The sequence below is a fragment of the Liolophura sinensis genome, chromosome 10 (genome assembly GCF_032854445.1).
Source record: "Liolophura sinensis isolate JHLJ2023 chromosome 10, CUHK_Ljap_v2, whole genome shotgun sequence".
NCBI classification, from domain to species: domain Eukaryota; kingdom Metazoa; phylum Mollusca; class Polyplacophora; order Chitonida; family Chitonidae; genus Liolophura; species Liolophura sinensis.
The window spans coordinates 3713237-3785325 of NC_088304.1; the positions used below are offsets into that span (position 1 = coordinate 3713237).

Genomic DNA, 72089 nt, shown 5'->3' on the forward strand with positions numbered 1-72089 from the left:
TATGGTGATATATATTCTATCAGTGCATAGATATAATAGTATGCCTGTACCCTCACAATAGACTTGTTGCATACCGTCTTAGAGTATCGTGCACTATATCGTTATCAGCAGCAAAAGTGTGCAGCAGCGGTTAGTGGAACAGCCCTTAAATTGTGACTTTTTTTGTGCGATATCGCTCGCCATTGGGTGGCCCTCTTATAATTGACACGCCACTATACACAGAATGAGCTGTCAGTAAAAACGTCAGCTTGACATTTACGTTTTTACTCGACGAAGTGAGAGCGTCTCTGGTCGAGGTAAACGACTGTGTATATGGCAGATTGTGTATTGGTCTTTTTCTGAATAATTCATTTTTTTATTTAGTTTTATCTCTTTTTCCCATTTTTTGCTTATCCATGCCCTATTTAACTATTTATGTCCCTTCAGTTGCTGTGCCCCTGTTCATGCCATGTTTGTTTACGTCACAAATGGGGTCCACTACACAATTCACTGAGCAGACGACACAGTTAGGGTCACGTGACATGGGATTAACTACACGCTTAAGTTCTCAGATTAATTACACATATTTGCCTGAAGGGATTAAGTTTAATCCTATAATGTTTTAATCAGTCTGTACTTTGATCTTTTGGTATTTTTCATTTAGATGCAACTTTACCGCTTTGATTTATAATTTGCATGGACGCATTCTATTTTACCACGGGATCTTCAAACTCAAAATTAACAGCAAAATAACATCTTCAAAAACAAAACATTTTTTCGTCAGTCGTTTACATGTTTTATGAACTAAAAAGAGAAAATAAAAATATGAGAACCACTTACACAATCTTACGTTCAACACAATATGGTGCCTTTCAACAGAGGACATTGTATTCCAGGTACGTTATGACTGAGTGGATGGATGTAGTGGATGGATGTAGTGATATCTTCTGATACTTAGGAGTTCGCGTGGCATGGCATCTTGTCAATGTTTTTGTATTTTTGAAAATTGTTTTGAAATAGCACACAGTTATTGCCAATATCATACACATAACATTAGGCACCCGGGTTTTCTATCAAAACAATTAGTAGGTTAATAATGCACCGTCAGATAAGTGAAGTGTGAAAAAAACTGTGATATAAAATAAAAGAATCTCGCCAGACCTGACTGGTAAACAAATCTAGATCAGACTGGCATCCAATTTTTAACCCGCATTTATTAGCCACAACCTATAGCCTTTCTTATATAAATGCGAGTATGTATACAAAGTTTCATATATGATGATGCCTAGCGGAGACCAGGCGTTTCTCGTACAAGTTACCTAGTACATAAAGCTAAGGCAGAGAGCTGATGGCAGAGTACGAGGGCCGCGATCTGCCTTTTTATCGCCATCCTGCTGAGCCAAAGCCGTTACACTATCATCTCTCCAATCAAAAACGCATCTAGAATGACAGCCGATTACGTGTGAGGTCTCTACCGACATATACAAGGCTTCTTTGCAAATGGCGTCTCGTGCATGCGCCAAGAAGTCTCAGCTCTCTTCAGCAAAACTCGCTTCCTTGGTGGTAGTTTTTTTGGGCGCGCAACGAAGTGGGCTCGCTACATTTTCGCGAAAGAAACGCGTCGACCTCGTTTTCCTGTCGCCAGTGTAATTTAGCGCCAAGTAAAATGACCTAAGTGGTTTAACTTGACAGATACATATACCGTGTATACACAGTAAACCTTGCAGGTTTTCAACCGTATATATACTTCATACAGCAAAAGATTTTCTTCTGATTTTTGTTCGCCCTGCCAAACGTTGCTTTAAATGCAAATACAGTACCCTCCTATATACATAAATGGACTGTTCTATTCATACATGATGGACACGGCTACAAAGTGGTAAACCTTACAACTTGGATTGTCTTCGCGATTTATAACGCCGTGCGCATGTACATGATATGTTGCAATAAAAACAATGAGGAGAGGCAACTGGCTTAAGCGAATGCTCCTAATCATTTTCTATTATACCCATATATAAGCCTACATGTCTCCATGAATTATATAAATGTTTTATCAATATATTTGTTTTTTATTTCTTTACATTTTTACTTTTAGCTATTACTAAAATTGCACTGTGTAATACTGATTTACATATATATAAGAATATCACAAGTCTCTCGTCATTTCACCAATGCGGTCTCTGTGAGTTCAGGTCCAGCTCATGCTGGCTTCCTCTCCGGCCGTAAATCGGAAGGTCTGTGAGCAACCTGTGGATGGTCGTGGGTTTCCCCCGGTCTCTGTCCGGTTTCTTCCCACCATAATGCTGGCCGCCGTTGTATAAGTGAAATATTCTTGAGTACGGCGTAAAACATCAATCAAATAAACAAATAAATGAATAAATCTCTCGTTATTTTGTATATACCGGTCTAAAAGCAAAAAATGGGCATTGGCAAAGGTATGGCATAAAATATTCTGTTACATTTATTGTTTTAATTAATTCTTATTAATATGTTATCATCAAGCATTTTTAATCTCTCGCTGCATTTTATTAGTATCATTAGCCACTTCATTTATACATTGTAGGCCACTTCTTGTTCTTAATCTCCGATTTCTGACGCCAATTTCCGCAAAGCTTGTTTTCGCACCGTGGGTAAAATCATTTCACAAAATAGGATTTAGGAAAACATGGCGCAAAGTGGAAATCGGACGCCTATGGCTGTTATAATCCGTCTAGTATTTTAATGCCTGGTGTATTAGTCTTGTAGGCCCACTTATAGGGTGCTGTACATATGTATATATACATATATACCTTAACACCTTCTCAGACATTAATAAGCAAAACATGATTAGGTTTCGTTCACGCACGGGAATTACAGTGGGTTTTGGGGGTCTTTGCAATGCGATTTTGACGGGGTTTGGTCGGCTTTTTGAACACTTTTGCCTTGCAGTTCACGGACATGAAAGACCACCCTATAATGGTTGCTTAGTCAGCCAGAAGATGTGGCGCCGGCAGGATTTACGGCTTAGCGGACTCAGGCATTGAGCAATCCCTCGTGGTACAATACCTATTTCACACCTATACTGTTTTATTCGGTACTTACTAATTATTTTAACTCCACAAAGAACCAACACAAAGGGGACGTCGGCCCTGCTTAGGCTTCTATTTACTCAACGGACGTTCAGGTGTGCGTCCGCTCGTCCCTATAATTACATGGTTACGAATTTAAACGCGACCAAATAAACGGAATATTGTAAAACAGCTATGTGTCAAGAGTACAGTTTTTAGAACGCAAGTCACCTAAGCGAAAATGGGCGGAATAAAGTTGAATGGGACAACATGTTTATCTTCGAAAGTTAAAGACCAGTTTAGCTGTAATATATCCCTCGCAAAAGAAAGTTGATACCTCCGAAAATCACCGAAGTGTATTTTATGAAGCGCGCGGGCTCATAATAAAGTCCATTTTACAGAAGTGGCTGTGTAAACAAAACCTGCTGAGCGTCTGAGTAAAATTCGATTTTCGACATCCAAAATTACACGAAAATTGAAAACTGCAGAGTAACAATTTTCTTGCCCTCTCTGTTTTTTTTTTCTTCCCTGTGTTGAACAGAGTAAACAAAGAATATACACAGCCGTCCTTTATGCCTACCTTTAGGCCAGATGACACAGCTTGCGTTTTTGTGATGATTAAATACGCTAACGGTAACATATTATTACGGTTATAATGTTATAATGATAGCATTACAATGTTGCCCCAGCTTTAGTATAATTTTTTGGCTGAGGAGAATCCTCCCACATCTGTGTGTATGGCCGATATATGCTGCACTGCTGTGAACTGCGCGTATGAGCATGCGTGTGTGATAGTTGAGGCGCCTGCGCCAGTCAATCACTACGCCTCAACTTGTTTGAACAGCTTCTGGTGTACATGTTCCCGGGCCGCCTCATGTCGAGCCGTCAAACGCATAATTTCATTGTACTACGTCAGCGGACTGGCGCCAGTGATGGCCCATACATTCTGCAGGGAATGTATACGAGGTGAGATTTCCCTCTCGCTCTCTATACTTAAGCGGCGTGTTGTGTACACTCAAGACGAGGTGCCCTTTTCGTTTTGCCACCGTCTGTCAAAAAACTTGCCCTTTTAAACTCATTGCCTCATTAACACACGAAAATCACTTGTTAAAAGCCGACTTTTTAACTTGAAACGATATATCACTTTACCCACCGCGTCGAATCTAACGGTATTTTATGTACGCTCAGACAAAATTTACCCCCTTATAGTTGTGTACCGAGGACATGTCTTGGTGATGTCATCTTGTAGACATATACGGAGTGCGTAATAAGAACAATACGCACCCAAACACACACGGTAATTGCTTACAAACGCCCCAGCCCAAAAAGTGACCCCGTTTTCGCCCAGAAAACCCCTTAATGTCACTTAAGTTTTATCAAGGGGCTTGTTGTTGTCGCTGTCTGTATACGAGGTGAGGTTGAACATCGTCTCCTCTGTCCGTCTCTACAGGGCTGTCATTTTTACCTAACAACGCCACTCGCTTGTCGAACGTGCTATGTACACCCCACCATGTTAACCAGCACCCGTCACCTGACAGATATATACATCTGTCAATCATAATCCGTTTCTCTCGGGTTCACCCCGTCATCGTATATATCTCTCTCACTCACCTGTAATTACAGGTATTTATTTACCTGAGCAAAGACCATAGCTTAACGGCATCACGTTTATACAATTAACCTTTGATCTTATACGCCCTAGTGTAAATATGACTGCAAACTTTCGCCGATACATTTTTTTATTTTAGGTTTATTTTGGATAGGTATTTGTGAGACTGGGAGGTTTTAAGCTTAATCTTGTTCTCGTTGGTCTCGTTGAGGTTTATTTTCCACTCCAGACATTGTCGCGACTATCGGCTGATTACTAAAGAAAGAATGTCGGATCACCTAACAATAACGTTTTAACCAGCGCCTGTCATTTGCTTTCCTTTGTTTTTTGTTTTTTAATTATCTCCGTCTAAGTCTGCATGTAATCTGTCGAGGTGCTTCTTTTCGCGGTGACTTATTTTTCTATATACCCACGGCGACGAGGACATTGCATGGCTGTCTAGGGTTGTTGACATATTCTCCCGGTCACACAATAGACTCCGGGGCCACGGTGCGTGGACGACACTTCTCTGTGACTACCTATCCAACCGACCTGTGAACAACTACTCCGTTTCTCGCGAATGCCTTGCCCCGATCGAGCGCGCCAGCCAATCAGCGCTCGAGCTTCGCCTCAGCGTATCGGCTCGCACACCCGGCCTGCCGGCCGCTTTAGTAGTTGGGGTTAGGTTATGTCCCAGCCAGTTTTATCGTTGGCACGTCGCTAGTCGACAGATCCACATATACATATGGTATTATATTATACAGTTCTCGCGGAAAAACACTTACCAGCATTTAAATGACACTGGATCGCATAGGAGGTCGATAGGCCTGTGCCAATGGCGGCCTACAATCCATTTCTACTTCACAGGCCCGTGGATTACTCCATGAATTCGCTGCTAGCCCAGCCGCCGTATCTGCCTGGCTACCCCCTCGGCCACGGCACGGTACCGTCCTCGCTGCTACCGAAGCTCCATCAAGGGATGCTGCGCTCACCTATGACGGCTACAGACATCCTCACAAGTCAGCAACATCTGAGACCATTACGTTCCCTAGAACCTTTAGATTCGGACGTCCAAGACGACCCAAAAGTCGAGCTCGAAGGCAAAGATCTCTGGGACCGTTTCCACTCGATAGGAACCGAAATGGTCATCACGAAATCCGGCAGGTAAGCGTCTCCGCCTTTGAAGTTTATTTAGTTATTTCTTAGTTTTTCCTGGGTTACCTTAAGTTTTTTCCCTCAAACAACAATGGCTGTCTTCAGTTACGTGTAAATATTTACTTGTGGAATCCACGTTTGTGGGTGTTATACACTATGTGCCAACAACCTTCTCTGCCTTCTAAGAAAATTGATTCAATTCTATTTTTTGGTTCTTGGATTTCTTCAACCTTGATTCTTTTTGTTTCTAATTTGATTCGTTTGGTTTTCTTTTTGCTATTTCGGAGGTACGTGCACACATCCCCGGAAATGTAGATATGGTGCAATTTTGTTTAGTCTCACGACCTTCTGTCAAAATCTTAAATTGATATATTTTTGGATATTTTTGTTAGAAAATATGTGTCATATTTTTTGTTTTGTTTCGCTGACAAATAAACTAATTTTCCTGGCCGCTAATAGTCATAAATGATGCATGCTTGTTTAACTGGTGCGTTGGACGAATTTAAATAATTCACATTTTATTCAAAACTAATGGTCAGCTAAAGACTACAATTGTTAAAAGCAACCTAAGCTATAATTTACCACCCGTTAGTTCAACTGGTATAATAAAAAAGTTGCAATTTTAGTTTGGTCATAATTAAGTGAGAATGTGCCATTCTGTGTAGTCAGTTTGATGTCTTCATCTAGCACTAAATATTTTATTGGCGTTTTAATTTGGGCATTCCACTGAAAATATTTTGGAATTCATCATTTTGTACATTTTAACTCAAATGATTATTTTTAAGAAAGAATCGTTAACCAGCACCCAGCCACTTGAAGTTTGTGATGATTTCTGACAAATTTGCTCAAGTTTACAGTAAACAAATTTTTTGTATGTTTTTTCTGTCCTGCATTTCATAAGATATTCCTGTATAAATTCCATTGATTGTAAGCCCATATTATAGTTTTGCATTGTCAGTTGCGTGTATACACATATAATAAGTTTAGCATTGCATGATCCGTTGCGTTTTTTTTATGACGGCACTACAAATTACTCATCAGTTTCTGATTACGCTCAGTAGAATATATAATATTATAGCCCACGAGAGATTGTGATATATTAAGAATTCATACGTAGTGTTCTAAATATTGATATCAGTAACTAGTTGAAGTCAAACTGTAGTATTACCAGAAGAAACTGAGTTCGCTGTGCTCATGTTATTTCTGCAAAAAGAGTATACCTAGCACGCGTGTGGAATAAGTGCCTCATGTGATAAAACATGAGAACTACTTTTGAGACCATTTTGCTCCTGGCCTTCTGTCAAGAAATTTCCTGCTAGTTCATTTATTTTGAGACAGGTATATAAGATGTCAAAGAATAACTTAATGTATGAGATCCATTATAAAATAAGGGTAGCATAATTAAAATCAGAGTATATGAGTTTAGTTATAAATATATGCCCTTGCTTGAAACAACTGTCGATTGATTGCGATATTTTTATGTTCGTAACGCTCATATAACGCATTGCCAATGTAGATTTATTTATAGGTAATTTTCTCTGGATCATTTCATAATATCACATCGGACTTTTCCCTAAAGTTTGATTTACCACGTTCTGCTGGACTTAATGTAAACTACAACACGACCGTATAAGCAAATTTCACCCACCGATCTTGGTTCGTCGGTGAATCAACGATAGTTTCCTGGTGGGAAAAAGGTGGTGTTAAAATGACGCTTGTTTTATTTACCGTTTTTTTATATCTAATTATCTATTTTATGAAGTAGGAAATAATCACCTCTTGAACAAATTAACCCATCTAAATAGTCCTTACCAGTTTTGTTGGTTTTGTGGGGAGTTTTTTTGTTTTCACAAGAGCACTTGTCAAGTGGTGTTGAGCTTTGGCGTCCATTTTGTCGTTGTTCGTTCGCTATAGGGATGATCGCTTCAAGTGTTAATTTGCCGGCCGTCCATTGCGCATTTTGAATACGAGGTGTTAATGTTGTGGGGCTGACAAGTGGTGAATTCCCACGGTAAACCTCGTGCCTGGAATTAGTACGCCACTCCAGACGGGATATAAACTCACCCGTGAGCCCATGGCGCCCCTCCCTTCAGGTGAACAAAAAGGCGTCCATTCACGTAACATATAGGTAATTCCACTTTGACCGTCTTCCTTCGGGACGCCATGTTGTGATCCCCGATCAGCCGAGCCAGCAGGGCACCGCAAGAGCCTAATTTCCACAGGAGTAGAATTCCTGCGGTTAAACGACGCGAGTTTTTAGTGATAGGTAAATCCAAGCTTTGAACAGGTAATTGTCTTTTAACAGGCTAACGGCTCTTACTGTTCCAGCCTTATCTTAGTTGTTGACATAACAATCAGCATGAGATGTATTCACCCCAGTCCGTTTTGCCATATCCTGCCGGATATGTACTATGTCTATACTTGTAATGCACGTAGGTTTGCATTCGCCAAACGTTCGACCACTAAGCCGTCTATTTACATTCTCAGATATGCTTTTCGTCTCATTTGTATAGTGTAATTGAATCAAAACGATATAAGATATAAAACTTTAACAAAGAAAATAGTTCAACCGAGAAGAAAGCCATTTTACATCTGCTTAGGAAGATGTCAATGTTAAATTTCATATACTGAATTTTCCGCCTGCGGCTGTGTTACTTGAATTCATCAGAGACACCGAATACTGTAAAGTTTAACCCTTCATCCCTGTCTGCCCTGTATAGTGTACACTCATGTCCTGTATAGTGAACACTCTAACACGTATATGCGTGCACGCTATCGCCGTCAAGAGTGTCGACCACCATCAAAACCCAACCCCCTCACGTTTAAACAGACTAAAAGTAACACGAGTTGAACATCGTTATTGAATTTAATCAGCAGATTTGTCTGTGTGTAGTTAACCGCTTGAGTGGTTCTGCATTGATTAATTTTTCTTCTCACTTTAAGGAAACAACATCTCAGCACCTATATATAAACGTGTTGATGCCTTCCCGACAGCTCACAGATGGGACAAATTTCGTGTTGCCAATGTATAGACAACTTAACGCGTGCTTCGTCAATCAAACGATGCCCACAAGTTTCAGATAATAGTACTAAATAAAAAGACTTTTTTATTATGACGACAACGAAGTATTGACAAAAAATGGATCTGAAGAGATGTGAAAGTCTGTTGTTGCACGCAAAGTATAACAATTCCTTCAGTTTGGACATGAGGTGCGTCAGGGTGACGTGTTCATCCCGGCTTTGTTAAGCCTGTTAATCTCCTTTTAACATCAGAATATTGATACAGATATTAATCCTCCAAGAAAAAAAAATGGAAGCAATTTATTTGTCAGTGTGTAGTTGTAGTCTTTAATATACAATGCCGGATTGTGGATATATTGTGTGTCTTCATAGTTTATTGTCAGAAGCGGATAAGTTTGTTAGAATCAGCATATTGTTTTAACATCAATATCGCTTATGGAATTTTGAATCAATTAAGTTTAAACCAGCGTTGTATATGCAGTTATGAGAATAGCTGTACTGGATATCTGCATAGGTGCAATGCAACTTGAAAACATGTAGCACCTGGGAAATTTGTTTATTTACTTTGTAAAATTGTGAAAAATGTAGTGTCTTCACTATTACAAAAAAATAATATTTTATCTCAGTGACACCACAATTGATTCACACATTTTGTTCAAAATATGGATGTACAGTTTTGGCTCCAGATATAGGCAAATTATCCGTATATCTAGAACGGTATCATGTATTCAAAATATGTTTGATTTACAAAAAGATGCTGGATGTATGGGATTGTTATAAAGGATGTATCATATAAAGATTATGTATGTATGAGTGCAAAAGTTATTTTATTAGTGTACTCTGGTTTTTATGACATGGAGAATAGGTATAGGTGTAACACTAGCTGACACAGAGTGGACATGAGGTGTGACGAAAATCCATATACCTGTCATTTGATACCCATAAATCACACCTGAAATTGGCGTAACATATAAAACAGGTAACACGGCGTACACCTGGGACGAGTACCTTTCATGCGACAGGTGAGAATAAACGCACATGTGGTGATATCGCCACGATTTAGGGCCCTGGCAATACATGTCCACATGGTGGAGCCTTTGTCGTTTGCCGGACACAGATACACATCTGTAAACATTAATTACAGGTGTCTGTTTCTCGTCTCACGGGTTTATCAATATTATTTTGCTAAATTATTGTATTGGTGGCGTAACGAAATCGCTACATGAGAATGACCTCTTCAATAGAACACCAGAGCGAAAGTCTCGCTTATAGGAGCTTTATAATGACATCACTCTACCGTTGAGATTGCGATTGCGCGCTGTAATGCAAAACCTTTAGTTTACCTGGAATATTTTGAATTTTTGGGAAATTTGGGAAGATTTGATACTTACACTGAAAGGTATGTCGTGATGATGAAGATTTTTCACAACAAAGGCTTTTACTGCTCCCTTCAGATTTTCATTACACCGGACATGTAAACATGCATAGATTATATATAAGTGGTATTATGGTTGAATGAGTTATATTGCCATCTGGCTTGTCTTTCTTTGAAACTGAGTCATGAAACAGTTCCCACCCTGACTCGTGTGCCCACTCCCTGTCATTTTCGTATGCCTCTATCTTATACCGGTTCATGAACCTCGCCTAAATTATTATAGGTAGCACTCCATAGCTGTTTATATAAGCCTATATTTGTTGGGCGCAGGAATTCTTCTTACTTTTAAGTCATCACAAGTATAGCTTCTTGTTAATAAGGAAATAATAACCATTCGCCTAAGTTTTGTGTGAATAAACATCTGTATTATTTTTGAAATAAAATTTGTTTAGGTCCTTCAGATCTTTTAATGCGACGATTTATGTGGTGGTCTCAATTGTAAGATGTTTTGTAAGCATTTATTATCTATAATTTATAAGAAAAAATCAAACCAGTTCCAAACAACCTTCATAATGCTACCATATCGCGTCGTATAGGAGTATTTTTGCATGACCTAGTATTGTCGACTCTGTTCTATTTATAGCGGTGAAGTATAATAGCGATCAACGTTCAGTGGACCCGATTCTGTTTCCGTCATAAAAAAAAAAGAATCTAGACGCTTTTGTTAATGTGTTATTCTAGCGGTAATAATATACATACGCTAAATTTATAGTAGTATCGATTAGCAACTAATCTTGTGCATCTGTTATGCGTGTGTTCTCTTTGGGAGTATATATAGCTGAACCAAAAAAATATATATATTTTTCATTTTAATTTAGAACCTGTAGAATGAAATGAAATAATTGGGTCTTTAATGAAGATGTTCAAATTTTAAGTGAGGGTTGCTGCAAAAAAAATGGCGGTAGAGTGAGGTATACAGACAAAGGTAACGGAGTAGCTGTACAAGGTGTGAGCTAATGGCTGATAATGTACGAGTGTATGATGGGCTGGACAGGTGATGGTCGCCTACAGATGTGCCGACATCTCCCCTTTTCTAACGATCCTCAGTCGTCGATGCCCCGTCAAATGGAATCATGCTGCTGTATTAATTAAGGTTATCATGACACGGATTGATTATTATCGACTCTAGGTCTGTCTCGCGAGACTTTGCGAGAGCGCAGCTGATTGGTACAGACAATGGTTTACCATACAAAAGAACCTCTGGCCAAAGACCGGAATGGAATGGATGGGTAGGTAGGTGGGTGGGGACAGACAAGGGAGGGAGGGAGGCTACATAGCTGATAGAAGGGAGATAAATACGCAGCTTTATTCCTCTTAATTCTTGTCCCCTCATCGTCACATTATCCATGTGAAATGAGGAGGAAAACGAGGGCTAAATTCGACAGTTCTCCGGGGGAGGCTGACAGCCCCGTGGGTCCATTTGTGCCGCTCGGGGGGCCTCTTTGGATTATGTCGACTGAACGGATAACTAGGGAGCTCTCAAGGGCCCCGGGCATTGTTCCCGTCATTCCCGACACAATGGGTGCGCGTATGCTCGCCAAACTACCCTAAGATATTCTGTACTGTGCAAAGACCTCAGAGAACGCACACCGATTGTTCCCTCTAACTCGACCATATTGTCGTGTGCTTGTAACAGGCTGTTAAGGCCAATTTTAAGGGCCTTGGATAAAAATACAATTTCCTTTCAATGATTTCCAGCCCGAGGGCCTCCCCCCTCCTCCTCCTTCCCCCTCCTTCCCATCCCTCAGCAATCCCGTGCCTCCGATATATTCCAACCTCTTGTTTTTTTTCTCCCTAAACACCCTCTAAACGTATCATTTTTGAAAGCCTTCTGGGTCGCAGCCTATAGTTCGTATCTGAGATGATTTTCTTGAACGGAACCTCTTCCTGTATGCATGTTAGGGCCCCATAATAACTATCCCACTGGCCTTATGCTTTTTTTTAATAAAAAATAAATGCTCGATACCTTTTATTCTCGGAATTTAGCAAATCAAATTCCATACTGTCGATGTGAAGGTACATAAAGAAAATTGATTTCGAATACATAATGGCAGAAGTTTATTAGGTGATGGGTTAGGTTTGCTGGGTCGTAGTCGAAGCTAAGATATACCATGTGCATGGGTAGACATAAACATGTGGTGAGGATTAGACATGTGGTAGTTAGCGGACACGTGGAAGTTTCCACACTGCTTTAGGGAGGTATCAGCCATATTTAGTAAAATTATTTTGTCTAGTATCTATCACAACATAGAGGGTCGAAAGTTGTTGTTAAGGCAGTCTGTGTTGAGTGAGTGTGTGAGTGAGTGAGTGAGTGAGTGCTTGGGGTTTAACGTCGTGCTCAACAATTTTTCAGTCATGTGACGACGAACAGTCTGTGTTGAAAATCAATAAATGTTACACAGCGGTGTTATATGAAAAGCAGTTGTAAGGATCCTTTGAACAGATTGTTGCGGCGTAGTTAGCAAACCTGTAGATCGGTAGAATTCGACAAAGAACGTCACACCTGTTCGGTAAACTCCGGCTCCGTCGTGAAATGGCGACCCAGGTTTCCTGTTTAGTGATAATTACGCTATTTGTCGGGAGCTTTATTTTGGCTGCGTATATATAATGGTGGGTTTGATCCGATGCGAGAGAAACTAATTTTGACAAGGTCCTGTCTTTATGAGGTCGGCGGTTATCCGCAGCAGTCCGGTCAGGCGTGGTACTAGGCTACTGTCCCAGTGTCAGTATCAATTAGCACGAACAGGTTACCCGCCTAAGCCAACTCAACTGGAAACGTGTGCAGTGTAGGGCAGTGTCTTCAGTGCACCGTCCGCGACATGAGCTAACAGGCCCTCACGCGAGTGAAGGGACCAGACTGTAAATGTAACGTCACGTAATATTGGTGGACAAAAGCCAAGGTGTCCAGCAGAAAGCCATTGAAAAATAGATACTCGTAACCTGAGATTACGTTTGAACCGATCCCATGCAGGATAACAGATAAACAGTTGAGAAGATTTTTTTCATAAGGCAGGTAGAAGCTATTTACAGGTATTTTTTTTTAACAAACTTTTGAACCACTAAACGGAAAGTCGCAAATGTTACGTTGTCGTGTTATGATGAATTATTTTTATTTTACTTCGATTTTTGCTGGATTTTCTCTACGTTTGACTAGTATTATTATGCCGAAAATCCGAGAAAGAATGCGCCGAAACACTTACAACTTGAACAATTCACCGCAATTCTCCGGGAACAATTTCAGTGGGTTTACAGTGTAGTGGGTGGGTGAGTGATGGGTTTACAGTGTAGTGGATGGGTGTGTGATGCATTAACAATGTTGTGGATTAATGAATGGGGATTTTATAGTATAACTGGTGGGCGTATGGCTTTACAGTGTAGTAGGTCTGTGCATGCGTGTACAGTGTGATAGGTGCACATTGTGGTAGGTGGTGGATGGATTATGTAGAAGGCAGATGGATTATGGGTTTACAGTGTAGTAGGTGGATGAGTGATGGGTTTGCAGTGTAGTACGTGGATGGATGATGGTTTACAGTGTAGTAGGTAGATGAGTGATGGGTTTGCAGTGTAGTAGGTAGATGGATTCTGGTTTACAGTGTAGTAGGTAAATGGATGATGGGTTTACAGTGTAGTAGGTGAGTGGATGATGGGTTTACATTGTAGGAGGTGGATGGATGATGGTTTCAGTGTAAGAGGTGAGAGGTTGATGGGTTTACAGTGTAGTAGGCGGATGGATGATGGGTTTACAGTGTAGGAGGTGATAGGTTGATGGGTTTACAGTGTAGAAGGTGGATGGATGATGGGTTTACATTGTAGGAAGTGGATGGATGATGGGTTTATAGTGTGGTAGGTGGATGGATTATGAGTTTATAGTGTAGCAGGTGGATGGATGATGGGTTTACAGTGTAGTAGGTGGATGGATTATGAGTTTACAGTGTAGCAGGTGGATGGATGATGGGTTTACAGTGTAGCAGGTGGATGGATGATGGGTTTACATTGTAGGAGGTGGATGGATGATGGGTTTATAGTGTGATTGGTGGATGGATTATGAGTTTACAGTGTAGTAGGTGGATGGATGATGGTTTACAGTGTAGTAGGTGGATGGATGATGGGTTTACATTGTAGGAGGTGGATGGATGATGGTTTCAGTGTAGGAGGTGAGAGGTTGATGGGTTTACAGTGTAGTAGGTGGATGGATGTGGGTTTACACTGTAGTAGGTGGATGGATGATGGGTTTACAGTGTAGTAGGTAGATGGATGATGGGTTTAGAGTGTAGTAGGTAGATGGATGATGGGTTTACATTGTAGGAGGTGGATGGATGATGAACTTACAGTGTAGAAGGTGAATGGACGATGGATTTACAGTGTGGTAGGTGGGTGGATGATGGTTTACATGGTAGGAGGTGGATGGATGATGGTTTCAGTGTAGGAGATGAGAGGTTGATGGTTTACAGTGTAGTAGGTGGATGGATGATGTTTTACAGTGTAGCAGGTGGATGGATGATCGGTTTACAGTGTAGTAGGTGAGTGGTTGAAGGGTTTACAGCGAATAGGTGAGTGGAGGACACTCCTTCCATCCATCCTTCTACATACTTCGTAGCTGATAGAACATGGGCAGCATGCTAACGAGTTGATTTAAGGAGGAGATGCTTCGTGTCCTGTTTGGTTAACGAGTGAACCGGTTGGTGCCTTATTTGTTAGGATGTCCCTTGCAGGATACATTACCTCGTTCTGCATGAATTTGCTTTTCCATCAAGGAGCTGCATGAGGTACTAAGTGTCTGTATGATTATCAATTCTATGGATTTGAGCCTGCATGGTTTGGAATATCTTTTACGAAAACAATTTTTTCTGCTTATTGTTTCCTTTTTTACTTATATGTCGATTGACTTTCATCCACAAGGGCGTTCCAACATAAATCGGATAGTTGTTTAATGCAGTGAACAAGAAAACTGGCGGCTGGTGTGACATGCTTTCTTTGATCTGCCAACTGTGCCAATTTCATTAACGCGACAAGAAAAAAATTTCGATTTCCTTGCAAACTATACTCCAGTCCGTGAACGAAAAAAGTCTCGCTTTATTGATAAGAGCAGATATCGATTTGTTCCCGAGAGCTGGTGGAACTATGTATTTATGGTCTTCAAATTAACCTTTGACAGATAACAGCTCGATTTCAAATATACAGTTACCATAACGTGAGTATGGAGCTTAGGTAATGTTTTATGTATAGTAACTTCCTGCCGAGTGACTGTCATTGTTCCTTCACAGGTTCAAACCCCACAGCCCTCAATGTTTTCCATTTTTGGCTGTCTTTGCGAGTATGTGATGAACATATTTGAAGACGACTTGTTTTCTTTTGGATATTATCTTTACCAATCTGGGAAGATCACTAGTTTTATTTTATTTTATTGTTATTATTATTATTTCTTTTTTCCTGTGCTGAATTTCAATAGATATAACAGTATACCTGTCAATTTGACCCTACCTCAGGAAAAATGGCTAAATTAAATGCTATAATGGCGACTCCTGTAAGTACCGAAATCGATGGTTGAGAATTGACAAGGAGTCATGCTTCATGTCTGCATACTGTCGATAATCTTTGTGTAAGCTTGAAACACCGCTTGCATGTCGCACAGCGTGCAGTTGCCTGTCAAGACTCTCCCGTCACCACTGGTGTGCGCCACAGAGGCCTGCTTCACCCGACCATATATCCTTACCAGCTTGTTTGTTCACATTGAAAAAAGAGCATAGAGCTGCTTGGGGTGAGCACATGTGGTATATGGTTCCAAACGATTACCGGCTACCAGTTAAAATACACAGCTGTCGATTAACAAAGCCAATGTGTTCATCTGGTGTTTTTTATTTGCTGATAAATTACTGACCGCGGCATGGTAGACAGTTCAGGTAAAAAGTCATACAATGCACACAAATGGCCAGAATTGATAAATGTGTTAAAGGTATGATATTTCATGTGATAAGTACATCGTGTCGGCTTTGAGCAAACACTCCAGTTTAGTTCTTCTGTTTTTATTGAACAAATCCGCATTTTTTCTTTCACCTTTCGTTTTGAAAATTGGTCCAGTGGACTGATGTACTATTTGTAAAAGAGACTCATCAGAAATGTGCGGGCGCCAGGGTGAACATGTGTACCTCTAGCTTTTTAGATGCCTTTTTTCGTGCGTATTTCGTAATTCTGAATGTTTAGATATGTACAGATTTATTATTTATAGTTATTATGGTTTTAGTAACATAATGCCTATAATATCCCTTAATTATGTAGAAGCATTAGGACTACAGTATCCCTTGGATGGTAACATTATAACTACAATGTCCCCTGGATTAAGTTTAACGGTACCAGTACCATATCCCTTACTTATATAATACCATTATGACTATAATATACTTGCTAAAGCAAATACAAATAAAAATATATAAATCATATATTCAATAAAAAATATCTTAAATCGGGTCTGCAGCCTCTAGCGATATATAATGATGTCTCATTTTTCTTCTTGACTTAAGCATACAGTTGAGAAAAATAAAATTGATCATGATAATGATCTGCTTGTCATTTGGTCCAAACTTTAAGTTTGTATACCAAATTTAATCTTTATAACTAATGAATATGTCATTTTCTCTTCATTTTAGACGGATGTTTCCTCCATTTAAAATTAGAGTATCGGGTCTGGATAAAAAGTCGAAGTATATATTGTTGATGGACATTGTGGCGGTTGACGATTGTCGCTATAAATTCCACAACAGCCGATGGATGGTGGCCGGAAAGGCAGATCCAGAAATGCCAAAGCGCATGTACATCCATCCGGACTCACCAAGCACCGGCGAGCAGTGGATGCAGAAAGTGGTGTCCTTCCACAAGCTCAAACTCACCAACAACATCTCCGATAAACACGGATTTGTAAGTATAAGAATATATATAGATATTTTGTATTTTAATGTGAAAGTTTAGATAATCCTGATTTTCTGCCTTAACAGTGTTGGTCAGAATTGCTTCAGTGCTTTATTCTTTCTTAAACAACTGTTTACAAATTGTTGCTCACAACTGTAAACAAATTTGAGCGTCTTGATCACGATTGCTTCATTGCTTTATTCTGTCAGTCATAGAAAAATTGCTTACAAATTGTCCCTTTCAAGTATAGGCAAAATCGAACGTCTTCATCGCGATTGCTGCAATGCCGATGTTTGATTCAAAAGTGTAATCAAATTTGAACATCTTGATCGTCTTGCTTAATTCTTTTAGCCATATAAAGAATTGTTTACAAATTATTGCTCTCAATTGTTTACAAATTTGAACGTCAATTTAATTATTTATTCTTACATTTCATTCAGTGATTTGTTCATAAACAATTGTAAACATTTTGTTTGCTCTAAAAAAAAAACAGAACGTCTAAAACTTTTATTTTCCATATTGCACTATATATTTTTCTGTACAAAAAGATATTTTTGTTACTGAAGCTCAAAATAGTGTTCATGTACATTTTCACTACAATAAACTAAATATCGGATAAAATTGCTTTTATTATCACAGATATATGTATATAAACCAAACTTCCTGATTTGCCAAGATCGATATTTCAAAAGCGAGAGAGACAAGTATAAAAGAACAAATCGTTTCTTTGCGTTGTGAATAGTGATTTCTTTTTTGAAATCTTTTATGCGAATAAATATAGGCTATGATCTCACTATCTGTGGTGAATAGATTGTTAAAAATAATTAATTTGTCGAAACAGTGCATGCATGAAATTTCACGTTTTAAACCAACGGTTGACTTCTGGCAACACTATATCAATATGAGCACTTTTCTTTTTCTTGAATTTGGAGTTGAACAAAAAAATTAAAATTCGTTGAAAGTGTAGAAAGTTGGAATTGAAATTTAGGTAAATTCTATGTAAAATTGTCTCACAATGTAAAACAATCGTGTATTCTGTATGTTTCACCAGTCACTATTCTGTTATTTCTGAATTTTAAAGGTGTCTAATTTAAACAAAATGTGTAACACAAACACAACTATAAAACAATAAAACTTGCGATTTTACCTCCTTTGTGTGTAACAGAAGATGCTATTCTAGACATACTGCACACAATCTTTTAGAAAATTATTCTTTGCACTTTCTTACACAAATAAATAAGTGTATAAATAAATGAATGCACTTTTGTTTGGTGTGTTTGGTATGCATTGTTCGCTTATTGCTGTTCGTTTGACTATGAGTTTACTCGCCTTTATCTTGCGGGTGGGAGGCGGAATAAGAACAAAAGGATGATATACTATGGCGCGGAATTCCGATTTTCCGGACGTGACTTGAGTTCGGTATTTCTCCTGACTCAGTTGATTACCATAGTTATGCTGTACAGGTATCACTCACCAGCCGTGGTGGCTCCAAACACAGTGTACTTGTCAGATTTGATAATTAATGTACTTGTAATTGTTCGTCGTCAGATAAAAGATTTCTAGTCCTCACCGCAAAACAAATCGAGCGTTCAAGCTTGTAAATCTGAGATCTGTAGTCCTGATGCGCATGTGCATATGTCTGTGTAAGGGCTTTAGAGAGAAGCAAGGAGTGTATATATTATATTGTTCACTTGTCTTTATTAATAAATTGGCACCGGGAGGCATTTAAAGTCTTATAATATCGATTCCAGCCGAAAGTGTTCATATACCAGATAATTATGCCGTGTGACGGTGGCCATTTCTTTCTTTTACCCTTTATGTTCCTTCCCTTTTGTTTTTTTTCGTTGTGTATATAAGTAACAGATGTCTTTACTATTTTTCAAATTGTTTCATTCTGAGTTCTGAATATAAGTGAATATAAAACAAAAAAAGCAAAAATAAATTCACTGTATATAAGCTGTAAATAAATGACCAAATACGATGTGTTCTGTCAAATACCAACCATTTCAATTACGATTAATCATTTTGACCATATCTTATCCATTCCTTACACGCTGAGTTTGAATTTGTCTTGTGATAAAAGAGAACCAGCTTTTCCCATCCCATTCCCTTTACTTCAGGCGTTTTATAAAATCTCTTCTCCTATCAAAATCGAGCGCATATGTTTTTAGCCTGATTTATAATAACTCAATCCTTTCTATTTATTACAAAAATAAATAAGGTACTATTTTTTAAAAATTTAGTAGAAAATAACGTTTAATATTAATGTAACTTAAAGGAAATAAGTTAATTTTCTTTTAATAATAGATCCTTGGCTAGTTATAGCATTGAATAACATTTGTAATTTTAGGCATATCTTCGTGGGGATACATTTGTTGATATTGTGTTTTTCAAACAAAACGGCATTTACAAAAATAATAATATTTATTATTTCCTTATTATAATTTTCCTTTGAATGAAAGTTCATCCTGTTTTAAGAAAGGCTATGTAGTTTAACAAAAGGCCATACCGTGTCGTGGAAGGTTTTCATGATTAAGATGTTAAGTTCGGTAATTTTCTGTGATTTGACGTGAGGCAATAATTTTCCGTGATTTGACGCGAAGCAGTAATTTTCACATGACTTCTGTTTTAAAATGTAAATCTTTTGGAAAATTTGGCTTGTTTGTGTATATGTACTAGCACGTGCGATCTTGCCCGATGAAAGCACGTGGGGCGGAGACGCAGTGGAGGGGTTGAATCGCGGTAACTTTGTGGGGAGCGGGGATATATATATCAGAAGATCTAACCCCCTTCACCAAGTCAAATTGAAAAGGCCCTAATGACAAATACACCTTTCATAATTGGTTCTGCTTTTGGACGCACTGTCCTGTTTGTTACCCTTGTCTGCTTAAGAGTAGGCTAGGTTACGTTTTTGACATGCTGGCTTTGTTAGAGTCCTCTGTCACTCACAGAGAAGACACTGGGCTCTGTGTGTACCTGAAGGCACCCCCCGGGATAGGGAACAACCATAGGCCTTATCGCCTCAATCCCTGCTGTTCAGGTTAGCTCATGCGGTCTTGACTTTGGCCACTGTTCGTGTGGTACCTATGACCCTATCAGCAACCATCTCTAGAAAATCCGTGTAGACAAGTGACTCGCCGAGGTCCGCGCTAACGCCGTCGGCGCCAGGGCTTTTCAGAGTGCCATCCAACACAGTCACCGTATCAAGGAATCCATCTGTATGACTCTGAGTGGGAGAGAGACAATGTGACACTCGGAGTTAGCACCCCACGCGTCCCTCACCGTCCCTAAGCCGCTTTCTGTCCCCACCCTCTCATTTTCTCTCCCCATACCCCGCTGTCCCCGCCAATGATTCCAATCAGCTGCCCGCGTCTACCTCTCGTTTATCTGTCATTTACTTGTCCTTACCTCTCTTTCTTGAGTCTCGATTTCACATCGGTTATGTGGGCCAGAAGGTTCTTGCGATGAAAGGGCGTTGGACATGGGGACAGATAACAATTAACCGCCCTGCCTCTTGTTAAACACAGCCGACCTCGGGGATAATAGAAGGTTTGGTTTACGATTCATTTTCCACGTTCAACATGTTCTCAGAGAGCAGTCGAGAACCGATTGAAAACTTGCCCCCAATACAACATCACTCACAAATCCAGAGATACGATCTTGACAATCTGTTCTCGTCAGAGAGTGAAACAAAATCGAGACAAATTATCTTTGCCTAAAAAAAAACCGCCCTTAATGGGAACGAACTCATTATCGAGAGTTGAAGATTGAACAACTCCTCTTGACAAGAAGAGGAAAGCGAAATTTATAGTGAACTGACTTCTCAAGTTCCCGGAGACTAAACAGCTTCTTTAGAAATGCGCATGGCAGTTTAAAGCGAAACTCTATTGTCGTGAACAGAATTACACAGAAAAAATAAAATGGCCATATGACCCTTTGTGCTATACTGAAGGAGCGCAGAAAGAATGAAAACCACTAGTACAGCCATAAAACAAAGTGACAGGTATAAAAGAATAGCATTTCAGCGAACGAGAATGCCATCGGTGGTGTTATGTTTGGCGGTTTGAAGCTTTTGCAGAGCGCGAAGACCAAGCGGAAAACAAACTGTTTAAGGTACATAAGGCTGCGTGGCACGTGACACAAACTGCTCCAAGACGGCAAAATTTATATAGTGACGAGAGCTCGGTGTAAACAGCATAAATAAAAGACGCTAAATCTTACAAAGATTCTTTGCATTTTAACAAAGATATGTGTATATTACTGTCCACAATAATATATAATTTTGTCCACCTTAAAGAGACTTTTTTTTGAGACTGTCTTTTGTTCCCTTTTCCCAGGTTTAAAGTCGGAGATTTCTATTTATGTGATGGGATGGGTTCAGGGTTACATCGGGGCATGTTTTAATCGTATTTTATTGATATTTGTTACTAACATGCGCATCCCGTCGGATTTTTACTGCAATGATGGCGAAACCTAATTAACAAATGCTTGCAAACTGCTTTCAGCCTATATGTTTTTTCGAAGGCAGCCATGCACTTTCAACAGACATCTGCAGGTTGGTTATATGAGACCATTTCTCGATACTCGCCTGATATTTTTAAACACAGGGAGGGGACCACAATGGAATCGAGATTACGGCAAAAGACACCGATGAAATGCATTGTTGTCGCGAATTTAAGCAGTCATGTTGTTAGTGGGAACGCTCTGTTTCGGGCGCTCCGATTCTACCTATAATGCTATAGGTTTCCTTTGTATTGCGCAGCCGTGCTTCGGGCTTACACCTCCTATAATTAAAACAGCGTCTCTGGCAAGTTAATACGGTTATATTGCTCGTAGGAATTATAAGTAACAGGACTCCTGCGCACAAACATTGAAAGAGATCTAACGAACGGAACTGTGTCTCAAGCGGTCGATCCTGGCGAATAACAAGGCCGTCGGACGCCATTCAGAGCTCATCCCGTCAACTGTTAGTCGATCGGCGCTGGAAATTTGTGGTCGTTGAATAGGGGCTTAACGAAGACGTGGCACCCAAATTATAATTCTGTTAGCTTGTCACATAACAAGATTATGTTCTCACTGGAAAATTTTGTTGTAGTCTTTCTCTATTTGCTTTGTTTCAGACGATCCTCAACTCCATGCACAAATATCAACCTCGATTTCATCTTGTCAGAGCGAATGATATTCTAAAGTTACCGTACAGCACCTTCCGAACTTACGTGTTCAAGGAAACTGATTTCATCGCCGTCACAGCATATCAAAATGAAAAGGTGGGTATCTCGTCTAATTATAAATGCGGTCATATCTCATTCCAATCCATAGCTGTTTAACGCCAACATATAATTAAAAACGATTTGTAAAACTTTTCTTCGATAATTTCTACACCACTTCGTAAGGAAATGTATGGAACAGCATATGTTAGATGAAACCATCCAAAGGGTTGAACGAGCTATTGATTCAATTCACATTCAACATTCGTTAGCGATTTTCTTTTGTTTGCTTATTCTCTATACTATGAGTTTATTTCTATATTCTAGCCTTACAGATGTTCCTTCTGTTTATAAAGACTTCTCCCACTTCTCTTTTCGTTGAGGACGAGGTCATTGAGATTTGCTCAAGTGATCAGCTCCCATAGGACCCTTGCTCGCAAACCCTCACATCAACGTGAGACTGTTTTGTCGATTCGTTTAAGAGTAACCAAAATCACTTGACGACCAATTAAGAGAGGCGAAATTCAGGAAATAAGGTGAAATAGATGTAATAAAGAAGCCTGCCCGGAGCGTGTGGCCCACAACTGGTTCCCCATTCCACTAAAGCGATCAGAACTTCCGGTCTGCCTGTATAAGGCCACGGCCCACAGAATTGATTTAGGATTGAAACTGACGAGATTATCTGCGTGGAGAATAGCTGTCGCGTGAGGACGGTAACAAGAACTAAATCAGAACTCTCCACTCACATGTACCATTTGTTTTCTTTCCTTACAGATAACCCAACTGAAAATTGACAATAACCCCTTTGCAAAAGGTTTCCGGGACACGGGAGGTGGGAAGAGAGAGAAAAAGTGAGTTCATTACTTAACAGATTTTGTATCAATTGAAACGCCAAAGCGATGCCATCTGATGACTGTCCATTTTTGAAAGGCTAGTGAGAATTTTCGCCAGTGTTCCGAAACTTGTTCAAAGTGCATCACGCGACGGCACCCCATTCATTTGTAAATGGGTTCTCCGTAGTTACGCAATTCTCCGGAACGCCGGAAAGACGTGCTGTGTCATGGACTGCGGTAAATGTCAATGGAATTGTGCATCATGACAGCTGACATAGCTACACTCATTCGAGACAAATTTAATGCAACTGAAACAGAATCTATGTACTCTTTTGCCTGTTAGCTGAAGGCTGTTACATGACGATGAAACGATTCGTGTAGTCCTTCAATACTAATGCATGCGTAATTGCAGATCGTTGTAGTTCAGTTCATATCATGATGCACGTAACCTCATTGTTCATGAAGAAACAAAGCCCATGAATTCACATGCATATATATATAACACGTCCACATGAAGTCACATGTGTGTACCTGTAGTCAAACGTGTACATGACACGTGTGTATCAAGTCATAATTGTGTATATGTCTGTAGTAGAAAGTTGGTTTGTTGTTTTGCTGTTGCTGTTTTTGGTTTTGGACTCAAGTGAGTATACCCATGTAAGAATGGGTTTTAATCAAAGAATTGTAATTGTAGTAAATGTAACACACTAAACACACGCTGAAACGCGTGATTAGATGATGCTGGAATTACCTCTGAATTTCTATCATATTGTTTCACACACAAAATGCTTGGTGCAGGATTTGAACTTACAATATCCTATTGATGAAACGTGCATTATCAAACCCCTCTGCTTGTAAACTAACAACGAAATTCTATTTCTCTTCCGAAGCAAAAATAACACAACTGAAATGAATAAATATAGAATTTTCCCAAACCAGAATAAGAAAATATGGACAGCGTGTAACTTTCGTTATGATTATAGACATGCACACTAAATCTTTGCACAAGGCCAGAACTGAAACAACCCTTTCCGAACAAGTTTTCTGTCGTGCTATCGGCAATTATTTCAGTTAGATGAGACAAAAGATGTTTTAATTAAGAAGAGCTATGTAGCCATCTGCGGATCTGCTGCCATTGGCTTTTTCTCCCTTTTTCGCCTTAAGTGGAAACAATGCAAGAAGTCGGTCAAGACTTCTTAGCGTTTAGTGTTAATTGTTCGGAAGTGTTTGGAGAGTTTTTGCGAATTTTTCTCATTAATAGTTCCGATGCAGATATGATCATATCGATGCTCTGCTTACATTATTGATGGGAATTGGGCGTTGTATGGTAATCCACACGCTATTCTTGTCAACAATGGCCAACATAATCACGCGAGATCCCCCAATAACTGCACGTTCTCCCATAAAATATGCATGCAAAGTAACCTGTTTGTAATCTCTTCATCAGTTTACAAAGTATTTAATAAAGAACAATTCTCAAAATTGATGCCTTGATCAACACGTCTTTGTCCGAATTCCATCTTGGAATCGATGCTGAAGTCTATACTTAATCAATATAGGTGCCATTAATGTTTTTGACGATATGCTTGTCGGTTGAAGTTCTCTTATTAAAAAAACGCGCACTGGTTTACTTTGTGCGAGTAACAAACGGAGCCATCAATTTCATGAAAAGAAACAAAAAATTACCAGCTGATCTCACTTAAAAAAAAAAGATTCGCTTGTTTGAAGGATATGACACCGAGTTTGTATACATATACACAATGTAAAGCAGTCTGTGGAATGTCAAAAACCTTTAACAGTATTAATGAGCGCGCGATATTGTTTAAGCATATCAACCAAGTTTCGTAACGTGCCATTCTTAAATAGCCACTCGCTATATAACTTACATTTACATGTGTTACCATTTTTTTTTTCGTGAGACTTGAACCATCCGTAATATCATAACTGTGAATGTAAAGCTTACTAAAACCTCAGTTAACGTTTCATGTGGATTTACGAAATACATTTCGCGAATTCGCGATTGGATTTTTGTTGTCTTTTAGTTTGTAGCCTATTACCCCTGTGTCCTTGTTTCATTCCACTCACAATGTTTAATGTTGCTGTTGTTGTAGACGATTAATGGCTCAGCAATCTCAGCTGACCCCTGGTGGGTCTTGTCCAGATGATGACCATCGGTCAGACGATGACGAAGACTCGGACAATATGGAGATCTGTGTGGTGGACACTGATGACCAACCTCTGGACACTTCCGCCACGCTTATGACGTCAGATAGTGAAGGTAAGATTAGGAACAGTGCTTGTGTCCAGTCCTGAAGTCATTTTCACAAAACTGGCAAAAAACATTTTTGGTAACTTTTTGTTTATAAATCATGTAGTTTTATAACTTGGACAGCATCACTTGTACGAAAAAAATGCTAACGACAAATCTGGTTTCAGACGTTTTGTGAATGTGGCTTCCGATTCGTTACTGTTAAATTCCCCCCGGATCACCCTTGTTTTTCAGTGGTCGATCTTTGTCTGCAAGTACTCAGCTGTGATTGGTTACTTTTTGAGAGACATAGAGACGTGTCAATCAAAATGCAGGGATGTTTTGAAACTTTCATTGGAAATTTCGTGATTGTATTTTGTAAATGCTGGGTTGATTGCTCGTTCGTTTTGTTGAATGAAAGAAAGATAGATCTGAGAATCACGATGCTGTGCTCTTAAGACTGAGCCATGAAGTTAGATTTTGGCTGTTTGATGATGAAAAAACCTGTTACTATAGTATACTATAAAACTTAAGTCGTAAACTAGTCTCTATGTTCAAAGCTTATAGTTAAGGGTGTTTACGACACGCATACATCAACAGACGTCAAATGTCAGTGACGGCGCACTGGCGCTGGCCATTCATCAGATGCATGAAGAGCCATTAACATTTAGCCTATTGTTTCATTCAGTTTACCTGTCAGAAATATAAAAGCCTTTCTTCGTCTTCCCTCGTCTTCCGCCAATGAGTTAAGGACGACGGTCGGGTCGATGTACACAGCCAAAAGGTTATATCAGATTGTTAGATATCACTTCATAAGTTCTTTTAGCTAAGGGTTTATTATCAGTGTTAAGGATTACACTTTCTGAAAATATGAATATATACTGCATAGTTCACGATACATTTGGTGTGAAACTGGCGTAATGGGACGCTATAGTAAAAAAAATGTTGTCATTTCGAACTAGCTGTGTGTTTCATTACAATTTTATTGTTGTGTGTCAGTCTCTTATATATGTATCGACCAATCGTGAGGCACGTAATTTATGGCGAGCCGTCATCTCGCCATCTCGAGTGGCGCCACCTGCCGGCAAACGTCTCCATGTCGGTCAGAGGTTATATTAATCGAAAGGAAACGTAATTAGCTTTTAAGCCCATTTAAATCGCAGTACAGTGATGATATGGACACACCGGACCGTTTGTAAACGCAGCCAGTCTTATTTTTACCTGTCGGCAGGTAAAATCTTTCGACTTTGGTGACAGGGTGATTGATTGGGTATGGCTCTCTTAGCGCCCGTATGGCTGGGCGCCGGCGTTAGAGTCTAGCCCCTGTCCTAATATAAATAAGTACAACATACATACATCAAGCACTATAACTCCCGACTCCTACAACTCGCTCCATAAAGATATCGCTTCATATATCGGCAAGTCGAAATCCACAAAGAGATCTCACTCAGGTTGATTGCTCTTTCATCATTAGGTGTCGCGCCATGTTTTTACCATTTTGAAGTGTTTTTACCAGTCATATATGCACCCAAGGCGGCCGTGGTGATTGTGTACGCACTAATACTGTCTGAAAGTCCTACTTGTGGTTTTTGACAAATATAGACAGAGCAAACTCCATAATCACGCATACCAGATCAAGCCCATGTCAGAATTATTTGCGGTTCTATAACCAGCTCAATTTATTACAGAATTTCTCAGATAAATGTTATAATAAGTTATAATAATTATATATATATATATATATATATATATATATATATATATATATATATATATATATATATATATATATATATATATATATATATTTGTATATGTTGTGCATGATATTCATTCAGCTTGTGTCAAAAAAATTGGTAAGGTTAACAGTAATTAAGCTTACGTTTCGTTTGTTTTTTGTTTTTTTAGCAGATGTCACCAAAGAGGAGGAAGACAAAATGATTTCAAAAAGGGATTTATCGACGTCGTTGAACGTATCCGACGATAACACAGACAGTCCACTTCGGGAACACGCGCACTTATCACGTGAGCGATGCACGCGATCGTCTTCGCCGACTATGTTAAGTGATCATTATAGAAACGAGGTGAACAGGTCCAGAAGTGAGAGTCCATTGAGGAAATTTTGTGCGAGGGACACTTCACCAGAAAGGAGTGGGAACTGTGAAGATTCTAGATCGGCGTGCTCTTCGACAGAGCCGATTATGTCGGGCCGGAAGTCTCCGATGGGACCTACAAGTCCGCCAAACGTCACTGTGTTACAACCCTCGGCATCACACGCCATGTTTTCCTACTTGCATCCCTCTGGCGGTGCCTATCCTAGTCCGGCGAGTTCTCTCCCTTATCCACTGGGCCCGCCTGGGTTGTACGGCCCCTCTCTACCTCACGGCCCCATGGGGCCATTTCCTGTGCTCCCTTCCTCATCGACGGGGTCCACGACCGACCTTGCCCATCTCCCGTCGGTGCGTTCACAAACCTCTGCCCTAAGCCCGCACTTATTACTAGGAGGTATGCCTTTACCTGGTGGTGCGCACCTCCTACCCCAAAGTTTCCCCTTGGGGGGACCGGACAGTGTTTCTATCACAAGCGTTCCTCAAATAGTGCCCCCATCCCTCGGACCATTATTCAGTTCACGGCCTAATCACAGGTTCTCTCCCTACGCCCTACCCCTGACAAAGACTACTATGGTGACAACGGCGGCCCCTCTGCCCTCTACAGGGTCTCGGTTGGGTGTGTCCCATCCTGCTCTCTCGGGGCTTTCTAGCCCACCTGGCTCCGGCAGCCCAGGACACAGGACTTCTCCCCTCATCAGCCGGGGGTCGGGCCAGAATTGCTTCCCCCCAACCACGGACAACAGTGAACTGAAAAGCATAGAGCGTTTGCTCAACGGACTGGAAGGCCAGCGCGACCAGGTGAATGAAAGATCTCCTAGCAAACATACGGAGCGCTAACCTTCATCTGTAACCTCCCCTGTAATTAGCAAACTAGCTGACAATAAGCCGGTTTATTCCGTGTTTCCTTTATGCTTCTTTGTGTCAAACTCAAGACTTTAAATTCAAGACGCCATATTGCTTGGTAGCCCTCTAAATAATGGCGAGGGTAATCAGGCACCTCTTCATTTCTCTCCAGTGTTGGACAAAACCATGTCAAAAATCATCAAGTTTCGTTCCTTGCTCACCATATATCGTCGGAGACATGTCCAACGAGAGCATCCAGAGTTGTAGATACGGCTAGAACTCATGTGTACATAAATGACTAGCGAATCTCACAACTATCATTGTATCATAAACCAGTATTTATTCGTGCCAGGATATAGACTCTAGGGACAACCCTGTGGCCCAAACCAGTCATTACTCTATGTGCATGTAGTTTATTTGTTACCCTATTTGATCACCGTCGACTTTTTGTATGGAGAGACAAAAGGATGTTCTTGTGTCCAAGACGATGAGCTGTATTGGTGTCTTGGCAGCGTGTACCTTTGTGTATCTTTGTGTATGTGGATGTAGCTATTTGGGGGACATATAAAAATCGTTATGGAGCAGCTGAATAGACTGATAAGTTTGCTGATCTACTTGTGCAAGTGTTGCCGATCGCCTACCCCGCTCGTGCGTGACTCCCTGAAAGACTCTGGGCATCTGGGAAGCTTTTAGTTGCCCTCCTCTTCGCGAAACCATTGAAAAGGGGGCGTGGCAGAGCACCGAAAGACCTCTCAGTAATATCGAGCTCTAGCGAAGCATTCGGCGAAGATAGCGACTCTGCAAGGTCAACGAGTAAATAAGTCATCGGTCGATTTCTGTTGAAGAGCATACATCTATACATGAAGCGAAAAAATTCGCACAGAGTTGGTTTTATTTAGAACTAGTCAAGATTTTTGAAACATTCACTTGTTTTTTTGTTGTGTTTTTTTTTGTTTTGTTTTTTTTTGGGGGGGGGGGTCTTTTTTGTTTTTTCATTCACAAAGATTTTATGATTCATGTTAAGGTGAAATTGTTTTCATGTTGTTTATCATACAAGGGATATTTTAAATAACTGTATCAACAAGGGTAAGGAAAATATATAAAAGGTTTATAACCGAAGAAAAGAATATATGCACAGTCAACTTTAACGCCACATTCCTTCAGTTTAACCCTTTCTCGCCCAAATAAACAGTAAAAGAAAAACAAATTTAGCTGTGATTCTAGCCGTTTTCGTTTGCAGTTATGTAGGTGCATCTTGATTGCATCCTGACGGTTTGGTCTATCAACAGAAGCTTTTCCCATGACATCTATTTCTCATATTCACAGGGTAATTATTTTTTTAATCTAAATGTGGCTCTTAATGTAAGCCTTTGAATTATTTTTTATTAATTTATTATAATAAATGGTAACATATTGAAAGGTTGAGACAATATGATAGGTGGCGATATGGGAAAAGGATTAGAAATTAACATAGGTGGCAATATTGAAAAGTGTTGAGGCACTATGATAGATGGCGTCATATTGAAAGGTGGAGACATTATGATAGGTGGCGATATGGGAACAGGATTAGAAATTAGCATAGGTGGCAATATTGGAAAATGTTAAGGCACTATGATAGATGGCGTCATAGTGAAAGGTTGAGACATTATGATAGGTGGCGATATGGGAAAAGGATTAGAAATTAACATAGGTGGCAATATTGGAAAATGTTGAGGCACTATGATAGATGGCGTTATAGTGAAAGGTGGAGACATTATGATAGGTGACGATATGGGAAAAGGATTAGAAATTAACATAGGTGGCAACATTGGAAAATGTTGAGGCACTATGATAGATGGCGTCATAGTGAAAGGTTGAGACATTATGATGAGTGGCAACATTGGGGAAGAAGGTTGAGACATTGACGAAGGTTGCAACAGGAAAAACTTAAGAGATTATGGTACTGTTGTTGTATACGACTCACTTTCTGAGTTAATTTTTTTTCACCCACGCTTTTAGCTGTCGGATCCTTTTAGTTACCATTCTCAGGGGATTTATACTTCTCATGAATGACTGCTATAAATAAGGAATGACCATTTCGGGAACATACCTGAACAAAGTAGACAGGGTATGAGCCAGTGAAGGGCTGTCCCACAGACGTGGACTAAACACCAGGCTAATGTTACTGTCTGGCAGAATTTGTCCCAGTTAACCCCTTGTTGATTACACGTGTCTTTTCTACTGCCGTCAAGACGGGGCACGTAACATTACAGAGTCACCGTTACAGCCTTTAGAAGTGAGACAAAGACCCAAACTTGTGACCCCGGCCATTAACAGCCGCGTTTGAGCCAACACTAGTATTAACTGTCATTGTGTGGCTTTAAAATTGGCGAGAAACATATTTTTGATCTATAGAGGCTACTTATTTCTCGCGAAGGGGGCAAATCTTCGCGTATTGTCCGTGAGAGTCCACCATGCGAGACGACACGGAAGTGGGCGTGGTACCCTGTCACCCAATCTCTCAATTAGTGGCCCCTTTGCCGCACACCCCACACCCTGCCCATGTATGATGGCTCCCAGTCATTTTATAGTAATTTCTCTGCAAGGTGCACCCAGGAATCTAGTCCGTCTTTTATAATAGATCGTAATATGAATCAACCCCCCTCCAGCACTAACCCTTTGTATGGTAGTGTATTGATCAATGCCGCGTGATATTTCTGAACTTTTGAAATAAAAAAACTCTGAAGATAAAGAATGGAAAAAAAAAATATTTGGTTTAAGGGTGCATATTTATAGGCCATTATGGGCAATAAGTTAAAGCATTTAGTTGCATTGTTATTGTTTTAGGGATTTTTTTTTGTGAAAAATAGATTTCAACGAATTGTTCTACGCAGGAAGGTGAATCTTGTATTGCCAAGGTTATGATCAGCTGTGTTATCTAGCAATGGTACCATGTCGATCACCATGGTAACTGATGCAAATCCCATTACTGTCGTCACGTGACGATGAATTTGGGGCATATAACAGCACATAGTTAATATATCAAAACCTATTCTTGATTCTGTCATTGATATTTAACACACAGATGTTATTTATTTTTCGTACGTTGTGTTATCTGTGTACAGAGCTACATGTCAAAAGTCAAAACCCTACAGACTCTTAGCATTTAGTTTTAGTTTTTATGGAATCGTAAAACCTCATGTACATAGATCTTTTATGTATATTTCAGAAATTGATTTGTTTATTTGAGTTAATGTTTATTTCTGTAAATAAAACCATGTCTTATTTGAGCTCAGGAAAAGATTTTCTGAGTCTCGATCCTTCATAGAACAAAAACAAAATGTCGTAGCTTTAAATGTTTTTCCACTTTTAAATCTCATTTGTTGACTGATCTATATATTATACAAACCTAAGAACACTCTGAGGTACGTCAGGTTTCCTCCAAACATGGTGTCATGTTTCGTCCAGGCATAATGCCAGGTTTTCTCCACACATAATGTCAGGTTTTATTACGATATACTGTCCAGTTTTCTTCAAATAATTGTCAGGCTTTCTGTAGGCATGATGTCAGGTTTTCTCCAGATATCATGTCAGATTCTCCAGATATAATGTCAGGTTTTCTCCATGCATGATGTCAGCATTTCTCCAGATATAATGTCAGGTTTCCTCCAGATATAATGTCAGGTTTCCTCCAGATATAAATAACAGGTTTCCTCCAGATATAATATCAGGTTTCCTCCAGATATAATGTCAAATGTTTTCGGATATAATGTCATGTTTTTTCGAGACATAAAATCAGGTTTCCTCTAAACATGATGTCAGGTTTTCCCATTTTCTCTCAGTAGATACGAGATTTTTGCCCTAAGCCGCATTATAACGTTTCAATCTGTGCAATCATCTAATACTATAATTAATACAGGTACGAGCCTGATATTTACTGAAAGGCAATAATTTGATATAAGCGTTAAGTCCGACATTCCTATACCATTCGTAGTCCGTAAAGGGCGTTCCAAGTCGATACTCGCAAGATCCATTTCCACAACAACGTTTAACACTAACTCCCGAAGACAAAGGTATGTAAGAAATTATACAAATAAGAAATAAAGCCGGTAACACACAAGAGAGAAGCGGTCATCAGATTTCAATGATGCCGGGCAGACAATGAATATTCCAGGCATGAATTCCATATCAAATTCGTAGTCCGTGAATGAGTTCCATGTCAAATAATAGCTAAACAAGTATCTGAGCCATTCTTGGTAAACACCGAAAATTTGATTTGATCAGCGAATATGGAATATGGAATATATGCCAAAAATCTCCGCTACAGACTCACTAATTATCAGATCTACTTAGCAGATTCGGTTTTGCGCATTTTGCACAGTGACAAGGGTTAACTGACGTTAACTTACGATATTTTGCAAGTTCTCTGATGAAAATATGTCTCATTATCATATAAATACACGTATAATCAACTACTGTGATCCTATAAGTATGTAGAGGATATAACATACTCTCCATGTGCGTAAATGCACCGTGACCCTTCTTACCATAAAACCAAACTTTACTTATGATTTAGTTTGAATGTCAGTCATACGTCACCTGTTTACCTAAAAGTGGGCTCTCTTTGTTTTGAAACGCACTCAACGATTCCAACAAATTTTAGTAAATAATGATCTGGCTGACTAAATGTTGATCATCATTTTAAAAAGATTGCGGGTTTTGTTTACCGTTTTCGTCTAATAAATGATTATACATATATAATTCATATTTGTGAAATGCCGTCTTTCAGTACAACATTGCTAAAAATAAAATGGCGTGTACAAATTTCGGGTAATTCATGTAAAACATTATCAACACGATAACGGTGTCCGAAAAACAAAGACAATTTTCACACGGCCGTGACCTGAAATCAGGATACCAGTTAGTACATAACAGCTTATGCTTACATTGGAATACTCCAAAGTTTTACTTCATTCATTCATTGTCTGTTGACATGTATCATGCCTGACATAGTAATACCTGTAAGTAAATCCTTTAGGCGTACGTAGACTTGTATGTGTATATGACATTTATTTTCCGGTAATATATCCAACGAATAAAAGAAAGAACATCAACACCCATATACAAAATACCCAGATGTTCGCCAAAGAGGCGAACTAAGGCACGCTTTTTTATTAAATATTACTTGAATATTTCTTCTGTTTACAATAAAAAGCTTAAATTAATATTTAAAAATTTAGACAATGAAGCCCAAGTGTTTGTTTTATTGTGTATTTGATTAATTGTTTATTAACTTGCTTAACTGTGTGACTATATATTACAACAGTTCAATCAAAAATGATCAAAAGTGCTTATGCTTATGGGTAATGGTATAATGTTTCTAATAAAGAATATTACTGAATGGCCAAAATGTTAGAGAATGTCATTTTTATCAGAATTTGGATAATACCGTGTGTATAGCCCAGATTGTTATGTAGCTTTGAATGTCATAAGTCGATTAACACTAGATTATATACACACAAATTGTAAAAGCAAATCGCTTTACTGGAATAGTACCTTATTACTGAAATATACAACGCCCACAAAGTCACTAAACTTTTAAATGAGTCCTATGATTTAGCTCCATGGAAGCTGTTAATGAGAAATCAAAATAAATATCAGTAGTGCGTTTAATACTTCACGCTAAAGCACACTCCTCTAGTTTCCTTTTTACCATGCGGAGACCACTTTGTATACAAATACAAATAAAACTTTGTATACATACATTTTATAAGTAAAATTGCTCTATACAACATTTAATACGTGAATAATTGATAACATTCAAGTGGTTTAATGATAGTCTGTAAAATATAGATGGTTTATATAAATAAAGACGTACCTAATCATTTTAGTCTCATTTTCATAATAATTGTTTGCCAAAATATCCCAGAAAAAAGTGCTTTACTTGATGAAGATATATATATATATATATATATATATATATATATATATATATATATATATATATATATATATATATATATATATATATATATATACACATGTATATAGGCATGTATTTATGGCTAGAAACTCATATACTGAAAACCTTAGAGAACTAAAAATTTCAGGGCAATGTCATTAATGTCAACACAAATCGATCGTTGAAAACACTTGAAATCAATAAATCATTTAATACAGATACTGCATGGGATCCTCGCTAACATTAAATATAACGTGTTATTGGCTGAAACCGAGTGGCCCGGAAGAATGGGATTACATTTTCGAATCCATCTAAATACTTACGAATAATAATGTTTCGTAAAACTTTTCTTTAAAATGTAACTGCTGGTATCAAGACTGAATAAATAAGAAATCTAGGGAGCAAATACAATTAAACCAGTGAAAATGACAGTCAGAAAAACATGCAATTACTATAATTAACATGCAGTTTTTAATCTTCACATTGGACATTATTTAGTTATTTAAATTTATTATTTTATCAAAAAATATATTTATTTATATAATTATTCATTTATTTGGTGTTTAATGACGAATGCAATCAGGTTAACCTATCTGGATGTACATTTACATGTGTAAATAAATAAATCCAGGAGTTGTTATCCATAAGCAATGCCTCTGTCAATCTACATGTGTACAGTTGTATCTTAATAGAGTACGTCATGATAAAATTACATGAAAAATATATCGTTTATAAACGATAAATGCAACAAAAACCACATCCTCTATATTCTTACGAATGTAATTTGCTTTCTTCTGGTAGATGTTAATCTTAAACTTATTCCATCAAAGTATGGTGTTTTGCTCAACTTCAGCAGAAGAATTGCCATCAAAAATCTTCGAAATAAAGTATATATATAACACCGGTATATTTATTTATCTAAAATTAACTTAGCGCAACATTTGTTTTTAGAGTTTTCGTATTAGTATATTAAGCATGGATCAACATCACTATTTTTTCGTTAACAAGAGATAAAGCTGTCCGACTTCCACATTTCCTACGTCAGCATGATTAAAAAACACACTACAGCGTGCACATCACCTCAAGAAGTAAACTGACAATCTGCAGACGCAAGCTACTTATAGCCCATTATAGTACAAAAGAAAGGTAACTAATAGTTTTGTTTAAGAAAAAGGCTTTAGCTAAAAAAAGGTTTTTATTATTTCTTAATATCACAAAAAGTCCCGACTTTTGATGCCCTGCCTTTGTTTCAGACAAGAATCACAGCATAAACGATGTCCAGGGAAGATGGTGCCGATTAACTATTAATAAAATGACAACTTCTTTCTCGGTGGTCCGCGCTCCAATGTACGATGCACACCTGAGATAGGGGTGATTGTCCTGTACATCGACCCAGACAGTAGAAATGACAAATGGTGCTCACATGTCATGAATGGAGACTGGGGTAGAGTTATGAATCGTAGCCCGGAGCAATGGAGCAAGGAAAACGATATTTAAGTTGGTGTGAACAATAATTTTATTGGCTTAAGTCTATCAAAGAAACGTCAATAATCTCACCGAAACAAGACAGTTCGTCACAGCCCGAGGGTAAATGGTAATACATACTCCTACCGTGTGGATCGTGCATGCCCAGCAACACTATACATACGCTACGGTGGCCACGGTTTGTCGTCCAGTCCGACTGCGTACAGATACAGGGCCAGCGCAAAGCTTTCATACTTGTGATGTGTATATCACTTAAGTATGTGAATCTAACCTAATGAAGCCCACATCCAGCATACCGTTTCTTCATTCCATAAGCTTCTCGAAACATAAGTTTCAGAACTTGTTAAGTATATGTGTTTAGTCATGTATAGTAGATTCAATTACCATGTTAAATCGAGTTTCATGTAAGTAATTGATTCTACCTGGCGAAGGTGGGTGGTTTACCCCAGGCAGTCCGGGTTCCTCCATCCAGGTGTAAACATGACCGCCGTCACGACATTAAACACAAATAAATAAATAAATAACTGATTCTATGTTGTATTGCATGTTCATCTTGTTGTTTTTGACAAATAACCTTTAGACATGGCTGAAGCCAGAAGTATCCTGTTTGGGTATAGGTTGTATATATTATAAATGTATTGCTGTAATAAGTCGTCGTTATATATATGCCTTCTTCTCTGAGTGAAATGTAGCCTTGAATATGATTCTTATTCTTATAAAATTACAGAGCCATAAAGTTAAACAAGACAGGCCCGTGCATGGTGCGCGGTATATGGTGAAGTCACCTGAGGTCCCAAATTTAGCGGGAGGACAATTTGTCCACGTTTTTTTTTTATTATTTACTGACGGAGTCTCGAGGAAAAATATACATTTGTGCGAGAACATCTCGGGCTTTAATCCGTGGAGAAGATTCCAGGTGAATCTAATGTATAACGGGTACATATGTACTGGAAGTAATATTAAACTACTCCCGGAAGAGCTGTGTTACAGTGTATCTATCCAAAAAAAAAATTCTTAATTTTTTTTTTAATGTCAAACAATAGGAAATTTAGGTATTTATTGACGTAACTTTTAATAGCCTTTTGTTTACAACTATTCTTCATTTAAAATTTTACATGCCGTTTATATACGCTTTTACGCTTTTAAAGAGATATCTGTATACTATGTCCGTCCTCCCATATATGTGAACATCTCGTAGGCATCCATTTATGACAGCCATAAATTTTGTAATTGGGTACCGCTCTGCCAGAGACACACTTATCCAGATAAAACAAATCCAGGTATCACCACAGTAAATAAGATAATCTTAATTAAGTAAAAGTGATAACAAACTTGGTAAGGCAAGCATGTGACATGATTTGGAGTTTTGTTTGTTATGATTCAAAAAATAGGTATGCATAAAAATAACCAAAAAAAAGTGTAATACATATAACATTGATTGGTTTACTGGGCTGTGCTTTTCACGTCGTTTCCAACAATATTTATAGGATATATAACGGCAGTGTCTCCATGGATACAGCGGCCGGACACAATGCCCACATACTTATAGTGCAGCCTCACTGGAACGCCATGCCGAAGACACCAGACACATGCCCCGCCAATTAAGTCACGTTATGCTGACACCGGAGTGACCCGTGCTTGAACTATTCCCTTCATGCTAACCTCTAATATGTCATTGATTATAACCGTCTTATGCATGTTGTTTTTATTAAGAAGCTACATTAAGTAAAACCGTTTGCTACATGTATGCCATTAAGTAAATCTGTGTGATATATCACTGTGGCACGATGTCACGAAGCGATGGTACGATGACACGAAGCGATGGTACGATGACACGAAGCGATGACAAGATGCTAGCATCGTACCATCGCTTCGTGCCATCGTGCCATCATCTCGTGCAATCGGACGATGAAATGATTATAGGATGTACATTGATGGCTTCATCGCGCTTCCATACATGTCTGGAAAAAAACTGTGATTCATTTCATGAAGTTATTTTGTGTTTTCCTGGAGAGAATTGAAAGCGCTCGGATATTTTATTCTATAGTAGGTTGACTTCACAGACATATATTGATATAGCGTCGAGCTTGGAGCTTTTCGTTTTATGTCAGAATACGCATTGTTGCGAATTACATACATGTAATGAACTTCACAAGGATATTGTCAATAGCCAACATTCAAGCAAAAACACTGTTCCAAGATAAAGGTGGTCCATAAAGCCCACCGTTAAGAAGGTTCAAATGCATTTCCTATAATTCAAGAAAGTCTAAAAAAATATGTAAAGGTATTTCAGATGCAGCTTTCAGTGGTGTGTTAGATGGTGCATGATGACTTCTTTTCTAGTTGTCTTTCCTGTTAAGCAAAACGCTGGTGCGGCTGCTTAAAGATTTTTTTCTACCTTTGAGAAATTCCATCCTCAAAAATTACATTTCCTATATCAGGAGAAAACCTGACATCATATCTGGAGAAATGCTGACATTATGTCTTGAGAAAACCTGACATTATATGTGGAAAAATCTGACATGATATCTGGAGAAAACCTGACATCATGCCTACAGAAAGCCTGACAATTATCTGAAGAAAACTGGACAGTATATCGTAATAAAACCTGACATTATGTGTGGAGAAAACCTGGCATTATGCCTGGACGAAACATGACACCATGTTTGGAGGAAACCTGACGTACATCAGAGTGTTCTTAGGTTTGTATAATATATAGATCAGTCAACAAATGAGATTTAAAAGTGGCAAAAATTTAAAACTACGACATTTTGTTTTTGTTCTATGAAGGATCGAGACTCAGAAAATCTTTTCCTGAGCTCAAATAAGACATGGTTTTATTTACAGAAATAAACATTAACTCAAATAAACAAATCGATTTCTGAAATATACATAAAATATATATGTACATGAGGTTTGACGGTTACGCGTTTCCATAAAAACTAAAACTAAATGCTAAGAGTCTGTAGGGTTTTGACTTTGACATGTAGCTCTGTACAGAGATAACAAAACGTACGAAAATAAACAACATCTGTGTGTTAAATATCAATGACAGAATCAAGAATGGGTTTTGATATATTACTCTCTGTTTGATATTGACAAAAATTAATGTTAATAACTCATAGTTACTTAAGCATCACTTAAAGAAAAATGAATGAAGATATGCCCAAAAAATGAGATTTTTTTCACCACAACAGGCTACTTAATTTCCGGACAGACCGCTCGGGCCTTAAGAGAACCGAAGTTTATATCCATTTTTGTGCCCAAGATGAGAGCTGAGAAGATGCTTGGACTTTTTATATGTTAGGCCGCTTCACAGATATTCCGTAGTAAGAAATAAAAACCGAACGTTTCATGTGTAGTTAAGGTTCTAACGACCAATGAGACGTTCTGACAAAAACCCCGCACAATGCCGGATGCACTGGTGAAACATCTTGCGAGGGACGCGGTGCTCTTCTCCATTTCAGCAGTCAAACGGGTAAGTTTCAAGTAGGTTTGACATGATTGAGGGAAGGGAACTCGAGACTGTGCCACCATCTACGTTAGACGGTAAAGGAAGTGGGAAGTCAAACAGAACTGCTGTGAAAAGAGTGCGGAAGGGGTTGAGGAAAGAGACGGGTAGAGTGAAAGAAGCGATGAGAAAGGGCACGAGACAGAGAGACAAAATGGATGAAAAATCTTCCACTCACATGACGCTATAACGGGATTAGACAATCAAGCAGGGCATTGTCTGGATCTGAAGTGTTAGCTGGGCTACCTCCGTATCGCTTCCACCAGCCCCCGCCCGGTATTATATCGCCAAACTTGTTTATTAGATTACCCGCGTTCTAATTTCAGAGATGCACTCTGTTCAATTGGAAAACTGATGCTTGAAGGGTTCAAAGTTGCCAAGAATTATCAATGATTTTGTGAAGAGGTTTACGTTTTTAAGATGTTCTTATGACCTTTCGTGAATAGCACCAAAAACATAAGCGTCATGTCCGACATTCATATACCATTCGTACCATACCAAAAAGGCCGTGTCCGTCATAGTGCTCAGCGTTACAATTTGTTCGTTTTTATGAAAATTCACAATAAAACCATTACTGCATGAGATCAATTGCTGTAAACTATCACTAAAAAAAAAGAAGACTAGGCTTGCTTTTCTTATGACGTTGTATACGGTGAATGGCATTAATTGCATTTAAGCCTTTGTGTTCAATGCTACAATATGTACGCTTTCAATAGCAGTTATAAAGAAGATTGCTGAAATATATTAGCGCGCCAGCATGGCTCAATGACCCAGGAGCTCTTGAAGGTCTGCCAGAAACCTGTGGGTTTTTCTGCCGGGTTTCCTCCCACCGTAATGCTGACAGCCGTCGTACAAGTGAAATACTCTTGAGTACGGCGTAAAACACCAATCAAATAAATAAATAGACATAAATGAATAAATGAATTAAAAACTTTCAGTAGACGTAGTGCAGGTATTTTATGTCTCAATATTGTTGCCAACTGTCAGTGACCTTTTTGCCACTGTTAAGTGTTAATTGCACGATGGCGAACGATATGAGTCGCTGAAAGGTCATCACTTTGTGTGTAGTCGTGAAGTGCCATGACAAGCGCTGGTTGTGCCCTATATATGTTGTGATGACGCCATAGTAATACGGAACATATATAATCAAAACTTTAATTGTTTGCACCTTTTGATAAATGAAGAAAAACTGTGGCGAAATATATTTTAATGCCAACCTGTAAGTGCTCCAGTATCTGGATTTTTTTTCTTTTTCTTCACAAAACTTGGGGTTTTTTTTTACCTCGTGGCTTTTTTTACAAGTTAACCATCATATGTGTTTGACCCATATGTAGCTCTAAGAAATCTGTCAGGTGTGTTAAATATAATTCCTTTCTTTGAGATTAATAAGTATGCGAAAGTTTTCACAAATATTTGTTGTTTCTTATCTAACTACTCCGTCAAGTACAAGAACACCTTAATGACATTTACGGGTTATAGTTCACTATAGATGGATAGTGATACCCTTATCTGTATCCAGTTTCACCTCGTAAACCATTAAGCTCAGTGATGGTATGTAGAGACAAGAGATATCTCTCTTATTCTGTACTTGTTTAACTGTTCGTATACAGATGATACTCATGTCAGGAACTAAAAGCACTTTCAGTGGAGCGCAGACAGTTGGTACCTGGTCGCAGAAGTGGTAATGCATTGTCAGGCAACATTTCTATGTCAGCTTAGGTTTGTTCTAACTGTTCGTGGCAATGTTTACATTCAACATTATATTAACGCCTCATATGCAGGCAACACGGATTGTGGCTTAACGAACATGTGTAAATTGGGATACGTGGATTGAATGGTTTACCATATAATAATCATCCGAACTCAAATGAAACAGATGGACGTTTTTTAAACCCTCACATAAACGCAAAACTCAGTGAAATTCGAAAACCATAATGACCATAACCATAAACCATAATAAACCATTTTTTAAAATATATAATATAAAAAAAACAATCTTAAAAAATTATAAGAAGTATTGAATAAGATGGTCAATGGACTTTAAAAACAAAACGCACACGTTTATACATACATAAGGCACATTACTTTCAGATGTGTGGCACAGCTGTTATGTACACGTGTGCGTAAGATAAAACTCTCACGTAAAAACACGAATGTAGAAACCTCACGTGGGTTAAGTTGTCCATTGTTCACTTAACAACATCTCTGTAAGTCGTGCGCCGTGCAGAGAGGAATGACGAGTTGCCTCCCTCAGCTACTGGACTTCATCAAGGGCTTCGATGACAGCTCAGAGAGGCCTCAAGTGGGTATCATCGGCTGATGGACGAAGCATTTGTTTAGTGTTTGGCGGCCAATTTACCCTGAGGAGTGAGTGAGTTTTCAAAGATGCTGTCCAGTCTTGTCGTTGAATAACAACCTCCACTCCATCCACCCCCACCCCCTCACTGCCTACCCCACCCCAACTAACGGGGCCAAAATCATGCAAATCCATTGAACCAAAACTTCCACTTAAAAAATAGACGATAAATGGTAAAAAAATAATGTAAGGATATAATTCTTTTTGATTTAGATGGGCATTTTGTAATGGATTTATTTCGGTCAGGAAATGTGGTTTATGTCATTCGAACGGCTATAACCCTGGTAAGCCTAGACTTATACAACTTGTATCCTCGACCAGCTGCATAGTTACATGGCTGACTGCACTCGTTAGTTCCATGGTTTGCTTTATAGCTTACAGATCTCTGTCCTTGAATTGTTCTATGGGACTATCGATGCTTTTATATAATACCGGGTGGGGGCTAAGGGCTGGATCGTTAGTTCCATGGATGACTGACTGCATCGTTAGTTCCATGGCTGACTGGCTGCATCGTTAGTTCCATGGCTGGCCGACTAGGTCGTTAGTTCCATGGCTGACTGGCTGCATCGGTAGTTCCATGGCTGACCGACTAGGTCGTTAGTTCCATGGCTGACTGGCTGCATCGGTAGTTCCATGGCTGACCGACTGGGTCGTTAGTTCCATGGCTGACTGGCTGCGTAGTTCCATGGCTTGCTGACTTGATGCATCGTTAATTCCGTAGCTGACTGACTGGGTCGTTAGTTCCATGGATGACTGGCTGAATCGTTAGTTCAGTGTATGACTGGCTGAGTCGTTAGTTCCATGGCTGGCCGACTAGGTCGTTAGTTCCATGACTGACTGACTGCATCGGTAGTCCCATGGATGACTAGCTGGATCGTTAGCTCCATGGCTGAAATGAAACATTTTTGAGCGTGGCGCAAAACAACAATCAATCAATCAGTCTTTCTTGGAAGGTCAAATGGACTAAACGAATGGCCGAATTGATAAACAGATGGATGGGGGAACTTCAAAGCGGTATATATGTGTCAATCGACCAGTCATTCAGTCAGTCCTCGAGATGCCTTTCGTCTTGAGGGAGACGTATACCACATTGTGACTCAAGGCAAAACCTGTCCGTTTGTTTGCACACAAGACGTATAAGATTTCACCGAGGGTTTGGTCTGTATGGAGTGTTATTAACTAGTGGTGTCTCCGACGGTGAAGCACCTTGTCATATGCTACTATTAGGCTTATTTGCTAGTGCTCATTGCCGACGCCAAGTCGGGTGTAACACCGCTTGTCAAAAACCAACATGACTAGTTTACAACCCACACCAGCGCCACCTTACCCGGACAGAAGTGTTTCTCCAGCGATTACCGACCTCTCAAAATGGACTAAAGTGTGCTAGGGTAATACTAAATCAATTACGGACCCTTCATAGGGAGTCGGGCGGTCGCTAACTCTCGTGCGCCCGTCCTCCTTGCATGTCACCCAGGTACAGCTAGATCACACGGTGTCTCGCCTTCAGACCCGTCTTCAAACACCGTCGTCTTTGCTGAAAAGAGAGTAATTTGAGCTTTATTAGGTTCTATGCTATAAATCCTTATCCAGGTGATAGTTTTCACATTAACCCTGATGCCCGTTACTTACACAGTCCCGTTTGATCAGACGGCTGCCGTCATTGATATCGTCTGTTTGACCAGCGGGTTGTCAAGCCGCGGCGAGACATCCCCACACACCTCTTACGTGCCCACTCTAACCCAAGACCTGTCATCCACGGGAACCTAATATTATCATCATGGTTTCAAATAAATATGGCTATCTATAAATTAAGCTCACATTGATTTTTCATCTCGAATTCATCAATCGCATTTTCCGAAGTACTGATGTGACACCACAATATATTATAACTATTGTTCATTAAGGTTTTGATGCAATTTCCCTTGAACTGTATCTTAGAAGGTTATATGCTTTATAAGTTCCGGCTGAGAAAATGGCCTCAAACTATAAACCCTTAGCTACATCTAACGCTCAGACTTTTTGTAAGGTAAACCCACACTGCGTTGAAAAATCAACGCGACTCACTGACTATAGTGCGAAATCCGATCGACTCAACTTATCACAGCGAGTGTCAAGCCTATAGGAGATGAATTACTCACTGACAAGTGGAATGACTCACCGACTCACATTTTTACTGGTTCAGTTGAACTAACAAATAAAATGATTTCTTGATTTCTTTATTGTCTGGCTGGCAGGCTGACTGGCTGGTAGGCTGACTGACTTACTGACTGACTGATTGATTGATTGATTGATGGATTACTGACTCACTAACTGGTTGATTGAATGAGTAAATGATTGATTGATTGACTAATATACCAATATGTAAGACGCCCCATGGCCATCTATTTGACTCAGCAGTAGAAAAACGCGATAGACCCATTAACAGGCAGACGGACTTTGTAACAGTATTAATTAAGAGTCCTAGAGATGCGCAAAGAATATCTTGATAGGACTGAAAACTGGTACATATGAATGTGATATCCAATATTAAGATTTACAACCCTTTATTGGATAGTCCCTGGTCCTTTGATCGTATTCTCGAGACGCCGATGTAATCTGAACGTTTTATTAAAACATAAATTTTGTGGCTTTTGTGGCAGAGAATATTTTTGTCACAGTATCGCTATGGGTCATAAATTCGTCATCTATACGTATGAGACAGACGCGAGCTTAGTTTAAAGGGACTGTGAGTTTTTCTTTAAACGACGTTTTTGATCACGTGACAAGCTAGGCGTCGCCATGTTAATCTGCCACCTATTATCACACGTGGGTGATATCAATAAGTTATCCTCATACGGACGTATCAAATCCCATGGTAAATTATTTAATCACCAGGGTCAATAAATATGCTGAACAGCATTATTTATGATTCCCATTCTCTTTTGTACGGAAGACTGGTGTGATCATTCGATTTCTTGGACTGGCAGGGGAAGTTCGGAACATGAGAATTGGAGAATAAGAATCTATGCAGACATTCGTACGCCCACCGTCAACTAATAAGGACGTTTCAGGTCAATAGTCGCGAGGACAATTCCCCCAAACGACGTATAACACAAACCACTAAAGAAGTGAGAAAGTATATAAAGTACGAAAATAGGACGGAATCATGCAAAGAGAAGCAGTCATCGGTTTCAATGGTGTTGGAAAGACGGCAAGGTGTGTTCTACGTGACTTAGTGAAATCAGTATTGAAATCGTGTACCATGCTAGTATATATCAGTTGTCGATAACAAAATATGTATCTCAGGTGCGCTTTGATTGCAACTGTTCATCTATCCAACGTGGCGATCGAATTCAACAAAACCAATACACAGCTCATATAACCCCTGGTTAAGCGCAATTAGACACAATTATGAAGCAGAGCGCCAGAAATTCTGGATGCTCTGTACATACTGTTTACAAGAGAATTATTGTCATTGTAAAACTTAAGAAACTTGGAGTGAAGGCGTTTGATGGAATAACTATCATCTTCAGAGATTATTTCCAGAGATCAATCTGAAAGTGATGTTAAGCTGAAACAAAAAGCGAAATCACAAATTTTGTACATACTCGTGGGGTTAATTATTGAATAGAGCACAGTCATCCCTGTTACGTTTTGTACGGCTATATAGGGGTGCGGTGAGGAATACCGTTTCGCCTTTATTATTTCTGAAGAAAAAGTTTCACAGCAATTCAGCTGCAAAATGTTGCCTAAATTCCCAGTCAGGTGGGGTGTTCAAAATTATGTTCAAAAAGTTCACAATGTCATTCTAAACAGAATTTATTAACAGTAAGGGGTTTTGCAGAATGGATCTTGCAAGTATTTACGTGGAAACATGGTACATCATTCCTGCATACCACATTTTCAAGTTAACAGACCCACCTCTTGTTTCAAACTTAAGGTATATGGCCATACTCTCTTTGACGCTCGGTTATGAAGTGACCCACTCGCCCCACTCCCCGCCTGTCAGTAATAATTCACGACAACGAACCATTCTCTCTTCATTAACCGTGAAGTGGCTATCACCTCCTTATTGCTTGTTAACGAGATATTTACGGACCCTGTCTTTCAAGAATTTCTCTGCAGGCAGCCAGCAAACGGTAGAGGCCATTCGTATAATATTGTTACAGTGGCGAACCAAACTAAACCTCCCGTCATTCAGTTGATGATCTGAAGTACGCGTGTTGCACTGCTATACGTAAGATGAAATGGCACGTATGCAGACATACTCTTTTGTCCCTACATAATTCCGTGATTCTCGATTTGAATTGGCTGATTAGTCGGGTTAAAATGTTGACATACATTTGTCACAGATGCAGGCCATGCCCCCAAGGGGTATATGGATTTTAAGCCATGTGCACCTCAATTACCTCGCAGACTGGCGTCAATTTTCTTTGTGACGCTAAATTTATACCCTACGCTGGCTCGTTCCCTCCCTCTGACGTCAGATGGCGCTAATCGCTTCAGAAGTAGCGATAGATAAATATTGTAGGGACAAAAGCGTTATCCGCGTGTTGAGAAGGGTATTTGAGGATTTAAATCGTGGGTGTGAAATTTTAACATTTGTGTTAAACTGTCACACCTAGGCTTTTCTAGAACAATGCATTAAAGACTATAAATTCTTTATTTTGGTGTTAAACAGTAATAAATAAACAAATAAATTAAAACAGAAGTTTTAGCAGTTAACTGGGCAACAAACTAGGAATGTGTCCAGAAGAGCAAAAGTATCAGTATAGCAAATACATACAGCAACATGTCAAATATGTATAGAAACATGTCACAAATATACAGTAAAATGTCAGATATATGCAGCAACGTGTCAAAGATACATAACAACATGTTAAGTATATATGGCAACATGTCAAATGTATATAACAACATGTCAAATGTATATAGCAACATGTCAAATGTATATAGCAACATGTCAAATTTATATAGCAACGTATCACAGATATATAGCAACATGCCACAGATATATAGCAACATATCACAGATATATTGCAACATGTCACAAATATATAGCAACATGTCATAGATATATAGCAACATGCCACAGATATATAGCAACATGTCACAGATATAATGCAACATGTCACAGATATATACAGCAACATGCCACACGATTTTTAGTAACATATCACAGATATATTGCAACATGTCACAGATATATAGCAACATGTAATAGATACATAGCAACATGCCACAGATATATACAGCAACATGCCAAAGATATATAGCAACACGCCACAGATATATAGCAACATGGCACAGATGAATAGTAATCGAACGTGCAATTTTTAGGCCTATAATTTTATACATGTTGTATGTCTTGATACCTGGCAGACAGTCATCCAATAAAGACTTACTGCAGAGTAATAAACTGTTCATTTATTTATTGATTTGACTGCTGTTTTACGCCGTACTCAAGAATACTTCACTCACACCAAGGCGGTCAGCATTATGGTGAGACGAAACCGGACAGAGCCCGGGGGAACCCAGCGATCATCCGCAGGTTTCTGTTACACCTTTCCACATATGAGCGGAGGGGAAGCCAGCATGAGTTGGACTTGAACTCCGAGCGATCGCATCGGTGAAAAGGCTATCGGGTCATTGCGCCGCTATAATAACATGGCCAACTGTTTCATTGATTTTTTTTTTTTTTTTTTTTTTTTTTGATTGGTGTTTTACGCCGTACTCAAGATTATTTCACTTATACGACGGCGGCCAGCATTATGGTGGGTGGAAACCGGGCAGAGCCCGGGGGAAACCCACGACCATCCGCAGGTTGCTGACAGACCTTCCCACGTACGGCCGGAGAGGAAGGCAGCATGAGCTGGTCTTGAACTCACAGCGACCGCATTGGTGAGAGGCTTCTGGGTCATTACGCTGCGCTAGCGCGCTAACCGACTGAGCCACGGAGGCCCCTTGTTTCATTGAGAACGTTGCAAGAACAACATTACGGTTCATTTAATGTGTCGGTTAAATGTCGTTGGCTTATATATGATTCGTATTTTTCGGGTGGAGAATACTGGAGTATACTCGGAGTAAACCACCAGCCTTTGGCAAGTAACTGACAAATTTTATCACGTGACGTATATACAGATTTCCACAATTAAGCGGAACTCACAATGTCGTCTATACTGTGCATATATAGGAATACTGGTGAAAGGCAGGTGATCTACATGTAAGACGACATGGGCTTTAACGGCCATGTAACCAGCGCTTAGAGGACAGTGAAGAGAGGAGATTTCCAGGCGGAAACTGGAATTCAAACCTGATTTCTAGCGTCCTACAGAGCGATGGAAACTTAAGACAATCATCTTAACGACCAAAACCCACCAAAATCCTGTTATGTTTTGTACGGCTATATAGTGGTGCGGTGAGGAACTCCGGCGAGAAAAAAACTCACTCGCTAACATCGAGTTCCGCCAGAGGTATGTTGCCGAGCGCTGTATTAGATCTCACTCTTAACTGGGTAGTGAGTTCATGCTTTCAAACGATTGTCGCTTTAGTTTGTTCAAAATCAAATTCGGCGAGAATATGAGATCTATGCCATTCACAAGCCTGGTTCAGTCTTCCATGCATTAAAGTGACAGACATCATGTCCTTTAAACAAAACTGAAGAATAAACGATAAGATTACTATATATATGGATTTAAGCTAAAATCATATTTAAACATCTATTAGCTTCGGAATGATAAGAGACAATATGTTTAATTATTTACATTTCAAGTGGATTGTGAGTGAGTGAGTGAGTGCTTGGGGTTTAACGTCGTACTCAACAATTTTTCAGTCATATGACGACGAAGGAATCATTAGGGTGCATGCACGTGTAATGTGCCTCCTTGTTGCAGGACGGATTTCCACCGCTCTTTTATTTAGTGCTGCATCACTGAGACGACTTACCGAAGGCAAGTAAGCCGCCCCGCCCGAGCCATTATACTGATACGGGTCAACCAGTCGTTGCACTATCCCTTTCATGCTGAACGCCAAGCGAGGAAGTTACAACTTCCTCTTTTAAAGTCTTAGGTGTGACTCGACCAAGGATTGATCCTGGATCTACCGGTCCCGAAGCGGACGCTCTACCAACTTCAAGTGGATTGTGCGATTGCTGATTGTGAATTCAAGCCCAGCTCATGTCGTCGTATTTGGGAGGTCTGCCAGCATTGATGGATAATCGTGGGTTTTCCTCCGGGCTCCGTCCGTTTTCCTCCCATCACAATACTGACCCCCGTCGTATAAGTGAAATATTCTTGAACAAGGCATAAAACGTCAGTCAGAAACAAAACAGATGGAATGCCCGGTGTTAAATTTGTTTCATTTTGTTTGTTTGATTAGCCTTTACATCGTACTCAAGAATATTTCACTTATACGACGTCGGCCAGCATTATGGTGGGAGGAAATCTGGCAGAGCCTGGGAGAAACCCACGACCATCCGCAGGTTGCTCGCACGTACGATGGGAGAGGAAGCCAGCATGAGCTGGACTTAAACCTCAGAGTGGAACGTTGTATCAAGTCGTATGCTATTTTCAAGTTTACCCGTATACAGGAGACAACTATCTCGGTTTTTCTAATGTTTAAATTCACAGCGAACAAATTTGGTCTGAGAGGCCTACCATACATAGTAGACACTTGAGATCGGTCAGCGCGAAATTCATTAATGTCAGATATCTTGACACGCCAGTCTGCTCTTAGCTCTGCCTCTTAGAGCTCTTCATTTAATGAATTATAGGTGTGCAGGGGTAAAACGTCTCAGACATGCATATGCGCAGCTGATACAACATTAAACAACTCTCATAACTTTCCCTTACGAAAGAAAAAAATACACAGAATACAAGTCAGATGCATTTACACATATTATATTATGAGGAAAATAATCAAAGTTCATCAGAAAGTCACCAATACACTCAGAAAATTAATCTGTTAATTTTAACAGAAAGTCTGTTGTCTGAGTGATGCTAGAATGTATTCTGCTATTGTAGCAGATTGTTGTTTTAATCATAACATATTTTGTTAAGTCGACATAAAGATTCTATTACACTAACACGATATTATGTTGAATTTGACAGAATATTGTTTTATAATAACAAAATACATTCTAGTATCACTCTGACAACAGACTTTCTGAAAAAATTAACAGACTAATTTTTGAGTGTAATAATTAATGTGATGGAAATGTACATCTATGTTAGAATGACCAATACCGCGATAGAGTGAAATCTTCAATGTGGCAGTGACCTGCCCCGATAGCACAGTTTGTAGAGCATCCGCTTCGGGAGCGGTAGATTCGAGTCACACCTAAAACTTTAATAGAGGAAATTGTAACTTTCTCGCTTGGCGTTCAGCATGAAGGGGATAGTGCAACGACTGGTTGACCTGTGTCAGTATAATGGCTCGGGCGGTGCAGCTTACTTGCCTTCGATAAGGCGTTTCAGTGAAGCAGCACTAGAGAAAAGAACGGTGGAAATTCGTCCTGCAACAAGGAGGCACATTACATGCACTCTGATTCCTTCGCGTCCTATGATTGAAAAATTGTTAAGTGCGGCGTTAAACCCCAAGCACTCACTCACTCACTCACTCACTCATTGTGGCTGACATATATAGTGACTTCATGTCAAGCGAATGGAAGGGCAGTCGGGAATTCTAAATGATTGAAGCTATCTGAGTACACTTCATGTCAAGCGAATGGAAGGGCAGTCTGGAATTCTATATGACTGAAGCTATCTGAGTACACTTGACACCGGTACTGTATATTTGACACCAAACAGACAATCGCATAAACACAAATTCTGATTCTATATAGGACATAAATAAATTGTTTTGAGTATGTGTCATTAAAAACAATTAATGTGCATCTAATTACACCTGTCATATAAGAAGAAATCGATCGGACAGAGGGTCAACCATCTTGGTTATGTAACACCCCAGTCTTGAATGTATGACAGAAAACAGCAAACATATTTCATTTCACTAGTTTTGAGAATATGGCATAAAACACCAGTCTAGAGCATGTGATATAAAAAACAGTCTTGAGCGTATGGAGTAAAACATTAGTTTTGGCATATATCATAACGCATCTGTCTTTAGCATATTTCATAGCACACCTGTCTTGAAAAAAAACCAGTCTTAACCATATTACATAAAACACCAGTCTTAACCATATTACATAAAACACCAGTCTTTACCATATTACATAAAACACCAGTCTTAAGCATCTGAAATGTAATACCAGCCTTTAGCATATACATGACACACCACAGCGAGGATATACACATGTGATCAATATACATGTATATACTCTTATCATTTTATTAGGTGCATTTTATTGCATGCGTGCACACATGAATGTTTGAGAGCAGACAACTTTCTGCTGCCTGCCCTACTTTATTTCGGATTACCACAGTTATTCTCAGAATGAGCTGATCTCTAACGACTTATCAGTGAATCCGTCAGTCGCTAATGGCTTGATTACGACTCAGGGACCACCAGCTTTCAAGTTAACACCTTGGATTGGTTACTGAAGGCGATCTAATATATGCGGTCATTAGACAATTCTCACAGAAGCCGATCGCGGGTGAGTTTTAACAGACAAGCGTGTAAATACCGCATGTAGGTTGGTAAGTCGTTAAAAGCAATCCCATCGCTGACTGAGCCTAATAAAGCGCTGGTTTCACCGGAACCGATGACCTTTGAGGTCGCAGGTTCGAATCCAGCTCTGGCTAGCTCGACTGCGGGTTTAAGTAGGTTTGTCAGGTTTCTGGGCGATGAAGAATGGTGGTTCACTTCAGAGATTCCGGTTTCTCTATCAATAAACCTGTCTAACTTGGTTTAAAGAGAAAACAAAAATTCTTTATGCTTAGCCTCACCACTGGCATCCTCGTTCGGAACAATTTAATCAGCACTCAACAATAAAATTGTATCAAGTGTTGATTGTAATCATAATGTTCATAATTTACATCAAGGGAATGAATGTTGTTAGAAACAAAGACTGGGACCGAGTTTCTGTGTTTTCTGACATCACTTCCTTCTCCATCACTATGCTTCCAGTCATCATCGGCGATTCTCAAGATTTGTATATAAAATTTGCTAGTGGCCACTAGTGATGTAAAGCGAGCGTAGAGAGGCCACTAGTGTTGTAAAGCGAGTGTAGAGAGGCCACTAGTGATGTAAGGCGAGTGTAGAGAGGCCACTAGTGATGTAAAGCGAGCGTAGAGAGACCACTAGTGATGTAAAGCGAGCGTAGAGAGCGGCATATACGCTGTAAGGAAAAGGTATAGGGTACAGTGTAGATTAACGTCCCTTTTACGTCACTGCTTTAAGACATGGTCAGGTCCAGATCTGAAATTTAAAACTGGTTGGTATGCGCGATAATATTGGCAGCATTCACTCTTTTCATCAGTTAAAATGTCAAACGTTTCTCAAAAACTAGCAAAACTTATGCAGTTAAAAAGTTCAATAAATTGAAAATTGATTAAATTGAAATCTCCAGCTTTCTTTATTACCCGAATTTAAATTGCATAATCCTGCATATTCTTATTTGCTTATTTCCACACGGGTTCAATTCCAGCCAAGCTGGCTGTTGTTTTATAAGTGAAATATTCTTGAGTGCGGCGTAAAATACCAATTAAATAAATAAATAAATGAATATTTCCACACGGAAAGACTTGTCATCCTGTGAAATGGATGCTGTTATCGTTAATGTCTCTCGTTCTACAACGTGTTAAAGAAAACACTAAAATGAAGTATTGAGGAGATGAAAGACTAGCAAACACTGTCCAGGAAAATCGTTCGATGTATTCTTTTAGAATTTTTCCTACCGAGTAAAATGGCTTTCAAACATCAGATTTTACGGTGGTCTGTAGTGAATCAGAGGGTACCAAACGTCAGATTTTACGGTGGTCTGTAGTGAATCAGAGGGTACCAAACGTCAGATTTTACGGTGGTCTGTAGTGAATCAGAGGGTATCAAACATCAGATTTTACGGTGGTCTGTAGAGAATCAGAGAGTATTAAACATCAGATTTTACGGTGGTCTGTGGTGAACCAAAGAGTATTAAACATCAGATTTTACGGTGGTCTGTAGTGAATCAGAGGGTACCAAACATCAGATTTTACGGTGGTCTGTAGTGAATCAGAGAGTACCAAACATCAGATTTTACGGTGGTCTGTAGTGAACCAGAGGGTATCAAACATCAGATTTTACGGTTGTCTGTAGTGAATCAGAGGGTATCAAACATCAGATTTTACGGTTGTCTGTAGTGAACCAGAGGGTATCAAACATCAGATTTTACGGTTGTCTGTAGTGAACCAGAGGGTATCAAACTTCAGGGTTTACGGTGGTCTGTGGTGAACCAAAGAGTATCAAACATCAGATTTTACGGTGGTCTGTGGTGAACCAGAGGGTATCAAACTTTAGGTTTTACGGTGGTCTGTGGTGAACCAAAGAGTATCAAACATCAGATTTTACGGTGATCTGTAGTGAATCAGAGGGTACCAAACATCAGATTTTACGGTGGTCTGTAGTGAACCAGAGAGTACCAAACATCAGATTTTACGGTGGTCTGTAGTAAACCAGAGGGTATCAAACATCAGATTTTACGGTGGTCTGTAGTGAATCAGAGGGTATCAAACATCAGATTTTACGGTGGTCTGTAGTGAACCAGAGGGTATCAAACATCAGATTTTACGGTGGTCTGTAGTGAACCAGAGGGTATCAAACATCAGATTTTACGGTGATCTGTAGTGAATCAGAGGGTATTAAACATCAGATTTTACGGTGGTCTGTGGTGAATCAGAGAGTATCAAACATCAGATTTTACGGTGGTCTGTGGTGAACCAGTGAGTATCAAACGTCAGATTTTACGGTGGTCTGTGGTGAACGAGAGGGTATCAAACATCAGATTTTACGGTGGTCTGTAGTGAACCAGAGGGATATCAGGGACATCACATCCATATGTTTTGCTTTAAAAAGTTGGCTGCAAAGACCATTTGACGAATGTGTGTTAGGTTGCAGAACCCTGATGTGAAGTCACGTGTTTGTGCACAGTGTTGAATAGTCTTTCATCTGACATATGCTTCGTGTTAATGTGGTATTTACCTTTAATATAAAAGATTTAAGCAAGGAGAGTAAAACCAAGCAGCGACGATAGTGTGATAATTGGCAAATGGTCACACGTAACCAGTTAAATAGGGTTTTACCTCAACTGTTCATGTAAATGCTTAAATTGTAGCAAATTACACGACCCCCAGCACCATGGCTTGAGCAGAATGAGGTTTTAAAAATATGCAGTGATGTTAATTGCTATTTGTTAGACGTTACTGGCCTAGAATTGCCCAAAATGCTGTAAAGGGTATCTACCTGCATGCCATGGTTTGCGGGTTTGAAAGTTCTTACCACCAAAAATGGCGAAAAATATCTTGTCCACCTGAACAACACAAGCTTGGGGATCCTTCGCTCTCACCTGGAAGCTATAGCCGTAGTCACTGGTAACGAAAGCGATAATGCCTTAATGACATCTCTATAAAATCCTCTTACACAAAACTTCATCTTGCAAACATTAGAAACACAACCATATGCGTACAGTTTACATTGGTTCCCAAATAAATTGATAAATAAACAACTAAATAAATTTCCTAACTGCCTCCTCCATAATAACCTGCGAACAAATGTACGATAGCCTGTCTCTGCTGTACTTAGCAACTGGCGTTTTGTTATAGGCCAAAACTGGCGTCATGTTACAGGCCAGACCTGGTGTCATGTTACAGGCCAAACCTGGTGTCATGTTACATACCAAACCTGGCATTTTGATGCAAAGGCCAACCTAATGTTTTGTTGCAGGCCAAACCTGGCGTTTTGATACACAGGCCAATCCTGGCGTCAATTGACCTATCAAACCTGACGTTTTGTTACACAGGTCAAACGGAACGTCATATTACTGGCCAAACCTGGTGCCATGTCACATAGATACCCGACCTGGAGTTATGTGTCATGTGACGGCGATTGATATTTAACCCAACACTTGTTACCAGTGTGGTCATAGCGGTTGTAGAGTGTTCTAGGTAGGCGTTAGTGTTGTGGGTAGAAGTTGGTGTGTACGGAGGGAATGCTGCTATTAAGCTCCGAATTTATCCGAGGATCCCTTCCAGAAACAGCGGCTTCGGAAGACAATCTCTGGTGAGTGCCTGCCTTTGATGACCGCAAAGAGGCCGGAGAAAAGCTGACCGATTACTGGCAACTTAAGACTCAATCTGCCTGTCAGAATCGGTACTCTGACCACATTACTCATCTCTCTTCCCCAGCACCCCCTCTCAGCCATCCAACCCAGCACCACACTAAAACCATCCAGCAATTTCGTATATTTAACATGCTTAATTTCAAACGAGCAATTACGGACTGATTCTGTAGCACGCGCGGCATGACAGCTCTCTGTCGTATCCCCTTACGCCCGCACGGACAAGGCAGAGGATTGTGGGGTGGGGAGAGGGAAGAAACGATCTGTCTGCCCGCGGGCCGAGGAGCTGGCCTCGAGAGTCGGCGAAGTGGCCAGCTAAGAGTGATTAACGACCGGTGTGTGTCTGATCGACTCCCCCCGCTGGAGCGCTAGTGGCGCCAGGCGGGCACGACGAAAGGCGCCTCCCGTGTTACCGTACTCAGAAGTCGCTACCGTAAGCGTCCATCTCGTCGGGACGGATCGTAAACTCTGGCGGAATAGTCGCGAATTTATGGACCGGACAATTGACAAATTTAAGGCGCAATTTGTTTTATTTGCACCCTAAATATACCCCCTTGTCCATAAACAACTCCCTAATAAGATGAGTATCCTTATTGGCCTTACAGAGTTAAGCTAGTTAGCCGTGAAGACTTTCTAGTGGTATTTGACCTCTTAGCTTGACACTGCCAAGAGTAAATTTAAGCGATTACACATCAGTCATTTAGGGATATATACGATTGAATTTCAGCCACGTGATTGTTTCCACTACAGTAGTAATTTTCCCGTAGCACAGAACTCGAAAAGCGAAACTTTTCATATATATTCAGAGAGAGAGAATTTCAATTTCAGATATACTACCTCAGGACTTTTCCAAAAACATTAGCACATAATAATGATACATAGACGATAAATACGTAAAATATTTGCCATTATAGGTGTTCATGATAGGTCTGTATACCCTTAAAGTGAAGTTACTTTTCCTTAATAAGGTAACAACGTATGTACATGGCACGGAACGAAATCCCTGATCGATATATGCTATGAAAAAACGAATGAAGTACACGCGACAATTAAAACTCGTATAATTATCATAAAATAAGGATCTGTAAAATATAGCCAGGAAACATATGTTCTTAACCATGAAGTAAGAAAAAGAAAATCTAACGCAGTACTTGTTTCAATTTACACGTTGATAGCAACAACGTAAACATGAAGGTCTTTCTTGGATATCTTGAAGTGTGATTCTACAGGGCCAGTTTTGATTTCAGCCAAAATTTAAAGAGATTTAAATGCTAAATTTTGACGCCTTAAGGGCTACGAAATAATGCATTAAAATAAACTTTCCGTGAATTCAACATAAAGCGACATGCAGTATACACCTGATATTTAAGTTTTAAATTATGACTTAAACAAATTACGGAATTATCCCTTTGATCTCTGTGCTCTCCTGGGATACAATGTCAGACTGTATCATCACCAAACAAATTTATATCATGCACTGTAAATGCATTATATTTGGCGTCTCGTGATGAAGCTACATGTCCTCTTCCTTCTTATGACTCTTATAATGATGTATAATGGCGTCACGTAAATTTTAATCTTATCTGCCTGCAGTGATAATTAACGGGCCATCATTACGTCATTACTTAGGGGGAAAGGAGCCAAGGGCCGATATCAACGCGAGATCGGACGAGATTGTCGGCACCGTTCCGGTCTTTACTGTCGTCTGTTTGTCCAGTGTTTCTAGCGTTAACCTGATATGCCTGTTAATCAGCCGTCGTTAATCATCAAAGTGTGAGTTAAAAAATATAGTGACCAGGGTGTCAAATACCTGTATCATTTTTAATCACATAGATATACAGAAATCCATCAAATAAGGTTGCATTTAACTGTATTAAATATAGGGTTCTCTCATAATCTAAGACACCTTATACGAACATTCTAAATAGCCTATACACCTTTCCGTTAAACTTTCCATACCCATTTCTAACACACACATGCCCCTTTGAAGTTAATTTTCAGATATAAACGTGCAAGAATCATGCATGGGCGACCTTTCGAATAGCTGTCTAACACTTTTCGGGTGTTTCAAATATATACTTTGTGTTACTTATAATTTTTTGGGATTTCTTTTCCTACACCGCCAACAAGAATATTTCAGATTTAATGGTAAAGGGAACCAGATAGACCCCATACAGCCGGTTGACTTATATTTTATAGGTATGTGTATTTGCTTACAAATCGTATTGAATTAGATCGCCATATCTGATATGTAAACAGTTGTAATCAAAGCGCAGCCGAGATACACATTTTCATTATCGGCAGCTTATATATATCAGCACGATTTGAAGACTGATTTAACTCATTCGCCTAGATTATATCTTGCGTCTTTGCAACAGTATTGAAAACTACTGACTGCTCCTCTTCGCATGATTCTCTCGTACAATTTCGTACATAATATACTTTTTTAGTATTTTGGTAGTTAGAGTTAAGCGTCGTTTTGGGAACTGGACATTGAGATTATCAATCTGGAACGTCCATCTTGATTGACTGCGATATACGAATGTCTGTTTCGACGCATAGATTAAGGCGCATTCACACGATGCGATTTGTAATAACAAGTGAAATCTAAAAATTTTCTCAAATGTGATTTGAGTACTATGTATACAGTTTGCATGAAATAGTTTTCAATTCACGAATTTTCACTACACAGTCGCATCGTGTGCACTCTGCTTTATACACCTTCAGCGTAACCATGCAACTGGAGCTGTTACACTAAAAAAATAATCTGTTAATTTTGACATGCAGAAAGTCTGTTGTTTGAGTGATGCTAGAATGCATTCTTTCATGACAGCAGAATGTCCTTTGAATATAACGCGCATATTCTGTCTGTTAAAATGTTCTAACAAGATATTATGTTCAATATGACAGAATATTATGTAGTAATGACAGAATACATTCTAGCATCACTCAGACAACATGCAGGTTTTCTGTTAAAATTAACAGATTAGTTTTTTAACGTAACTGTTCCAGTTGCATGGTTGTGCTGATGGTGTACAAAACAGAGTTCACGTGATGCACATTAATAGATTAATTTTTTGAGTGTACTCTTCTCCACTTTGTTTTGTACAGTCATGTTTAATGAATATATTTGTTCTCACCGGAAGTCACCACGCCTGCCTCAAAGGAGTCATCCAACGACTTAGAAAAGCTTAAAGATATTCGCTTTAACGGTGGAAGTATATAGTCTACACCTGTAACACCTTCTTTCTAGAATATATTTATTTATTTAGTTAGTTGATTGGTGTTTTACGCAAGAATATTTCACGTATACGACGGCAGCCATCATTTTGATGGGAAGAAACCGAGCAGAGCCTAGTGGAAACCGCAGGTGGCTGCAAGACCTTCCCACATATGGTCGGAGAGGGAGCCAGCATGAGCTGGACTTGAACTCACAGCGACCGCATTGGTGAGAGGTTCCCGGGTCATTACGCTGCGCTAGCGCGCTAACCAACTGAGCCACGGAGGCCCCTTCTAGAATATAGAAATGCAGCTGTCCAATACACGGAAGATGGTATATAGGTTGAATAATCTAAAAGAATATAAACTCACATATATCCATACCTCCCACGTCAGAAAAGTGACAGGTGAAATTTGTACACCTGCATTCACCTTTTGGTGAAATTTTACCACATTAGCGCCTGAATAAATGCAGTTAAGCTTACCTGTCACGACGGAGTCCATTAAAGTAGTATATTAGCTGCCCAGGCTCTTCTTTCAATTACCTGAATCAATAAATTGCGTTATTCTTTTGTTTAAACAAGTTTTCCCAGCTAACATTATTTCACTTCTTTGAATCTGACAGACACCTTGTCGATACTACATGGGCAATCACTCAATACAAAACCATCTAAAACACCTGACCTTCACTATGACTTTAGGCGTCAGGTATACAACAGACCCATCAAACTAAATCTGGCATATTTAAACACCTTTTAAACATTATGATAGTAGGCACGTCTACTTCAAGTAAAGCTGTCAGTTTTAGTGGGGTTTTTTTTTGTTTGTTTGTTTGTTTTTTTGTCAACAAAGAGAGCGGCAGGAATAACACATATATACAGTAAATAGTACAGACAATAATAAAATAGGGTTATGCAGCATCAAAATGTTAAATTAATAATGACTAGACACCCTTCGAGATAATACGAAATAAGTTTGTTTGCATTTCTTAGACTATTTAATTAGTTTATTTCTCTGCCCAAAAATAGCAATATCTGTTAAATTAAAAAAAATGCGTTCTCAGATTACAGAAAACAAAACATTTCGCTGTGATCTACAAAAGTGGTATAAAGGCTATCTTGAGTCTTTATTATCAGTCCAGAAGAAAAATTGGAGAAGAATATTTCATGCTAACAAAACGTTTCCGTTAACGTCACAGAGCATGCAGCAGGTGTCAAGTTACTGGACAAAGGGAGAGAAATCTGTATAGTCTATATTTTACCTACGCTAGTATTCATGAGTCAACCCAAAGGCGATTTGACACCAAACACTTACCATAGAGAGCTAAAACCACGGCAGATCTAGGATTCGTGCGTCAGGTACAGCCATCTTTGAAGCATGTGGACGTACTTCAACCCATCCAAAAATGAACATGGACAATCACATTATTTCGCCAATAATTAGGCCTAGGTAAAACAATCCGCAAATCCCAGCCGAAATGTATCGGCAAAAACAACACTGTAGGCTGCATATCCTAACAAATGAACAAATAAATTTTGGCGTGATACTAGTACATGTATTTGATGAGATGATATTAAAGATTCCACTGTGATAGTGAGCGACCAAAGGGATTACGGGGGCTTCTCTGGCTCAGATGGTTAAAGGACTAGCTCGCTGAGGCTGATGAGGTGAAACATTATTGAGCACGGCATTAATCACAAATCAAATAAATAAATCAAAAGCCTTGCTAACTGAGGCTGCGTCTTGTTTAAATACACCTGGAAGCATATCAGGTGAACACACACACACCTAGGTGAAAATAAGCCGTCAACGACGCTCGAACAGCCGTTGGTAAAGTCTTGCATTCGTTAAAACACCACTGACGTGTCTTCCACCAATATGATGCGCAAGTGGGAAAGTTTGTCAGAAACTTGCCAATGGTCGATTGTTTTAAACAAATTGTTATCCAATATATAGCGTTGGTATTCAAAATGGCGGCGAGCACTAGTCTATCGTATGACACAGCTGACGCATAAAACAAGATGCTTTGGTGATTTCCAATCCGATCATGTGTAACAAGTGCACACTTGTACATAGCCCGTTTGTAAGCTGGCAGCCATCAGCCAATTATAAGATGGCGATTATAAGCTCTACACTACGATGTACATACATGTATATTGCTCATTCAACGCAAATCTATCAACGCAAATCCAATTAAATTTTTGCTATTATTTTAAAATGGCACGAATAATTACCTTTCACAAAATATCAGCCTCTGTGCACGTGTTATCGGTCAAAATCAATTTCAGAATCATTTTAACTGTGTAAAAAGTACAGATACAATCTGATATTTACTGAAAGGCAATGAGTTGACGTTCTCTTGGTAAATACAGAAAATGTGATTATTGAATATGGATTTTTGCCCAAAATCTCCACTATAGCTTACTTAAACCTCATACCCAGGGTCATGAAGTTGTCTTAGACTTTCGTCAGACAGTCCACTGCGCTAAAATTTGGATTCACCTGAAGGATTTTATCGTATAAGACTAAGGTTGTCTTAGACTTTCATGACAAAATGAAAATTAGCGTTTAAGTTTAAATGAAAGTTCCGGACAAATACCACAAGTTAAGAGTAGCCTATAACTGTTTTAGGTTTGAGACAGCTTGGAGATTCTGACACCGGAGCACCATGGCGGTAACACAGGCTTTTTTGTTAAGGTATAGTGACACAGATGTATCATCACTCGAGCTGATGTGACATTTTCTTTTGCTGATTTAGTTTCAGGGTAAAACAGTTCGATGACTAAGCATCATCTCATTAGGCGTCTCGAAACGCCACGCACGCTCTTTTCACAGTAAGAAAGACACTTTGTCATCCGCAGCCATATTTAGACATCTTTGACGACGTCCCCATCTTTGACGACATTCCCACTGCCTTTCCGACAGACTAAACATCAAAGCTCGTGTTTATGTCTTTCAGAAGACGTTTCATACAAGGTGCGTATTCTATCACAGGCGTTATTGCCATCAGTTTGCTTTACCTGGAAGGTTAACGCTGGCCGATTCTTTGTGCAGTTTTTCCATTCTGTTGCAGACGACACCTGAAAGCCACGTGACGTACCAATTTCCTCTGCTAACGGATGTCCGATGTTCTTTTTACGCGAATACAAAAGTTTCCTCATTCTCAGTCTTGCCTAAAGGTTCTGTCCGGTATGATAACCGCAGACATTTTATCTCTGTAATATATTTTCCTTAATGAAGCTGCTAAAAGTATCACGAGAACATCAAAGTGCTGCTGGAAAGGCGTCCTTTTTAAGGTCAATATTAACGGCATGGATGTTCTCAGAGTTTAGTTTCATGGCTTATACTTGTCTGCAATATTCTGCAAGCGTGGAAATAAACTAAAGGACAACGGTAGTTTGCCACATGCGAATGGTTTGGTTCAGTGCAAAACTGAATTTATATGACATTGTAACTACATTTTTAAAATTTTAGAAGATGGGAAATTTGCCATTCATGCCTTGCGGCGATTTAAAACTTATTTCCAGACTTATTCAGTGTTTGCAGATCGTAATGTAGATTAAGTTATGTCTTGCGTGGAAAAAGTCTTTAATTATCTTTTTCTCGTATAATCAAACAGCGCAAAGGCTGGGTTCTAACTACGACGTCATTGCTCTTTAAATAGTGGCTTCGTGCATAAATGATTTAAGTATTGCAGTGTGGAACTCGAGTGAAATTCTTTCTGGAGAAGCCGTTGACCTTTCTTGCAAATAACAGTCGTTGTATACAGTGTATTTGTTATAATATACAGCTGAATATAGCCCAGTATATAGTCTTGGCAACTGTACAGCAGTATAGTAAACTTGATACTGAGATTAGCTTAACGACAAAATTAACTGTAATAGAAACATTTATTCTCTTGTTAAGCGAGAAGCACCAGACTTTGTCCAAACAACACAGTAGATTTCATTTTTACATTTTACTGTACCTAAGTTGACATTGCTCTGACGACTTCATAATTCTATTATCTGTACTGTTGCACGGTATTTTCTCGGTTTGTTGATAATAGCCCACAAATAATCAATCTCCAACAAACCGTTATCATTCCGTTATGCTAAGCAAACTGACTGCTTTTTTTGTCCCAGGATTTGCATGAAATTCAGTCTTTCTGCACGTCTCTCCAGTTCTGTATACAGGTTTCAATAATGGCTTTCCGCAGTCCGGATCGCTATTCCCAGAAAGTATCGTAAGTTGACTGTAACCACGACGGTAATACATATCTATACCATGTGCATTTGCTATAGTATAGTTACAACATAAACTTAGCCTACAAAAACTTCTCTCTTTAAAATGTGTCGCCACGTATGGTAACCTCAACCTTTTCACATGTAAAAGATTTACGCACCTTTTGAAATTTGATTTTGGAGACAAAACTACATTAGTTGGATTGGCCAATTTTATCAGTTCACACAGAACTATACCCTCAGAATATGCTTGAATAAACGCCTGGCAAACATGTGCTTAATGTATGTGATTGGTTTCGGGGAAAGAGTCAAGAACGTCAAGTTTTTTTTAATGGCATCCTATATTTAACACCAAGTGCAGACGAACCGATTAACAATTAGCGACCCATGTGCATATATAACTTCGGGTCAAATTGAGGTATCACGCTAAATTTGTGCTGTTTGGGTAGCTCAGAGAGAATTTCCACACGATTTTGGTGGCAGGGCCTTAAACATATACAGTTAGATTTCGTATTTATTTCACTTACGCTACAGAGCCCAGCATTATGCTGAGAGGAATCCAAAATGTGCCCAGTGGGATACCAAAGGTCTTCCTCACGTACGACCAGAAAGGAAGCCAAACACGAGCAGCCATGGAACTGCGCTAACTCGCCAACACACTCGGTCACTGAGGCCCCGTGATCTTAGCTGGCCTGTTTATGTATAATCCCACTTATGGTAAAAAGAGAACATATTAAACGCGTTTTGTCGCCATAAGAATTCCAGTAAACGGTTTGATTTGAGGGGAGTGCATAAGATGACATGTGATACCGTTATCTCATGTCCTTAGTTATTTGTTTAATGTTATATATCTGTAGACGTGATAAGGTCGTATATACATGTATGTTGACCAAAGCGCTCTTTTCCTCAGATCTCCCACTGAAGTCATCCTTAGAACCGGTTAGATGAACAAGGTGTGAGGGCGGTGAGCATCAAAGGGAGCACGAAACTCAGGTGTGCTAAATGAAAGGGTATTAGGGTAGGGTGGTTTACAGGTAAAGTACCGGGGACAAGTGTAACTGATCCCGTCTATGTCAACGCGCGATAAAAGCCTGAACGTGTCGAGCGGATCTCAAAAAGCCACGACTTAAGGCCCCCGCCAACGGCTAAACCAACATCAACACGACTGAGATGTTGACGGTAGAAAGTCATTATAAGGACCAGACATACGAAACTATGGTGTAGGTCAAACCCCAGGGATTTGTTCACAGGTGGATTAAGGCCCTGTCTGGAATAAGAGACTAAAAACCCACAACCACCAACGCAGTTTTGGTTTCCGCCAATCTTCAAACAACCAGTTTTAATCTGACTCCTGTTAGCTTTCCATAATGGACAATGTTAACGTTTAATGCTCTTACTCAGTCCCAAACATTCCATGGACAATAACCCTTGGAGCGTACTTTGTCCATCCTTTGAGAAAATTATCATAAATATCTTGACACTGGTTGACCGTCAAAATCTTACCGCAGGGACTGTTGATCCACAAGGAGAATCCTGGTTTATGCAGACATGCAAAGACTTTGGCGTAGAAATTAAACTGCCAGATCAGTGATGACAGTGTGGTAGTTGGCCCACGATCACATGATGTAACATCCGAATCCCGGTCTCTTGTCAGTTTAACCCAGTGATTTCTGTCCATTGATGTTTGGTGCTGATTTCTTATTTGTCATGAAGTGTAACTAATTCGTCGCGCAGCAACTGACGATTGCTGTGAGTAATTTCAAACCTTTGGAAGCCATTTTGGTAGTATCTCAGATTTATTGGAAACTTCTCGGCTACGTGTCAGTTTCTGCAGATCATGCTGTAAAATGTAAATCAATATTTAACATGTTCGCCTGATTGTTTTATCGCAAGAGCGAGTTTCATTTTATTAAACTATCGTTGACCTCTACGTTGAGTAAATGAATCTTATTCAAAACATGTCCAGGCAGCGGTTCTTACAGACTTTTCCAAACCTTTTCTGTTTTTGTTGACAGAGAAACGCGTACCTTGCTCGTGGATAATGGGCGCGAGCGTCAAGGCGTCGATACCGGAATCTTCCAATATCCGGCGTGACGTTTTCACAAACATAGGGGGCGCCCCGTAGCGTTGTCTCATTTAACGCCTTTTGTTGTTTGGGCCAAATTGTTACAGAATCGGGTCTCTATTGGCCTGTTTTCTTTTCCACGCCCGTCGAGACGCCTGTGTTGACAGAAAATTCCTTACATTAACCCTTTGAATTCCGCAGTATGACAAAGTTTACCAGAGAGAGCTTCTTATACAGAAGCAAACCAAAAGCAGCGACAACATGCAGAGGGATGCTTGGTCGTGCCATTACGAAGGTGACAGACAGAGACTATACTTTCAAAGTTTAATAACAAATTGTGGATAATGGCCGTTAACATGAACAGTTTAGCTTATTAAGCATTCGATAGGTATTCCTCTTTTCTCCGCATTCCTGGTTAGACATATTTGTTAGAAAGCAGTTGGTTTGAAACCTTCATCAACATTTCGTTTTCGGGTATGGATTTTATCTCCAATAAATTGTCTAGTAAAACACTAGATTTAATTATTTATTTATTTGGATTGTTGTTTAACACCCCTCTCAAGTTTTCACTGATAAGTATATAAGTTTTATAACGTGTCACGTGTAGATATAAACACCATGGCCGAGGTGGTTAGAGCGCCAGCACGGAGCAATGACCCAGGATCTTCTCATCAATATGGCCGTTGTGACTTAAAGCCCAGCCCACGCTGTCTTCCTTTCTTGCCGTACATGGAAAGGTTTGTCAGCAACCTGCGGATGATCGTGGGTTTTCGCCTGGCTTTGCCACCATAATGCTGGCCGTCGTCGTATAAGTGAAATAATCTTGAGTACGGCGTCAAACACACCAATCAAATAAGCGAATAAATCTTGTCGCCATATTGCCCACTGATAAAGCTGGGGAATTTACAAATTGCCCGTCCAAGGCCGGGATTGAGACCGGGACTGTCGTCGCTGATCTGGTGTTACTCTCTGTACTGTACGTCTATCCCACTGTCGTCGTACTGTGGGATAGTACTTTCATACTGTAGTCGCTGCTCTGGTTTTACTCTCTATGTTGTACGTCTGTCACAGTGTCGTCGCTAGTCTGGTTTTATTCTCTATGCTGTACGTCTGTCATACTGTCGTCGATAACCCTCGGACCCTCGATAACCCGTTTGCTGAGCGAACGTTCTAAAGACTAAACACCTGCCGAGTGGTTGGAAAATTGATTATTTACAGTACATAAGAGTAACTGATTAGTTGATGGACTGATTGATTGATTGATTGAATAGCACCTAACGCTGTGCTAAAGAACTTTCCATTTATATGACGGCTGGTTTATCGGTGGAGACAACCGAAGTGCCAGGGTTAAACCACCGACCTTTGGCAGTTACCTGACAAGTCTCTTGACTTAAAGTCGCAGCTGAATTCGAACATGCGACCTTAATGGTCAAGGGCATGGCAGGTGCAGCCAGCCAGCGCTTTAACAATTTGAGCCACCTCGTTTATAAGAGAAAAAGGTGTGTGGCATAGAACGGGTTAACTACCCAGCTAAGGGATGGTGCCCTGCTTCCACTCTAACGTGAATGGCCACATCCGGCGGTCTAAGACTCAGTTGTTTTCTAGCGTTAACTGATCTACCACTGAAATAAAATCTTCTTTCCGGTAACTCGCTAAAGGCAACATTCTTCGCGTTACTGTATTATACTGTACGCTTGTTTGCTGACTTTACACAGACAGTCTGCCGCGAAATTAACATTTGCCGAGAACAAAGCCAGCCACGGTGCGGGTCGGGTGCCGTCTGAAACCATTTCGATACCTTCAAAGGGCGATAATCAACTCTTGGCCTCATCTGGGTCAACAAACCACTCACCCACGTGATGAAGATTGACAGAAATCGACATCGAGCTATGGCCGATGTCTGGCAAAATTTGATCCGCCACTGCGCATTGCCGCGGGGCAAGATGGCCGCCGAATGTGAGAGTCTTGTCCCAAAGTCGCTATCATGGCGCCGTCGGGAATTCAAGCGCTGGTGGCATCACAAACAAGGCCTGACAATTTATCACCAACACTGCAGAGGAAGTGAATTAGGAAATGCGTACAGGCTCTTCATCTTTCGACTCTCGGCTCACGAGCTTCCATTCGTTTATAGAGTCCACCCCCTGTGGCGTGTGGTTACACGCTAGCTTACTCACGAGATCTCTGTTTTATTGCCTGTCTAACGTTAACATTGTGGATCATACTCTAATCGTCCAGGACCACTCATCGCTTTGATTATAGGCTGGCTTTTTGTAGCCCTTTGTGGTATCGCTTAAGTTGCAATAAAGAGACACAAAAACATCAGATTATAGGCCAAGGCACATATTCAAGACCGATTTCACTGAAAGAAACTCGACTGAACTAGTATCTATATTTTTGATTGTTCTCACCAATGTTCCACTTGTTCGAAAAGTGAACAAGGAAAAAGTGAAGGAAACCGAACAGTCCGGAGTTCTTCTGACCTACTGCCTCCAACATATCACAGCGAATGATGGATTCGACTCTGCCACCTTTTGGGTCACAAAATTATTGTAACAGTCTAAAGTGGTACATTTTACTTCTTTTACTCTTGACGGTTTCAGTATAATTCAAGTATGTGAAGTACCACTAAGAATACGACTATACTGATATCATACTGTTACAAGGCGACACTATCGTGAAATAACCAAAGCACCACCATATTTTTCAATCGGATATCACTCCGAATCACTCTTTCTTAGGGTTTCTGCAATGAATATAATGCTCTTGTAAGTAAATATAAACAGTGTCCAGAATCTCTGACACCATGCTATAGTGTCTAATTTCGCTTAACCCGATTTAAGGGATAGTATATAGGTCGTGTTAAATTAGTCTGCCAATTTGGGTAAATGAACAGCTTCTATCAAGTCACAGCTGAGATCCGTATTTTGATAATCGGGAGCTTATAAACTAGTATGTTACCTATTCGGAAACTGATTTCATTTATTAGCCAATAGAACATTTCTTTCATCTTTTCAACATCGTTGAATCCTGATGACTGCTTCTCTTTGCGTGAATTCGTCGTGTACTTCGTGTACTTTAACTACTTTCGTGCCTCTTGATTGTTTATGTTGAACGTTGTTTTTGGAATTTACCGTGCGATTATTGACCTGTAATGTCCATTTTGGTTGATAGCTGGAATACGAATGTATTCCGCCTACATCCGTGCATCTTGATTGTTGATAGCTAGGATGCGAATGTCTGTTTTGGCGCCTACATCTGTATACGAATGTCTGTTTTGGCGCCTACATCCGAGCATCTTGATTGTTGTTTGACGCCACTCAAGATTTTCTTTGCTCTAACGATGGTGGTCATTTTTAAATTTGGAAGAAAACATGGAGTAGTACAATCCGATTATTGGCAAGTTCCTTAAGAACAGCCCCATCTGTGACGTACACATATGCCTAGCATATTGGTGGAAGTGTTCTTCACCGGACGTTAGACTGTAAAAACGGTCACGGTAGGATCGTAGATCATATATATATTGCCACCAATACCCAGGTGAGAACAGCGAGAATCGGCTCCCCTGTCCAAGGCTGGGTTTGAACTCCCATTCGTGCGTCCTAGTAATTAAAAGGGTAGCACCTTTACCTTAGTACGCCGCTTTGCAATGATAGTTAGTTAAGCCCTATACATATTATCGATACTGTTAATCTATTTTAGCATGTGACAGTCTTCACTTTGCTTTGTCATTAGTGGTCAAAATGAAGCCAGATTGTCGGACAAAGTCCGTTGCGAGAAAACCCACATATACGGGTATATGTTTGGATGCAGTTGTCGCCATATGCCTGTATTTGTATCGCCCACGGCAATTAGAAATAATCATATACTGATTAAGGTGCAGCTGCGTTGTACCTTTATAAGGCCCCCTACCTCAAGGATAACTCACACCCCACCGACATCACAATACCCCACCCCGGGGAGTTAGTGTTAGTGTTTTGCCAGCATGAGAACTGCTGTTACACATGGTTTACCTGATGGAACAACTCAGTATACAGAAAAGGATTGATAGTCTCGTGGATATGCAAATATTAACTGTTTGTTTGTTTGTTTGAACTACACGTGTCCACCAAGACAACATATCTTTTATTGTTGTGGCAAAGAAAATCAACAATCGGACTCTCAGTAGAAATTAACCCCGTCAGTGTTGATGACAGGTTTCATTTCAGTCCGAATTTTAAACTGAATACGGTGAGCGTCGCCTTCTGCTTTCCTGGTGGTAAGTTATGCTAGCGAACCTACCCATTTTCTTTGTTTTCATGTTACTGTTTGTTGAATGTGCATGATGATAGCCTGTGCAGCATCTATTAAATGGTAATCAACATCACTGCATATTTTTCACCTAATTCTGCTTCAGCCATGGTGCTATATAGGGAACGTTTGTGATACTATTTAAGCATTTACATGAACAGTTAGAACAAAACTTTATAACTGAGGAAAACTGAAAAGGGGCCGTATATCACCCAGTTAGGTAGGCCTACATGCGTCAATTTGCCAGCTATCACACTGTCGTCGCTGCTCTGCTTTGACTGTAGCCTTTTATACTTAATATACAGTGTACCTGACTGATATGTTAAACACAGACGCATAGTTGGGTGAACTTCAAAGATATACATGGACATGCAACTAAAGTTTTTATCTCTTATAATCTGAGAAAAACGTGTGTAAAATGATACATTTTAAACTATTGCATAAGTAATTCAAAAATCGCAAACATTCTGAGTGAAAAGACTACTACTTAGACTGAGCCCATAAAGAATAAATGCATTTTTGGACAAATGTAACCAGACAGAAACCGTTTACGAGTTGTATTGCTCTTTTGCATGTGTGGGTAAGTGAAGGGTGGAATGCACACCTCTCCATTGTCAAGAGTGCCTTTCAGCACAACAATCATTGTACATATATGTACTGAGGCCACAAAGTCCAGTTTCAAATTTCAAATCCAATATTGCTAACCTGTATCAAATTATTGCATTTACTTACAAGATTGATAGTTAACGCCACACTGAAGAATTTCTCACTTATATGACTATGGTCAAGGTTCCCGATAATCCAGAGTAAACCGATGACAATAGGGATAGTGTCTCTTAAATTGCACCTTGTTTCAGGATTGAGTCTAATTCCCCTTACCCCGGGGCTAGGGGAGGTATATTGATCGAGCTGAATTAGCTCGCCAATGGATATATGAACAGTTGCAATCAAAGTGCAACTGAGTTACATATTTTATTGCCGACTACTTCATATTCTAACATGGTACACGGTTAGAATACTGATTTCAGTCAGTCACACAGAACATCCCTTGCGTCTTTCCTACACCATTGAAAGCTGCTGACTGATTTTCTGTACGATTCCGACGTATTTCCATACTTCATATGCTTTCTTAGTTCTGTGGTACTTGTGTTATACTGTGTTATACTGTGTTATACGTCGTTTTGGAAATTGGTCTTGGAATTGGTCATCCGGAACGCCCATCTTGGTTGATGGCTGGTATATATTCGACGCATAAATTCGACTGGTATCGGAGAAAACTCAGGAGGCAGTCAAACCAATGGGAGAAGGATTCTACTGCGGGATGTTCTTACCCACTGGGCTTTTGGGGAATATTTCTTTAGGCTTTAGTTGTATACTTCTTTGAGCTGGCGAATATTTATTTGGGCTTTTGAGGAGAATATTTATTTATTTGATGGGGTTTTTATACTGAGGAATATTTCAATTATTCACTTAATCACACACACATAGGTCAGTTATACCACAAATATTTCCTCCCAAACACGTTTATACATGCAACAGAGTTTACCATGTTTGCTTATCAATGGTATTTGCTTAACAAACAGTTTTGAAGGAAATTTACATTCACTTTCAGTTTAGATCTGATCTGATTTTGTTCTGTTGCTTAAATTTACATTCCATCTTGCAGAAAGCACAAAAGATTGTGGACTACAAAAGTAGCCAAAAGCAACCACAGAACAACGAATAATCCAGAGAAAGCAAACAATTTCAAGGGAAGCCACGAATAACAACGCTTGGAGTAATTCGCCGTGACTTCCACGACGTTCAAATTCCAGCCCCCAGTAGGCCTAGAGCCATCGATTTACGTGGGAAGAACATCGTTTCGAGAATTTCTGGGATTCACCATGAATTCAAACTTGAGGAAATTCGATGGCACAGGTGAGCCAACAGCTGTGTCCTGGCTCCAAATGCTCGAGAACTCCGCTAAGTGTGCTAATTTAGACTCATCTTCTGCCAATCGCCTTTTTGTGATGCATTTAGATGGCGAAGCCAAGATTTGGTACAACAGGCTACCTTCCTACATTAAAAAGGACCACCAGGCTTTGCGCTCTGCTTTCTTGGAACAGTTTAAGCTGCCAGACATTGAATTCAGCATCTCTGAGGTTTTAGGTGACACCAGTACACAAGGCTATTCTGTGCTGGATATAGAATCTGGTTGCACTCCAATGGATCCGGTAGCAGCGGTAACAAAATCTCCACATTGAATTAGCGAAGATCTTTTCTGTGTATAAAGCAAATCATGTTATATAACGGTACCTTGTCGTTTATGATATTTCTAGCGTCTGCTATTACATATCATGTAATCATGTTTCCTTCCTACACCTAACTTCTACAGATCAAATATTTTATAATTGAAATGGGAGATGAATATTTGCTTATAGTTGGTTTACACGGTGGAAGCGAATGAAAATGGCACAGCAGTATTTATTTCACATGGAAGTATGAATGACATGATTGATGAATTGATTGGTCGGTAGGTTGGTTGGTTGAAGAATATCTCACTTATATGATGGAATCATCTTCATGAGTGTGGGGAACCGGAGTGTCCGGCATTTTTGCACGCCTGAAATGAACTTTTAGACATATGACGAACACACCCAGCTCAACGTGTGGTGGAAGACAGATCCCCAACAAACTCCTTGCACTTACATTACCCCCACCAGAACAGTCAGACGAGCGCCGTTAATCTCTTGTACCCATGCACCAAAGCCCAGGAACATTGGAGGGGTGGAGGTGGTGTGGGAGATCTCGAAGATCCCCTGTCGGAGGTTCGGACTAAACTTTGGTTATACCGCAAGAATAACAACGCCAAGGAAGAAAGACAAGTTCTATTGTAGAAAAAGGCCATATGATCACATGTTATACATTTCACCTTCGCTGGTCACTAAACACTGTGTAGCTTGCCGGTCTTAAAGGAGAAGATCAATCAAATACCACTGAAAAGAGTACGTATTTCCTCGCAGGTGCATGCCATAAAAAATTCTATTATGTACCTCAAGATAAATTATAAATAAAGTCAGCGCCAACATCCGCTGTGGGCGATTCCACGTTGCCTAAGAACTAGTCCTGAAGTCTTCTATATTACGAGGAGAATTGCCGCCGGAAACCGCCGAAGTGCAGTTCGTACATTTCCGGTAGAACTCTTCTTCCCTGAAGGTAGCCCACAGTACAGTTCCTTTTCCGCTTGATCGGAAAACCTGAATGTTGGACGTAGGTTCCGAGTTTACACGAACAAGCCGGCAGTTTCAGTGACTCTCACTGGCTGAGAGGCAACACACCCCCTGCATAAATTAAAGGGTGTTATAGACAGAGGACGCGATGGATTCAGCGATTTATGCCAGCTT

At 39.7% G+C, this 72089-nt stretch overlaps 1 protein-coding gene across 1 annotated transcript; it reads left to right on the forward strand.

Moving 5' to 3' along the window:
* The first annotated feature begins 5310 nt into the window (after positions 1–5310).
* Positions 5311–28479, forward strand: LOC135476406 (T-box transcription factor TBX2-like). Its single transcript, XM_064756415.1, has 6 exons — positions 5311–5778; positions 16870–17137; positions 22249–22395; positions 23110–23186; positions 25280–25446; positions 27325–28479. The coding sequence occupies exons 1-6, from the start codon at positions 5450–5452 to the stop codon at positions 28362–28364; spliced, it is 2028 nt and encodes a 675-aa protein (XP_064612485.1). The 5' UTR covers positions 5311–5449; the 3' UTR covers positions 28365–28479.
* The last annotated feature ends 43610 nt before the right edge of the window (positions 28480–72089 follow it).

Excerpts from the sequence above, each read along its gene's own strand:
- LOC135476406 (XM_064756415.1), top strand. The coding sequence starts at position 5,450 with ATGGCGGCCTACAATCCATTTCTACTTCACAGGCCCGTGGATTACTCC. Across the intron at positions 22,396-23,109 it reads CAGCATATCAAAATGAAAAG|ATAACCCAACTGAAAATTGA; the intron begins GTGGGTATCTCG and ends CTTTCCTTACAG. Across the intron at positions 23,187-25,279 it reads GGTGGGAAGAGAGAGAAAAA|ACGATTAATGGCTCAGCAAT; the intron begins GTGAGTTCATTA and ends CTGTTGTTGTAG.